Source organism: Brachyhypopomus gauderio, chromosome 7 (genome assembly GCF_052324685.1).
Source record: "Brachyhypopomus gauderio isolate BG-103 chromosome 7, BGAUD_0.2, whole genome shotgun sequence".
NCBI lineage: Eukaryota > Metazoa > Chordata > Actinopteri > Gymnotiformes > Hypopomidae > Brachyhypopomus > Brachyhypopomus gauderio.
Window position 1 is genome coordinate 13948609 of NC_135217.1, and position 71711 is coordinate 14020319.

The window sequence follows — 71711 nt, forward strand, 5'->3', positions numbered from 1 at the left end:
TCCACCTGCAGCCCATTAACGCAGATGTCTCTGTGCACACACTCCCTCAAACACACCCACTGCCACATAAACACTCCCACAGCACCATACACACGCACACACACACACATAAACACACTACCCATAGTGCCACACACATACACACATTCTCTCTACTGCTGTCTCACCCATGAGAAAAGCTCTAACATCCGCACACTCCAAAAATAACACAGTTTCCCTTGTTCCTTCTTCACGAAATAATGTCACTGTCTCATTGCACCCGCAAACAGGTTCACCTATTTCCCTTCTGCTACTCCTCTGCTTTTCCTTTTTCTTTACTTTGCTACAACTCTATCTCACTCTTTTTCACTCCATTTCTCTCTCTATCTTTTTCTCTCTTTTTCTGTCTCCCTCTTCCTCTTTTCAAAACATTCCCTCAGGTGATGTCATGGTCCCTCTCTGATTCTCAGCCCTTCTGAGCTATAATCATTACGCTCTCCCAGCCTTGGGAGCAGAAATATAGCTCTCGCAGTCAGTCAGTGGGTGCGGTTTGTTCGTAATGACATCATACTGGTGAAGGCGTTTATGTCAATGGCCTGACACACCACGCATCACACTGCTACATAGAGGCCTGGTTCGGTTTACATCGGTCCAGAGCCACATTACACCCACTAAAACCCACACGGCTATATTGCAACCACCTCTGATTCACCACCATGGCATCCCGGCTGTATTACACAGCGGTGATGCTTAAGGGTGCTCACATGGTGAAGGCTTCATTCTATCAAGCTGCTAAAACTGCTGTTCAGTCAGAACGGCTGCAGTGAAATAGAATCCTTTTGCAGTCTGTCCTGTCCTACCTTAGAGCATATGGGAAGAGAAGCTGCAAAGGCAGAATCATTACACACAGACGTAACAAGAGCGTAATCGTTAAAGACCATGAAACAAAATCCATTACTCAACGAAAGGAAGTATTGGCATGTTTTCTTCCAAATAAATAAATCACAGTTTACTTCTGCTGTAGCCCATGTCATGGCTGACAGAGTGGCAGGTCTGTGATGTACAGTGAGTGCTTCTGTGAGAAAGAGTCCTTATGCACGTAGGGAGTCCAAGGTCTTCACCCAGGAGGTGGATCAGTCAAAGTTCAACAAATCGCTCCTCTGCTGTCCCTGTGTCCTACATGGCTTGTCCTGGGATGGGGTTAGGGGGCGGGTGGGGGTACAGTAGACTGCCGTCTCATCAATATTCCCTAGCAGAATGGCTAGGTAGGGCAAAATGTATGCTGCTATCAGTCCTACAGAATCACAGTTCCTTGAAACAAGCTTGATTTTTTTGTTTGTTTTTGGCCCATGTTTTTTAAGGTAACAATGCAGCAAAGACACAGATTGTTAAGTGCAGTATGTTTCTCTTTGTTGTTTGATTACCTTTGCTGAAGAGAGAGGGACTGGGAGAATGGCGGATAAGTCCCTTGCACCCGTTTTCTCACTGGTTGCTGCTTTTGAACACAGGGCTCTCTCTTCCTCTGTTGGACTGGGTGATTATGACTCAAAGTGAAGAAAAAAAAGCCTATTTTGTATAAAGTATGTTTCTTTTCTATGTGATTAAAAAGAGATGTACTAAAATTGGCTCTGGTTTGATGTGTTTGAAAAATTGAGGTTGGTAGGGCTGTCTGTCTGTGTGTGTGTGTGTGTGTGTGTGTGTGTGTGTGTGTGTGTGTGTGTGTGTGTGTGTGTGTGTGTGTGTGTGTGTGAGAGAGAGAGAGAGAGAGAGAGAGAGAGAGAGAGAGACAACACACGTTGTCTATCCTAAAAACCAAGAGATACAACACACACAAGCCTGAAACTAAAAACTAACATAAAAAATAAATGCTAAATGCTTCTTATAACCATATAGTGTTACTGAAACACAATCACATTACATTTAAAGACTGTACATATATTTTAATTTAATTTTAAATAATAATTGAAGAAAATATGAACTGAGAATATGTAATTAGATTTATTCAGCACTGCAGGTTCAGACATGTTTAGAATTTTTATTTTCTCTCTCTCTCTGACACACAGTCTCACACACCGTCTCATTTCACATGTGCACCACATTGCTTCACTGATCTTACTACTTTCCCAACTGCTCTGTGTGCATACAAAAAAGAGGTGAGAGGAGGGAGAAAGGTGAGAGAGAGAGAGAGAGAGAGAGAGAGAAATAGAGGTGAGAGCGACAAAGAAGTAAATGCTAAAAGCAGCAGCAAACACAACACAGAATATAAAACAGGTTTGGAATTACACTGAGCATCAGTTTAGGCTGGAGAGAGCGATGGGCTCTGTCTATCTGTGCACCTGGGTTTTCTTGCAACAGAAGGGGAGAGAGGGAGGGAGAGAGAGAGAGAGAGAGAGAGAGAGAGAGAGAGAGACCAGAATTATTATTCTGAGTCAACAGCCTCCAGTCCGCAGGGAAATAATCTGCTGAAAAATAATTCTTTTAGTCGACACATTTGGCTGTTCAGAAATGCGTTTCTCACCTCGGCGTAGGCCGGGCCCGCACGTTTGTTTCCAGGCAATCTCTCATGTTTTAATGGGAGACTGCCTCATTCTTCTGCCTCCACTTTAGGACCCACACACTTTTCATTCGGAATGCACGCAGTCTTGCGTGTAAATTCAAACCAGATTGATTTGATTGAACCTTTAGAATGCAAATACATATGTAATCGCTATAATTTTGTTTTAAGCCATAATTCATCTTCCTTCTTCAAAAGGAGAATAGGCTACATATAACCTAGAGCAGAGGAGAGTGGCTGTGCCAAGGTATATGGGGTAATGTAGGAATCAGAGCAAACAGACCCCACCTGCAGCCCCACTTTATCAATTGGGTTTAGGTTTATACTTGACGCGTCGCGACTGGCGAGAGGGTCCGCGCGTCAAAAATGACACAATCGCGGTGGCTCCGCCCATGCGATTTGATTTTTGATTTTTGTAACTTCGCTCGTGCTGCAATGAACAAAATCAGGTTTGAAGGGTTCGTACGTAATTCAAGCCCTTGTACGACACTTTCAAGGTCCATTTTCAATATTTTCCAGCACCTTCAGCTTAATTAAGTTACATATTTATACAAATACACATATACTCGAAATTATTCGAAATAATTCGCTTTTTTAATCACATTAAAAGAAATGGTACCATGTTTGGTAATAGCAGAATAAGTGTATTACATAAGCTTGTTGGCGTATTAATGTATACTTAAGATATATGCTGGTTAGGAATTGTTCAGGTAGCTAACTTAGTTACAAGCTAGTTTATTATTTATTTAATGGTTGTTTATTTTCAAAACGCCCAATCTTAAAGTCTTCACGTACTCTCATGATTTGACCTGGAAATACAAGAGGCTTGTATTTGTAAACATAATACAATCGATCGATTCAGTCAGATAGCTATTTGTAAAGCGAAATGCAGTTAAAATTTCAAGCATTTTCAAGTAGGCTACTTTACAATTCCAGCACTTTTCAAACCTGGAACACAAGATTAAAATTAGTCAGGTAAATGTTCCTTCCCCTGTTTTTGAGGGGTATTCATTTATACTTAGTGGTGTCAATTCCAGGTTCATAGATTAAAAGTCCTCACCAGGATTTTGCTCAAGCTTGCTAGATTTTCTAATTAGCAATCCAGGTAAAATTAGTGGAATCAACACAATCCAGGAAGCCTGAGCAAAAGTCCTGGTGAGGACTTTTAATCTATGAACCTGGAATTGACACCTCTATTTATACTACCACATATAGTTTCAGAGAACACTGCAGAGAATGCGACACGTCCAGTAACAGCTTCCGCCGCTCTCACAGGTTCGCGCGCAGTGTGCGGAGTAGATCGCTACGGTCAGACGCGAAAGTATAATTCTGAGCAACATGGAGGTCACCAGCCATGCATCAGACTTTCCCATTCCCCTCTCCCTTCTTCCATTTGTCTCTGTCTCCATTCTTCCATTCCATCTCTGCCCCTTGTCTCTCCTACTCTCCCTCCCTCCATTCCACCACCTCTTTCCCCCTCTCTCCAACTCCATGGAGAAAGCTACTCACGCTATCTGACCACATGTCCTTCAACTGACACTCATAAATCAATCAATCAGTCTAGTGTTTTTTTGTGATATTTGAGCCAGGAGCCTACTTTATTTAAAATAACACCCCCACCCCTCCAAAAAGAAGGAGGGGTGAGAGAAAAAGTGAGAGGAGGAAATACCGCACCTAATCTCCAGACAAATCTTAATAAGATAAGAGGTTGAATAATGAGGCATTATTTCATTTGATTACTGCATAAGGCATCTTGAAGCCTCTGATTAGGTGTGCTAAAAGCAGGTGCAAAGTTCCCCCACCATAACGAATAGTGCTTGATCTCTGTGCATGTGTGTCCATGCATTTCTGTCCATGTTAGTGTGTGTGTGTGTGTGTGTGTGTGTGTGTGTGTGTGTGTGTGTGTGTGTGTGTGTGTATGTATGTATGTGTGTGTGTGTGTGTGTGTGTATGCATGCGTGTGTGCGTGCGTGAGTGAGTATGCGGGCATGTGCATGTGTGTGTGTGCGTGGGGGATGGTGTACTGTATGATAGGGTCAGCAGAATTTTGCTGTGCTGTTTAGAGAGAGAATTAGAAAATCGAAGTGACCAATGTTGTGTCCTGCTGTGGACCAAGACAGGACAGAACAGCGATTAACAAGAAAAGGAGCTGCACAGGAAGCCCTGGGAAATCTAAACTAATCCCTCATCACACACTCTCCCTTTCTCTCACACACATTCACACATAAACACACACATACACACAGACATTCATACATACATACACAAAACAAATAAACAATATGCCCTCTAGCTGTCCCTCACTAACACACATGCAGAATGCACAAAATACATGGACAACACAGAACCTCTCATCTGTTTTCATCTGTTTGTCTTCCTCTCTCACTCGCACACAAACATGCACACACCTCAGTGCTTTCTAAAACCTATCATAGTTTCCCACATGGCTATGATATAGCACTGACCCTTCACTCCCTAGTGTGCAAGTTGCACACTCTCACACCAAGCACTCATACACCCCCTGCCACACACACACACACACACACACAAACACACACTCATACCCACGTGCACACACACACTCAGCTCTGATTTACTGTTGACTCTTTCCCTGGTGCACGCGAGCTATTCATTACACGAGCCACTGGCTTAATCCTCACACACTCCCCACACGGCCAGTGCTGTCCACTGATCAATGCAGCCGGAATAAATCAATCGATGCCCCTGCCAGACCAGTACGCCCACCACCAACCCCAGCCACCCCCATCTAATCCGTCTGTCCTTCCATTCCCTCTCTCCCCATCTGTCTTTCTCTACTTCCCTGTCTGTCTCTCTCACTTTCAATCTTATGATCCTTCCTTTTTCTTTTTCAGTGTCTCTGTGTCTACCCTTGTAGCCTTATTGACCTCTCATCTGCTTCCCTCCTTCTCTCGTCCTTCATTCTCTCTTCCTTCCTTCTCTCATTCCTCCTTCTCTCGTCCCTCCATACAGATGCTTCCCTTTGGCCCTCCAGTGTGACCTCTTCTTCTCCCTCTCTCCTGCTGCGGGATCATTCCATCCTCCATCCTTTCTCAGTTGTCTCTTTCACTATCCCCCTGTTAGCCTCGCACCTCCCCTTTTCCCCCTGTCTCTACTCGTTTATCGCAGGCGTACTCCACCCCTCTCTCCACTGCCCAGTCTGTGTACTACTCTCTCTCTCTCTCTCTGTCTTGGCACAGCCTCTCTCATTTTTCTCTTCATGCTGTCGCTTCTTCTGCAGGCAATCTAGCTGTGCACTGGGCTGTGAAAGACTCTCTCTCTCTCTCTTCCACACACACACTGCCCAACATACACACATCGGTGTGAATACACACTCAGATGCAAATGCACAACCATTTTGACGAGCCCAGAAGTCATACACTAACAGATTGTCTGTTTCCGTCACTCTCTTCTTTTCTATCTCCCTCCCTCTCTCTCTCTCGGAACAGCAGCACCAGCTATTTTGCCGATGAAAGAAAGCACTGTCTGGTCTGATGAAGAAATATTGCTTGCGGGTGTCTCCTTCTTCCCTGATAGCCGTGTAGATTTATCCTCTCTACACCAGGCGTGACATGAACCACAGTGGAGCGGCTTGCGCTCACGCGAACGCTAACGAACGCGCGCCAAAATCGCCTGCATCCAGCTCGTGAGGAACAGCGGCTGCTCTTTGAGCTCAGCGTGTATTAGCCATCTCAATCGAGACGGAGTCTGCGAGACTGCCCAATCCTGTCACTCAGCATTACGACCGTTCGTAAACACGCGCCGGCAACCTGTGCGCGCGCTGAAATGCCTTTTTATGTAACTGCCAGTCTGTCGCTCAGAACAGCTGTTAGGCTCATTAAGGCACGCCGGTATACCAGCGTTGATTTGAATGGCCCGTGATGGCCAAAGGGAAGTGATCTCCCTGCTCGCCCTCTGCCCCTCTCTCCTCCCCGCCTGTCAGGCTGAGGAGAAGCATAGCACGTCAGGCTTTCCCCAGAGAATCGTAAAACAAAGATCTTCTTCTGGTAGAGCGAGCATTACATTCAGCGCTCTCTCTCTCGTTTAAGATGATCTAAACACTACGGCGATTTTGGGCCCAGCACAGTGGGATCATGTAGGCTCCCAGAGGAAGGCAGCAGCATAGAAGTAGCGAGGGAGACAGGCCATCAGCTCAGTTTCTACTTGTTTCTTGATTTTTTTAATTAACTAAAGCGCTATAGACATACTGGGCCAAATGCAGCTTGCAGGTGTGGTGAATCGTTTAACAAGTAATTAAAGCCTCATCATGACAATGGATTATTGATAATAATGAATAGCCTAAGTGTTATAATGATGTACGTTATATTGAATCAGAAATCAATGCCTATTTGTTTTTTAGGCTTATTTTTTCCTCATGAAATAGCTGGCCATGATAAGCCATGAATATACCCAGACATACATGCTGGTACTGCAGAGGTATAGATCATAATGAAAGACTGTGAGTCAGCTGACTCTTTCGATCTGCTTCTCTCTCTCTCTCTCTCTCTCTCTCTCTCTCTCACACAACACACACACACACACACACAGACACTACATAAACGCTATTATACCTTTTAAGATAAAATAGGCTAACATTGCCATCTCCTGTTCAATAAGAGCAACGTCAAATCGAACAGTAGGGTCTCTTAAATACATAGGACATTGCTGATTATTTGAGAGATAATGTAGCACATCTTTATCAAAATACAAATATGTCATAATTGCAGTTCGTTACCGCTAATTATAATACATTTATTTTGTTTGTATTAGCTCTTGTAGGTGTGAAATAATTTGTACTCTGCTTGAAAAATCAAGCTTTGTAATCACATTTCTAATATGTGTTTGTACAATCAGACACAGAGAGACAGAGAGAGAGAGATATTTAAACAGGCCACTTCAGGAAATTGTATCAGTACCTGTGTATCCAGAGTTCATTCATAGCCGTAAACACAACAGCAGGAAATGTGTATTCATTTCTAGAACCATGTCCAGCTGTCCAGAATTAACTAGAACTTTCTGCTGCTCACACTTCAAACTTCAAAACGTAACGTGAAATAACCAATCAGAGTTGAAGCGCATCTCAGGAGGACAAAACGTAATCTCCTTAAGCACTGCACTTCACTTCCCTGTTTAAAGTGGGTTGCCAAGATAAGTAAATGAAAATGGCAAATGTTCCGGACGTCAGAAATTTCTCGAAAACATTTTCTTTTATGTTTAGTGGGTACAAATCTCAGTGTATATAGCCAGTTAAGCATGAGACATTGTAAACGTACTTTAAAATATTATTATATTGAAAATGATATACTGAGAGATATGGTAAAAATATTTTTTTCTATTTAGACAGTTTCGAGACGTAAACATGCGAAGAAGGAATCTTTGCGCACTATCTGGCAGCCCAGTTTTCGGGCATATTGATATTGCGGTGGGCGGGGCGTCGCTACTGTCGTCTCACAGTAGTTTCTGGAACCTCATGGTTGCACCATGGAGAAAGTAAGTACTAAGTTGCCTTGCAAATTAATGCTGTACCCTAAGGGAATTCTTCGTATTAAAGTAGCGCTGGTAACACGTATTTTCTATATTATTATATGGTGGGTAGTTAGACCATTCAGACATGTTGTCAGTTGTCCAGTAAAGCCACCTAACTTCGTTAGCCGTGGCTGCTATAAGGCGCTGCGGGAGTCTCATTGTTAGCCACCGCTAGCGTAACTAGCTGGTGGAGTGCTAGCATGGGTCCGGCTAGTGTGTGGGTGTTGTGGTCACACTACACTAGCTGTGTGGGTCTGTGCACAACGTTAGAAAGGTGAGACATTATTGTACCCGTGGCGGGTGTTGGGTCGGCAGGCCAGTGTGAGTGTCTCCAGCCGTGGTGTGTGCAATGTCGATGCTAAGCTAGCTGGGCTAGGTCGCTGTCCTGCACGGCTGAGGCAGCTATCCAGTGTCCTTGTGCTCTTAGTGCAGCTGCACTTCACTCCGCAAACCCACCGCAAAGATTTACTGTCAACACAACGCTTGATTTAGTAATGTAGGGGAACTGAAAAATAGTAAAAACATTGATTTTAGAAACCTTGGATATCGTAGCTAGTTAACTAGCTTGCTAATGTGTCCAACACCCTCTCTGTTTTACCTAGCTAGCTAATGTTATGGAAATGGCGAATATTAGAGTTAATACTCTGGAATTGGCTTTCTAAAGTCAGCTAGGGCTAGCTAGCAGATCGAGGCTATATTGGACAGGTACAAATAGCAGAGTTAGCTAGGTTAAATTGTTTTTCACACATTAAATCATTTAGTTATCTAGGGTAGGTAGAGAGCAAACATAACATTCATTATATAATTGAATGATCGTAGTCAATGATTGAATGATTGACTGGCTTTTGCCGAAAAAAGGAAGCGATCCCATTAGCCATTGGATCTGACAAGCCAGGCTAGAGTTGGCTGGCTGCGGCGGAGTGTGATTGCTGCCGGTGGCATTTGAGATAAATCACTTGAAACAGGTGTAAGCAACCACTGCAGTTCGTGAGATTTTTGGTGATATATTATTAGATGTGCGCCAATTAAAATTTTCTTTTACATTTTCTGGATCTGCCAATCCAGATTTGTTTTAACGCATGACTTTCGATTTTATTTCTGAGAATTATACAACATGCAGACACATTTGTTATAAACTTTTTATGGAAACGTCCTATATCTCAGCATAACAATGTGCATGTTATAGGACAAACATTTTATTTTTACAAAACTCAAAATCGTTTTTTAATTATTATTTATTTTTACTTTTTACAAATTTAAAGACGTGCACCAGGTACTAATAAAAATCAAGGCACCTTTATATTGCTGTCGACGTAGATCTAATGCATTCAGAGTGCTGTTCACGTGTGGCTGTGTTTGTGCTGCTATCGCCCTCGTGTGGTTACATAAGTAAATGCCCCCGCACAGAATCGTTTGAGACTAATCCACCGGTCATTTGTTATGGACGATCATACTGAAAACCGTCCCATTTTTGTTGGTCAGTTTGTGCAGATAGCATTTTAATCATGCACTGTAAGGTCCTCTGGTAGATGTCACAGTGTCTGGCCTGTTTAAATTGCAGTGCAATATAATTTCAGTATCCGTTGTCTTATGCTTCGTGTAGTTTCGTGTCAAGTCATGGTAGAAGTGCTGGGATGTGTACATTAATGAAAACTCCTGAAATCACATGTTCTCCAGGCTGTGTTCTTGCCTTTTAGATAGAGTTGTTGATAAAATATGTAATAAATAGCTTAGTATTTTAATTGCTTTAATGAAGTTCCTAAAGGTTCTTCTCTTGGGGTTGAAAGTGCTTTAGGGAGCAAATCTACATTGTTAATTTTGTTATTTAAAAACAATGGTCTCATTTGCTCTATTTATATAGTACCTTGTACACGTGTGTGTTCAGTATTTTGCTTTCCTCTAAATAACTATAAAAGAATCTGGTAATCTGTCCCTGTCCTATCTAGTCTGTGTGTTACTGCTGGGTGTTAACTGTGACCACCTGCCCTTAGGTCTCTCAACTCAAAGACCAGGGAAACAGAGCGCTGAGCGCAGGGAAGATTGACGATGCTGTGCGCTGCTACACCGAGGCGCTGGCACTGGACCCAGCCAACCACGTCCTCTTCAGCAACCGCTCTGCCGCCTACGCCAAGAAGGGCGACTACGACAACGCGCTCAAGGACGCCTGCCAGACCATCAAGATCAAGCCGGACTGGGGCAAGGTGAGCGCCACAACGCTGATCTAATACCCTGAGCTCACGGGCTGAGGTCTACTGTGTGCAGCCCAGACTACCGGGCCAAGCAGGTGTTGGGAACGGCCACAGCTAAGAATAAACGCTAAACGCACAGGCCCTTGGATAACTTGCTTGCATGTATTTCATCACCGGTCGTCGCTCACACATGTAAAATACACTAATGGTACTTGAGTAAACAGGATGATTACAACGAAGTCCTAGCTGTCTTCGCTGCTTTTAGCAGGACAACGAGCTGTAACAAACACAATCTCCCTCCATTCAGGGTTACTCACGAAAGGCTGCAGCCTTGGAATTCCTTGGGAGATTTGAAGATGCCAAAGTGACCTATCAGGAAGGCCTCAGACAAGAGCCATCCAATCAGCAACTAAAGGAGGGTCTTCAGAACATAGAGGCACGGCTAGCAGGTACAAACTCTTTATAGCCATGGCAACAAATGTAATAGAAAATTCAGGAAAATAAAGTACTTCAGCTTGAATGTTTTGCTTATTTTAAGGTTAAATCCACATGCACACTTGCCAACCTTTCTTTGTGGTACACACAGGCAAAGTCAGTAACAGATGTCTGCTTGGGATTTCTTAATATATTAATAATAAGTGCCTGCAGGGGTTTTAAGGGTATTTTTTGTTTTCATATAAATACAACTACAACTACTTTTGGTACCTTCCCCCTCTAGAGAAGAAGATAATGAACCCGTTCGCCATACCCAACCTCTATGAGAAACTGGAGGCAGACGCTCGCACGCGAGCGCTGCTGGCCGACCCCAGCTACCGCGAGCTGCTGGAGAAACTCCGCAATAAGCCGTCCGAGCTCGGCACGTGAGTGCGCCGCCTCCCTCTCCATCTTGCTCTATACAGGTCTGCTGTGTTCTAGCCACCCACCTTCACCGTCCGTCTTCATTGACGCCGCCTGTCTGTCTGTGTGCTCTGCCTGGAGTCCCTGCTGTGGTTCCTGCTTCCTCGCCTGCCAGGTCTTCCGTCTTCCACATCTCATTCATTCACTCCTTAACTGAGCCCCCTCCCCATTCTGTGCAGGAGGTTGCAAGACCCGCGTGTGATGACGACCCTCTCGGTGTTGCTGGGGTTGGACCTGGCTGGCATGGAGGAAGATGATGAGCCGACTCCACCCCCTCCACCTAAACCCAAAGAGACAGCCCCGCCCCCTCCCAAAGAGGAAGACCTGCCGGAGAATAAGAGACTGGTACTCTGCTTATGAGATACTTGTATTAAAGTATAAAAAGCAAAAAATATATCATTCTAAATACTTTATCAATAGAGCTTGTGTAGTAGAGCTTGTGCTTAATGTTGAGGTACATGATCAAGGAAGTGTAATTTTATTTGTGCATGTGCTCATATTAAAGCATCAACACTTAAGCAGACAAGTCTTGTTACAATTGCATTCATATACCCACTGAAAGTGTTATATAAGTTATTCTAGCATGTCTGCGCCAGAATGCATCACCTCCAGCAATACAAGTGAAATTCAGGTCATTACTTTCAGTTCGTTACGGGAACAGGCAGGTTTGTAAAGGGTGTGAACGCCCATGCTAAAGGCTAACATGCAGATCTTCACCTGCTCACGTAGGCGCTGAAGGAGAAGGAACTGGGCAATGAGGCCTACAAGAAACGGGACTTCGACATGGCCCTCAAACACTACGAGGAGGCCTGCAAGCACGACCCCACCAACATGACCTACCTGTCTAACCAGGCCGGTAAGCGCACACTGTATGGAGCTCCTCCCCTCAGATCCGTTAGCCCCGCCCCCTCTGGGCTGTTCTTGTGCGGCCCCGCTCTCAAACTGCTTCGTACTATAATGCCACACTTGGCATGTTTTTTGCCATCGCTGCCAGGAAACAAATATTTCCTTAGATTTCACTTTCCCAACTGAAGTGTTTAATGTTTAGTTTAAAGTACTCATACTCTTAGGAAGCACCTTGGTTCTGTTTGATCTGTTCTGCTAATTGGCTGTGCGGCTCCGTCGAATTCTCTGGACTCTTCAGCCCCGGGAGCAGAACAGCGGCTTTCACTTGCAAATATTGGTGCTTTTGAGCTCTTTCTCTCCTCCCGTACACTAAAGGAGGGGTGAGATGATGAGCTGATTAAACGCTGATTCAAAGACCCTCCCCCGCAGTTATCCATATAGCCACCGCCATGTTGTCTTACCTGCACGACATCTTGCGCAACGAGAAAAAGCATCTTGTACATGAAAAAGCATTTGATTTTGATCATGGTCTTTTGAGGAAGCTGTGGAGTCTGACTAGCATGTATTAATTAGATGAGCAGGAGTTTTTCATACTTTGGTGTAAAGGCCAGTACTGTTAAAGTAATAACACGAGCGAAATAGTCACTTTGAAGAGCAGTTGATACTAAAACTTGGAATACAAGTTTTCTCAGTTTCTTTAGCTTTTTGTTTGGAGGGCTTTGTAAAAGTTGTGATACAAACAGATATTTTTATCTTTTTAGCGGTGTTCTTTGAGAAAGGGGAGTTTGACCAGTGTAGAGGGCTCTGTGAGAAAGCCATCGACGTGGGGCGAGAGAACCGTGAGGACTACAGACAGATCGCCAAGTGAGTTTTTCTCCGAAGACAACCCATGGAAAACCAGCATATGTTGATTGCATGTTCTGGAGAGCATTTCTGTGTGTAACTTCAAGATTGTTTTGCATTGCGTAATGCACACATTTAGTCTCTGCCTTAGCACAGAAGTCCTGCTTGTGGGAGTTACTGTCGGAAAATGGAAAAAAATCCTAATGTCCTTCCCCAGGAAGCAATGTTCTCCACTGTTACCTTTCACTCCTGTGTGCTGTGTTGTAGGGCCTACGCCAGGATTGGCAACTCCTACTTCAAGGAGGAGAAGTATAAGGAAGCTGTTCAGTTCTTTAACAAAAGCCTGACTGAGCACCGCACACCCGAGGTGCTGAAGAAGTGCCAGCAGGTAGGGTTGGGTGTGTGTGTGTGCGTAAGAGCATGGCTTCCATACCAGAAGAGCCTTTTGATATGGAGATGTGCATTTTTGACTCTCTGATGGAGCGGGTCTGTGCACTGTCTAGGTGTAAAAGTGTGTGTGTGTGTGTGTGTGTGTGTGTGTCCTGCAGGCAGAGAAGATAGTGAAGGAGCAGGAAAAGCTGGCCTACATTAATCCAGATTTGGCCCTGGAAGAGAAGAACAAGGGTAATGAGGCCTTCCAGAAAGGTGTGTAGCAGAGCAGCAGTGCACCTTCCCACAGTTGTATCTTAACCGCTTACGAGCTTTACATCACCCTACAACCTGCCATCACATACCTAGAAAAACAGGATGTGCAGTTTGAACTTTGAACTCTGTGCGTGTGCTGTTTAGGTGACTATCCCGTGGCCATGAAACATTACACCGAGGCCATAAAGAGGAACCCCAACGATGCCAAGCTCTTCAGTAACAGGGCGGCCTGCTACACCAAGCTGCTGGAGTTCCAACTGGCGCTGAAGGTACCAATGTGCACACTTCTGCCATGTTTGGATCCTTTGAGCGAGCACAGACCTCCCTGAGTCACATTTTGCATGTCTTGGCAGGACTGCGAGGAGTGCATCAGACTGGACCCCACCTTCAGTAAGTGCTCACCCTCCACACGAGCTTGTCGGCCTGGGTTTAGGACGCCTGTCTTTATTTTGTGCTCGTCTCTCCTCGTGTGCAGTTAAAGGGTACACGCGCAGGGCGGCAGCGCTGGAGGCCATGAAGGACTTCTCCAAAGCCATGGACGCCTACCAGAAGGCCCTGGAGCTCGACCCCAACTCTAAGGTACAACACGACGAGGATCCTCACTGGTGGCAGCACGAACGTGCTTGTCTGGTGAGGGCACGGACTCTGAGGTTTCGTGTGTGTGTGTGTAGGAGGCCACAGAGGGTCTTCAGCGCTGCATGGTGAGCCAGGCAGTGCGCAATGACAGCCCGGAGGATGTGAAGCGGAGGGCCATGGCCGACCCGGAGGTGCAGCAGATCATGACCGATCCCGCCATGCGCATGATCCTGGAGCAGATGCAGAAGGACCCGCAGGCCCTCAGCGAGTAAGAGGAGCACGCAGCCCTCTGGCCTCACCTCACCTGGCCTCTCTCCCCACAGTCATGACCCAACACTGTCCCTCTGCTCATTCTTCAGTCTGCATTTTCCAAATCATATTTTCTCCTGTCCCATCTCTTGCAGTCATTTGAAGAACCCAGTTATTGCTCAGAAGATACAAAAACTGATTGATGTCGGCCTCATAGCCATCCGATGATCATGCAGTAGAGGAGACCCAGGGCTACCACCATCAGAACCAACACCACTCATCAGAGGGAAGAAGACGCCATTCCAGCAGACTCCAGCTCACCTGTACCTCAAATATACACTCACCTGTATTCTAATGCCATGGAGTTTTTATTTCCCCTTCATTTTGATGTAAGGCCTTAAACTGGTAATCATTAAACATGTTATGGGAAATGTGTAACACGCCATACTGCATTTGATTCTTTATAGAGCACTCCAGTATTAGTGCTGCTCTTGACCCATGAGCTGTTTGTATTCCATGTTACTGTTGCCTTTAAAAGATTTAAAAGTTTACATTTGGCAGCATGTCCCCCCAGAAGCTCTGGTGGGAGGCTGACCAGTATTGTAACTTTGTCATCCAATCACAGTCAGGTTTTTTTTTCCCCTCTCTGTTTTTTGTTTGCACACAACATTGTCATTGTCATTGGCCCTCACTATTCTGTATTCCTGCTTTACTCTCAGATCGGTGTAATCTAATGACTTCTGTAGAGTATGACTTGTACACCCATTTTGAGATTATTGTCATCCTGTGTAACTCCTGTATTGTTGCTTAAAGGAGAGGTAGGAGCTGCTTTGACCATATTGGAATTTATATTGAAATTCAGGGTTTCTGTCTGTCTGGCATCTCGGCATAGGAGTGCAAATCTACTCACTCCTTTCATGGGAGGTGAAGACCTTTTAAGATCCACTGATCATGAGTTCCTCGCTCATGTCTGGATGTGCAACAAACTGCAGCTGCCCACACCATACCCACAAGAAGACTTTCACCACCGACATGTCTGCTGATTTGATATAACAAGAAAATTGCTTGTTTTTGAAAGGCTAGGAAATAAAAAGGATAAACTGACCCTAGACCAGCATTCTTTATTTGAGAAGTCTGATTTGTGTGACTCCAAGATTTCATGTTAGAGGTGTGATAGAATATTGTTGCCTTTGTGTACAAACCCTGTCTAATAAGGTATCCTTGAGTAACGTGCAGGAGGCCTTGTAATTCAAAAGCCCAGCATGAGTTTACAGGGAAGGTACTTTGTCAGTAACTTGAATCTCTTGGCTCATTTTTTAGAAAGATAAGTTGTGTTTGACGAACAGATCAGCACATTTCAGTCTTGGAGCACTTCCTGTTTTCCTTCTTCGGTACAGCTGAGCACAAACAGCCTTGTGAATGTTCATCTGTCATGCTCAGTGTGTTCACTTCACTAAACTGGCTTCCACACCAGGGCATCCAGAATGGACACTTCTCACGGTTGGTAAGATATGGCAGGACAGTGTCTTCTGCTGAGTTTGGCTCATCTGGTCACTTAAGATAGTCCTCACGTTTTAAATAGAACATGAAGCTTCCTGTAATACAGCTGTAAGTATTGGATATGTAAATAAGGCATAATATTCTGTTCAAAATATATGTGGAATTTGAGTTAAAAATGAAACGTGGCAAATTTGATTCATGAAATGACTGCTCTTAAAAGTTGAAACTTATGAAATCTATCAAAATGTTGCCCATCCTTGAGCTGAATCGCAAGATCTAATCCTGTCTTCATTCCCTGTCTCCCAGTGTCTGGGTACCACTGCAAGATAACCCCAGTCCAGTCTCATAGCCACAATGTTACTTAACTAAATCCATAATTTCTCAATGACATGTTCAAAAGGCCCTAAATCCCTATTGCAAATTCACATATTTTGTGATGCAAAGATCTAGCCAGCATATCTGGTTCTCTGAATGTAATTATGGCTGAATTTTGTAATAAACGACCTTAAACCACCTTTCTTACACAGTGTAAGAAACCAAAATATCCAAGCAACTTCATGCCATTTTCAATTGATTTAAAATGTCTCATTACCCCACTGTGAGAAGCGTCCATGTCTGTAGGCTCAGCACCATCCACTTCATCCACACACATACCTTAGATCTATCCTCACAAACGACTGCGATGTAAATGTGCCATATTTTGTCAATTGAGATTTTTCACCACAATCGAAATTTGTCCTCCGCTTTATACCCATCTGTGCAGTTAGAACACACACACACTAGTGATTACTAGGGGGCTGTGGTGCACACATGCCCAGAGCGGTGAGCAGCCCTAGCCCAGCACCCAGGGAGCAGTTGGGGTTAGGTGCCTTGCTCAGGTCTGGGAATCAAACCCACGACCCTCCGGTCACAAGGCCAGTTCCCTACAATCAGACCATGACTCCAGACCATGGAGAGATGGAGTGTCCATACGGTTTCCCAGCCACCCTCAGTCCCATTCATCAATGGGCATGTTATTGCCACAGAACTATCTACTATCTGATTATAGGTGGGGGGGACACAAATGGCTTGAGAACTGGGGTGCGGGGGGTGCGGGGGGGGGGGGGGGGGGGGTTAGTGTGTGTGTGAGTGTGTGTGTGTGTGTGTATGTGTGTGTGTGTGTCAAACGGGGGGGGGGGGTTGAGAACTCGGAGCGGTCAGTTTCTGCGTGGTCCTAGAGCTTGATTCGTCGCTATTTATTAAATATTTGTTTTTAACCGTAAAAACTGCAGGGCACCAAAGCCGGCTTTTGAAAAAGTGGGGGGGGGGGGGGGGGGGACCAATTACGTCCGTGCTAACAACATGCTGGCATGGGTATCAAGCACAACCATGTTGTATGTGTCAGTGTCCCATTGGCATGAGAATTTTTTGCCACACCAAAATATCCAGCCATTCAGTGGCTGGATATTTTGGCTAATGCTGGCTAATTTGGCTAATGCTGAAGAATTGGATACTAGCATGGCAGTAATTTAACTATAGTATCTATCTATCTACAAGATATTTCTTTAAAATTCATTTTGATAATCTATATTTGAGTTTATAGTGAAGACTTCATTCTTTGTTTTAGGTGGTAATACCATTATTTGGACAATAGAGGGCGACTCCCTATCAGTGAGCCTATACTTTTCTGCATCCGTTTTTCTGATAATTGTGGAGAGATTATTTGCAGTAATAGTCTATACATTGATATGGGATTTCTCTGATAGAATATATTTCTCAGAAAATTTTTCACAGTGAACTGTTTTGACTCCACCTCATTTGTGTTTTTCATTAAAAGCTTATAAATTGTTATTTAATGTTTTTTAACCTACTCCAGCCTTTTTCAGAGCTGATTATAAAACAAAACAGGATGCACCTTAGTAAGAGGAAAAGAAAGCCTGTTCTCTGACTTGCCTAAACACTTAAGAAACAAGCCGAAAAGAGGAACAGCACTTCACAGTCGGGTGAAACCTCAATGAGTGAGAGAGAGAGAGAGAGAGAGAGAGAGAGAGAGAGAGAGAGAGAGAGAGAGAGAGAGAGAGAGAGAGAGAGAGAGGGAGAGAGAGACAGACAGACAGACAAAGTGAGACTGGAGGAAGTGACTACAGAAATCAAGCTCTGGGAGAGAGAGGTAGAGACCAAGGGCGTAGTCTGTTAAACACAATTCTTCAGTACCACAAACAAGGTAAGAAAGAAAAGGAGAGAGTGTCAGAAGGGAGGGAGAAGGGGTTTTGTGTGTGTGTGTGTGTGTATGTGTGTGTGGAACAGTGTCTGTCTGCTGGTTACAGTCATGTGGAGTGGACAGCTGCGTGTTAGGCCCTGTTCTCCACCTCATGGATACGACATGTTCTCTCGGTCACTGGGGGGTTTATGTGACTGAACTGATAGATGAGAGAAACATTGAGTAGGGGCTGTGATGATTCCTTGTGTTAACAGGGCTTCAAATTTGACTTTGGTGATGGATACAATTATAACTGAAAGTTATTATACAGTTCACATGTGGGCAGACAAGCTAGTCAAGCATGCTATCTTAATGTCTGACATGAACAGAAGCATGGTCCAGAGTATGAACTAATCCTACTCCTAATCTACTCTAAGACATAGTAACAGTATTTAAACATTACAGAACAGAAAAGCCCACACCTAAAAACTGCAAGTTTATTTTCTCACATATCTCATTTTTTCACATCTCTCGCATGTAGTAAGTACATTGTGTAAAGGAAGAGGACAGATCATGCAGTGAAAAAACTTTTGAAAGTGAATTTTGCCTTCTCTCTCTCTCCCTTGCTCCCCCTCTCTCTACCTCTTACTCTCTGTGTTTCTGTATTGAAGCATGGCGGTGTGGGACCTGTCCATAAGTGTTGAGGAACTGGGCTGTGAGGCTCCTCCTCTCAAAATCAGCGTCACATCTGACCTTCATATTGGAGGTGTCATCCTCAAAGTCGTGGAAAAGACGCGTATGTTTTTTATTTTAATTTAGAGTTACCTGACAGGCTAGTTTCAAAAGTAGATTGAATTAAATGCAATGAAACCATTTAAAAAGTGAAATGAGTTTTTTCCACAATAAAATCATGGGGTGGCCACAATGAGTTTATTTTTCTGAAACAGATTAAGCATTGTGCTTGGAAGTATAAAGGTTTTTAGCATTGTTGGGTAAATTATATTTCCTTGGGTTACAATGTTTCACTTAATTTCTGCCCTGAAAACACTGCCACAGTTATTGAAGTTATTGGTACAGAGCTACATGTTCCAGCGAGATTAATGTCCCTGATTTGGATATTCTTGTCCTGTATGATCCTTACCGGACCTTTTGATGGCAACACAGATTAAGACTTCCTGCAAAATAATCAAATTCCTTTAATCCCTCTGTGTACTGTGCATAATTCTAGTTTTAGTCTGAATTTGAGGGAGCCTGTATTTCCACTAAATACAATTATCCTGCTAAGATTGTAAATAATCCCAGTCTGAGCACGGGGAATATGTGCTGTGCCACAGAGATTAAGAAAGACTGGTCAGACCACGCGCTGTGGTGGGAGCAGAAGCAGCAGTGGCTGCTGAAGCCGTCGTGGACGCTGGACAAGTGCGGCATCCACGCGGACGCTCGCCTCTGCTTCACAGCCCAGCACAAGCCCCTGCGCCTGCTCATGCCCAACCAAACCACCCTCAGGATGAGGGTGTGCTTCTCAAGCCCCATGTTCCACTCCGTGATTGGCATATGCAAGCTGCTCGGTGAGTGAGTGTGTGTGTGTGTGTGTATGTGTGTGTGTGTGTGAAATAGAGAGATTAGTGTCATATGCAGAAATCAGTCAATCAAAATGTATTTATATAGCGCTTTTTACAACAGTTGTTGTTACAAAGCAGCTTTACAAGTGTCAGAGTCCAAGCCCCCAGTGAGCAACCCAAGGGCGACAGTGGTAAGGAAAAACTTCATAAGAGCATGAGGAAGAAACCTTGAGAGGAAGCAAGTCTCAGGGGGGAACCCATCCTCCTCTGTCTCATGCCGGTCACCATGGCAACAATAATATGAGAGATACATAAACAAAGAAGTGATGGGAATTACAAATAGTTCTCATTGTTGTGTGTATTTATATACGTGTTCTATATGTGACTCTTATTCTTAAGAGCAGTGTTGGGAACGTTACTTTTAAAAAGTAATTAGTTATAGTTACTCACTACTTGTTCAAAAAAGTAACTGAGTTAGTAACTGAATTACTTTATAATAAAAGTAACTCGTTACCAGGGAAAGTAACTATTTGCATTACAGTTTAAAAAAAAAAAGGTTATATGCCAATTAATTAAGTTTTTTTTAAGTCAGTTGAAATGAATAGATCAGATTTTTTTTTTACTTTTGATATTTATTGCACATCCACAGACCAGTGCAGGATAAAATCCTTTAAAATCCCAAATCTTTGAAAAAAAAAAAGCAAAAGTAAACAGTTACACTATATAAAGTGCATTTACATCTATGAAATTAAATTGTCTCAACCTGAGACAACTGGTTTGTTCACAACAGAAGTAAACTTAACAATAAAACCTCTATTCTTAATTAAATAAATCAACTACACAGTCTGGTAGACATTCAGGAACTTCAAGTATTTTCTTAAATAATGTTTATATCGCCTAGAAAATGCTAATTTTCTTCGGCTTCTCCGTTTGTATCGTGTCACTCGTGCTTCGGCGCGCGTGTAAAAACACTGGCTCTGATTGGCTATCATAACGCTGCCTTAGCCAATCGCTTACTGACTTGTTAAGTTAAACAGGTGTTACACCGAGAACTGTGACCTATCGGGATATGTTACTCCTCACTAGCCTGGGCAGCGGTCCGCTCGCATTAGTACATCAATATATAGTAACGCACCGCTTTTAATGACCAGTAACGTAAACGGCGTTGTAACGACAGGAAAAGTAACTAATTATATTATCCCGTTACTGACAAAATGACGCCGTTACCTAACGCCGTTATTTTTAACGGCGTTATTCGCAACACTGCTTAAGAGTACTTGATTGTCAGTAGTAGTAGTCCAGGGCCGTGGAGAATTCGGTGTGGTGAAAAGGGCCAGGACAGTGGGTTGAAACTTCATCCATAGCTGTTTAGGCAGGACAGTGGGTTGAATCTTCATCCATAGCTGTTTAGGCAGGACAGTGGGTTGAAGCTTCATCCATAGCTGGTTAGGCAGGGCAGTGGGTTGAAGCTTCATCCATAGCTGTTTAGGCAGGACAGTGGGTTGAAGCTTCATCCATAGCTGGTTAGGCAGGAGGTGGCTGGCCCAGGGTTTATCTCAGGAAAGGCTCGTCTCTCCTCGTCTCAGTATTTCTCAGGTAGGAGGACTGCCATTTGGAAAAGAAAGGGACAATTAGCTCTGTATGGGATTATTTGTGGGGCAGCAACTCCAGCATTAAACTATTTCAGTCAAAATCCAAGAAATCCAACTAGGAGAAGGTAAACCATGGTAATTCATGGTTTTATCACTGCAATAATCACTTTAGAATAAAGCCATCCGTGTTGCAAGAAGCACTGGATTATGCACTCCCTCGTAGAATAAAGCCATCCAATTCTCAGTTGCTGCCAATGTACATGAATGTCCAAGCATGTTGCAGAAGCTTCTCCTTTTTCACCTCCTTTTCCCTTGTCACTGATCTTTCACAGATATACGTCACCCAGAAGAGCTGTCACTTCTCTGGCCAGTAGAAGAGAAGAAAAAGAAGAAGAATAAAGATGAGGATGACAGTGACGTGTTTGACATTACCAGCGCACCACTGCCCACAAGTAAGTGTTAGTTTAAGATGGATTTTAAGTGCGATTAAACACCTGTCCAAGAACTGGCCCAATGATATGTTCCATGGCTAGTTTAAAACCAACACTGAGCCCAATGGAAATACTTAACGAAATGTGTTCTTTCTACAGTGGCGTTTAAAACCCAACCTTTGCAGAGCCTAAGGACCTCTTGTTTTGACTCCTGGCCAGGAATCTACATCATGTGATAACTGTAGCTATTATGTACGAGGGACTTGAATGATTCTTCTGCACTATCTGAAATGGCAGGTTGCATTACCAAGCTGGCCAATGGCATGCCTGCGTTCTTCGCTGACTCACCTGAGACAGAAGCTGTGTACAAAATGTTGTCGGTAAGCCGGCCGGCGCCGGCACCGGAGACTATCGCTAAGATGTACCGGCCGACAACGAAGGTGGACAAAGCGCAAATTAATAGCAGGTTGGCAATATAATGTGAAAAATATATAAACATGTATGAATTTAAGGACACAGTAATCTAAAAAGTAGGCTATCATATTTCCTAGATTAACTACTGAAAATATTTATGATTCATTTATTTGGACACAGACCAATTGCATTTCACTCAATGTGCATCTGCATTAAACATTTATGTGGTATAAAAATAAATGACATAACATCTGGTCAGATGGAAAACCTGAAGGAATTGCAATCTTCAGCCACTGAGGCATTCTGCAGAGCTTGCAGTTGGTAGTTACTTTTATCAATGTCTTCGACAACTTGGTGACCCTTCATTCCCAAACCCTGCAAACTACAAATGGAAATGCACACTTTGCATTACCATCAAACATAAGGGTGATTTGTAATTTAATATCACCGCTTTTGCACAAAGACCTGTGCCCCTTAAAAGTGCCGTTTTCACCAAGCAAACACATTCACATTCTTGTTAGCAATTTTTTTGTGTTACAGAATGGTATATATCATGAGATGTGAGCATGCTGAGGTGTGATGAGGGGTCATCTCGCTGTTCGCAGGTGGCTGGACTCGTCACGTTCTCTACTGCAGCAGGGAGTCAAAGAAAACGACAAGTTGGTCTTCCGCTTCAAGTACTACAGTTTCCATGACCTGACACCAGAGGTGGGATCCCTCATTGCTGTAGTGCCATGACAATGGACTCCCACATGCTACACTGAGCCGCATGCAGACCTATTAATGGTTACTTCAGCAATGGCAGATCTGCCATCAGATAACCGCTTGCCCTCGGCCGCCTTGGTGTCCATCACGATGGCGGCACGGGCGTCTTCCCTGCAGGTGGATGCTGTGCGTTTGATTCAGCTGTATGAGCAGGCCAAATGGGCCATTCTGCTGGAGGAGATCGACTGCACGGAGGAGGAGATGATGCTTTTCGCTGCCCTGCAAGTGAGTAAATCTGGTTCTCATCTGTTGCAGCCTGCGGGTGGTGGATGTATTCTTGTCAAGGTTGATGTTGATGTTAAGAAAATAGGGAGAATATGGATGGGTGTGTGTGTGTGTGTGTGTGTGTGTGTGTGTGCGTGTGCGTGTGTGTGCGTGTGCTCCTCTAGTACCACATAGGGAAGGTTTCCCTGACTGAACAGCTGGTGGCAACATGTCCGGCCATGGATGATCTAGACTCAGCATTACAGTGCCTGGAGGTGAAGATGGAAGGGGAGAGCAGTGCGGAAGAGATGCTGGTGTGTATGAGGCTCTGCTCCGCACTGTACTGAACTGCCCCGCATCTCCAGGGGCAAACCAGTGAAGCTCACTGGTAAACATTCTCAGTGGTGACACTGTCAGTGTGCCGGTGTTACGCAGAGTGAACAGCTTGAGACCTTTAGCTTTGTGTGACATCATATTTGCGTTTCCTCTCAGGACACGATGACAGCACCAGAGCTGCACGACTATCTGAAGATTTTCAGGTGAGATGCATGTATGTGCATTCATGTTCACATGGACAGAAACACATGCCAGTATGTAAAAACATCTGTTCACATTTCTTCAGGCCAAAAAAACAAACACTGAAGAAATATAAGCAGTTCTGGTTCACATTCAAGGACACATCTGTTTCTTACTATAAAAGCAAAGAGGAGAGTTGTAAAGAGCCCATACAGCAGATGAACCTCAAAGGTAATATGCACATGTGGATACACACACACACGTCGCAGTACACACTCAAAAACACCACAAGCATACACACATTATAACAGGCACACTGAACACAGCTTTCATGAACCTGGACACACACACAAACACTAATAAGTCTTCTCCCTCAGGCTGTGAGGTGGCACCTGATGTGAGTGTAGCTGCTCAGAAGTTCTGTATCAGACTGTTGATACCTGAACCAGAGGGCATGAACGAAGTTTATCTGCGCTGTGATAATGTGAGTGGCATTTGTTTCATTTATCTTGGGTTCCATATATATAATTAATTAATATAATTAAGTTGTAAGTGTAACGATGATGATACATCTTATTTTGTAGATTTATATATGACACCACACACCATTTCTTTGGATGGGACAAGCAGGCATGAAAGTATAATTAACTCCCATGTCAATAAGCTAGGTTATAGTTAGTATAAATGTAACGCTCACCGCGTCACACAGCGCCAATTATAATAGTTTGGACTACGCCACCCTCAACTAGAGGGAAACTAATCAGTAACGTTTCACCCGCGCGAGATTACTGCCAGCGAAAATAAAATTGTTGGACTGCAGAGACTGAGATGCAGATCATTTATTATACAAAATATAAAACACCGGACATTCTTAAAAAGAAGCACCGTGCGGTACAGCCACAGACTTTCCGGAGCAGCTACCTAACACAGGTTACCTCACTTCCACCAGCGGGGGTTGGCGCGCACCTAAAAGAATAAAGCAAACAAACCACTCAATACACAAATAACCCACACCACACGTTCGCGTGAACGCGCTCCAAATAAACTCAAATTCACTGCAAATAAACCCCAAATAGGTAGGTGCCGCCAACACCTCACTCGTTCTGCTCCCACCTTTCTCCAACCGTACCGCCGGGCTAAAAATAAAAAACACAACAGTAAATCACGTTCCACAAAACACGTCTGCCACTAACAAACTCCAATTCCTATAAAGAAAATTAAAGGGGAGAAAACAGTGGTCTAGCTCTCACGCGCACTCTGATGGCTCCTGTAGGAAGGAACACACTTTAACTAAGACGAACATCATTTAAAAACATTGCCTGCGCTCAAGCTCGGCCCTACCGTGCAATAGCTGGAATGACTCAGATCGCCCGTGACTTGGCCACCTCTGCGACCTACAGCACGCGCACAAATGCATCAAATTAATTGATTCCAACAACATGGAATATATTTCATTATCATCAGCCTACTTACCACTCGTATGCAGCTCACAACACACCCAGTCAGCTTCTAAAAAGCCCCGAACAATCTCAAACTCCGAGAATGGGTAAAAGCTCTGGCCACTCAACAACTCTGAGAATGGGTAATAACTCTTGCCACCCGGAAACTCCGTGAGAATGGGTAATAACTCTAGCCACCCAGAAACTCCGTGAGGATGGGTAATAACTCTTGCCACCCAGAAACTCCGTGAGAATGGGTAATAACTCTTGCCACCCGGACCCGAGCGCGTCTCTCGTCCCGTCAATCAGCTTCCGAGCTAACGAGAACACACGAGAGTTTAAATACCCTTCGTGATGTGCACTAATTCACTATGGGCGGTGCCCTTAATTAAACCGGGCTGTATTTTCAGGCACACTCTGTAACGGAGTCTTCCTGTTACATTTAGTTAGCTAGCAATGCTAAGCTATTACTTCGAACTTGATACATAATCAGGGTTGCCAACTCTCACGCATTGAGCGTGAGACACACGCATTTGACACGCAATATCTAGTTTATTTACCTCTGATCAACATATATGATTTAATGAGTTACTAGTTCGCTCTGGCGCCAACCACTGGCGATCGATGTATCGCGATATAATACTTCATTTGTGTCCATTTTACGTTCGACACCACCCCTCCCCCCCGCAACGACTTACGTTCGCCACCCCCTCCAGGTTCAAATCTCACTCCAAGTGATCTTCAAAAGTTGGCAAGCCTGCTGCTACTCTTATACTAACATTTAACAACACAGCAAAAAAACTATTTATGTAATTTACGTAAAAATGATTTATACAAAGCATTAGTCATGTAGTTCTTTTGAGAAGTGACTGCCTATTTCAAAGGCAACAGATGTTGTTCATTTATAGTTCTAACATATTTAGAGTGTTTTTTACCCACGTTTTTCTCTCCCAACCTTATTCCTTTACAGCTTCAAAAACACGTATTATGCAAATTAGGTGATGACGTCATTTAGCGACTTCTAGCGATTTTTAGGACAGCTACTTTCCTTACTGAGGAGTTGGCAACACTGCCTCCAGCTTCAAATCTCACTCCAAGTGATCTTGAAAAGTTGGCAACCCTGCCTAATACCTAACTTGGTAGTCATCCTAGACCTTTGGAGCTGGCTGGGTCACTATTAGTCACCAATGAGCTTTATCAAAGCTGGCCCTTTACAGATAAATGTGCTGTCTGAAGTAGAGGTCTGCACTCCCGCGGTAATCCCGCGGGACCCGACAGAATATCTTGCGGCGCGGGACAGAATTTAATTGTTATTGGCGGGAGCGGGAGTTTAATTAGTCCAGGCGATGCGGGAGCGGGACCACATATACATGTAGAAAAATCCCGCAAATTAATAGTCTAGAAAATTATAATAATAACAACGCAATGATTTCCATGCATAAGGAACAGGACGAAAACAACTAATCATTCAGTAAGTAAGCAATAAACTAATTCAAAATATTGGCTAAGCAACTGATCACGTGAACATGAAGTGTGCGTCATTTTGTCATTTTGATACAGAAATGGCAGAGACTGTAGACCAGGGGTCGGCAACCTTTGAGACATGGAGTGCCAACTTTGTCCAGTCAATGAGTGTGCCACTATGGCGGCGAGTTTAAATTGTTGACCGAGGAGCGGGGGAGGTGTAAATCGACACAAAAAGTATTATATCGCGATCGATCGCCAAGTTTAAACGCCTCCGCCGTTCGCGCGAGGTGTGCGTGCGGAGTCGCGCGCTACGGTCACTCGCGAAAGTATAATCCATTAACATAATAATTTATATTAAAATATATATTTTTGCTGATGCTGGTCCAGCGTGTCGCGTGCCAGTGACTATGCCTCGATGTGCCAATGGTGGCACGCGTGCCATAGGTTGCCGACCCCTGCTGTAGACGGTCAACCAGTTTCAGCTGTGGAAAATTCTATTAAAACAGGCGAATACACCACAATTAAGCCAACTACAGGAAAGTCTGATGTATGGAAGTCATATTCCATTGTAATTAATGGAGATGGAAATCGGCTTGTTGTGATACATGTCAGAAAGTGTTGGTGTACGTCACCTAACGGGATGTGTTTGGACTGTGATAAGAAATGGGACAGCGCGATTCAAGTACTAAATCTAATTAATTCAATTCATATTAGGATTGCGGGCGGGGGCGACAGAAATGTGTATGTGGTGGGCGGGTGCGGGATTAAAACAAGCGATTTTTTGGCCGGTGTGGGCGGTAGCGGGATTAAAACAAGCGATTTTTTGGCGGGAGCGGGTCTAAAACAAGCGGGAGCGGGATTAAAAAAGCAGTCCCGCGCAGACCTCTAGTCTGAAGTCCTCTTTTCTCTTATTGTATATCAGCAACCGCAGTATAGCAAGTGGATGGCTGCGTGTCGTCTGGCATCCAAGGGAAAGACCATGGCGGACGCATCTTTCTCCAGTGAAGTGCAGAGCATTCAGTCCTTCTTGGCTATGCAGAGGACGACACCAGGCAACAAGGCGGTGCAGAGCGACGACAGCATCAACACCCACAGCCTCGTCTCCCCCCGCTACCAGAAAAAGTACAAGCCTAAACAGGTGGCGGCAGAATTCCAATACAGGAATATAGCAATAAAATCACAATATGACACATTACACAGCCGTGATTGGTGTCTCTGTATAAACAATATAACATCTGCCTCTGTATCCCTGTGGGTATCGTAGCTGACCCCACGTATTCTGGAGGCACATCAAAATGTAGCGCAGCTCTCGCTGACGGATGCCATCCTGAAGTTCCTGCAGATCTGGCAAGCTCTGCCTGACTTTGGCCTCTCCTACTTCATAGTCAGGTAATCATCCAATCATCCTGCTGTTGGTGCTGGTACTTTTCCAAACGACCAAGCCAAAGAGCGGGAGCTTTGAGATTCAGAATGAAACCAGGAGGAGAAAGCTGACTTTGGTGATTTCTGCGACTTTTGGATGGGGTCGGAGTGGAAAGGGACTCAGAGTGTGTCATCTCCTCTCCAACCACTGCTGTTCCTTGTGCCCGCAGGTTTAAAGGATGTCGCAAAGACGAGGTGTTGGGCATTGCCAATAACCGCCTGATCCGCATCGACCTAGGTGTAGAAGAGGTGGTGAAGACATGGCGCTACAACACGATGAGACAGTGGAATGTCAACTGGGACATTAAACAGGTGTGGTTCTCTGTGGCCAGTGCTTAAATGTGTCTGGCTGTACATATATCTGCATGCATGTACAGGTGTTTCATCAAGAATCTAGAAACTGAAGGCTCTGATTGGTCTGTTTCTCCTTTTGCCCTGGTCTTTTTGATATGGCTATGGGCACCAGGTCGCCATAGAGTTCAATGGTAACGTGAACATAGCGTTTGGCTGTGTGACGGCTGACTGCAAGATTGTGCACGAGTACATTGGCGGCTACATCTTCATGTCTACCCGGAACCGTGAGAAAAACGACACTCTGAATGAGGAGCTCTTCCACCAACTGACAGGAGGACATGAAGCCCTCTGAGATTGTGTGTGTGTGTGTGTGTGTGTGTGTGTGTGTGTGTGTGTGTGTGTGTGTGTGTGTGTGTGTGTGTGTGTGTGTCTGTGTGTGTGTGTGTGTGTGACAGAGAGAGAGTAATACACCCAATCAAATGAAGTGGTGTGCAGTCAGCCATTATAAGGGGAAAAAAGTGGTTGGAAAAACAATATAAACATATTTCAGAACATCAACAAATTCATATAGGCTACTTTACATATTCATAGTTAGATGATGTATTTCTATCTGAAACTAAACAGTTCTAAAACTGTTGTAAAGCAGTAAGAGAATTAATATGTCCTGGTTCCAAAGGACAGTTTCTTTGTGAGGCTCACAATCCAACACTATTGATCCTCATTTGGACAGAGGCTTTTCTTTGATAAATGCACAGAATATCTGTCTTGTTTGTAGGCATCAGTTATGAGGTTATGTATTGGCCGTGATCATGCAAGTGTTGATGGTAATGTGAATTAAACCATAAAGAACTCAGTTTGATGTTGCAGTGACTGGTTGGGGAGGTGGGTTGCAGCAGTGTACAACTGCATTTTGTTTTGGAGGTCGTTTTGGTTTTTTTGGGGGGGTGGGTGGTTGTTAGGTTATGGGAAACAATAGCAACGTTTCATCTTATCATCTTATGTGCTGTCGCTGTTGGTTATCTCAGGATCTATTTGTCTTACAATAGACAAAACAGTCTATTTGACTCATCTTAGTATGTTTAGCAACCCAGGATACATTTGACCATATTAACAAATCTAAATAAGTCTACATTCTAAGTCTAAATAAGAAATGTACTAATGTCTGTTCTGGTAAATATTTAGTGGATAAGGGTTCCTAATTTTATCAGTGTGTAGTGTGCTCCGAGTGAGTAGGCTGAAGTGAACATTTAGGGTATACATCGGCCACATTAGTTTTCACACAGGAAACCACAATGTTCAGCAAAATAACCAGGTGCAAAAAAAGAAAAAAAAAATGCGCCTCCTTGTGTCTTAACTGTACAAGGCACGGTTATATTAAGCAACATTCATATTCGATTTAAGGCAGTGGTGAAACTGGTAAAAATACAAAATGGAAAATATTAGTGGTGTAAAAATTTATTTAATAGTATATACATTTTAGGCCAAAACACTGGGTAGCCTATACCTCGAGAAAAATGCACAATGATGCTTTGATGCAGCAAATTTAATTGGAAAATATATTTAGTATTCCATTAATTCATCTGGACCCTGTGTGCTGTATGGCATAGCTTTCCTTTTACTTCTTTTCCCCGATTCATTCCTAATAAAATTCCTAACAAAAGTCACGTTTGCTAAACAGTAGTCTTGGTGTTACGAAAGAGAAGCTTATGCCTAAATTAAATGAAATATAATATAATATAATAAATATTGGTGGTTTGGTGGTTAGTACTGTCCCCTCACATCAAGGTGTTGTGGGATCAATTCTCTGTCTGGTCTGATATGGTTTCTCCCACAGTCCAAAGACATGTGTGTTAGGGTGAGTGATCCTGACTAGTGGGATAAAGCGATAAAGAGAATGGATGGATAACATAGATGCGTGTCAATAATTTAGAATATCATCAAAAAGTTAATTCAATGCAAAAAGTGAAACGCATATATTAGCTATAAATTCATGACAAACAGAATGATCTATTTCAAGTATATATTTCTGTTAATGCTGTTCATTTCTGTTAATTCGGTTAAAACCCAAGATCACTGTCTCAGAAAATTAGAATATTATATAAGATCAACTGAAAAAAATAAGTTTTAATTCAGAAATGTACAATCAGCAAACACGAGCAGATGATATGGCTGCCCAAACCATCAATGATGACCTCAAGCAGCTTGGATTGTTTGCCTCTACACTCTTCCTTCACTCTGTGACCTTGATTTCCAAACGAAATACTGGTGTGGGTTCACTGTGTTATATCAAGACCAAAGTCAGCACAGCCGTCTACCAGGACATTTTAGAGCACTTCATGCTTCCCTCTGCCAACAAGCTTTTTGGAGATGGAAATTTCATTTTCCAGCAGGAATTGACACCTGTCCAGACTGCCAAAAGTATCAATACCTGGTTTAATAACTACAGTATCGCTGTGCTTGATTGGCCAGCAAATAGGCCAGAGTGTGGAGGGAGACTGTAGAGGTACACAATCCAAGCTGCTTGAGGTCTAGTGTGATTTTGGGTTTTCATTTCATAATCATCAATATTAATAGAAACACTTGAAATAGATCACTCTGTCATGAATCTATATTTTTTATATAATATATAAAAAATATAATATTATATCCTCTCATATATATATATATATATATATATATATATATATATATATATATATATATATAATTTCCAACACACACATATATGTGTGTATATGTTGTATGTATTATTATTTTAACTTGCCTATGACTTCCCTTCACTTGTGGATTTCACGTCTCCTATCCCACAATCCATTGCACAAGGAGGTTCACTGATTACCAAAATGGCGGACACGACGGTGAGTGTTCGATGTGATCCGTGTTTTTAATTTGTTTAATATGTTGTTTAGATTAAACATACCCAATCACATTAAGTGGAGGTAGCACTACAGAATGTTATTTCTTGATAGGTGGAACTCGTGGAGGGCTGTCGTCTCCCTGTACTCAGAAAAAATCAAGAAAACGAAGACGAATGGCGTAAGGGCTATCCGCTAGCGAACATGCTAGCAAACGTACTAGCTGCATAATAAAACAACTGTCATGGCGGCGCACACTGAAGCAAACGCCGTCGCTTATGACTATAAGCCAGAATGGCAATTAAAATATAAATGTTCAAACAGTTATCTCGTATGCAATAGTGGTCTTTTATAGCAAAATATAACGTTAAACTTGACGCTTGTCTTTTAAATTTCTGTCATGCAGTTGTGTGGCGAACATTTTGCTGAAGCTGATATCAAACTTTTAATAAATTACATTGATAGCTTAAATATAGCAACTGCTCGTAGTAACAGTTTAGCAATTGCAGTTTCGAATTTTAAACCGTTCAATCTTTTACTCGGTTTTAGGAAAGCATATTAGTCCAGTTTAAGTTGTGAACTATATTGTATATTGATTCCTTCATAGCTTTGGCTGAAATTCTTAGCGTCAAGGAGGTCCCTGGGAAAAAGCTGTACTATGTACACTATATCGACTGTAAGTGACATTCTTATTTCTATATAGTCATGTAATGTATTGTTGACCTCACATAACTAAAGAGAAAATAATTGGATTGTATCATATCATATGTTAACAGTCAACAAGCGTTTAGACGAATGGGTCACTCCAGATCGGCTTGATATGAAAAAGCTCCAGTTTCCTAAGAAGGAGGCAAAGACACCCACAAAGAACGGCCTGCCTGGATCACGCCCTAGCTCTCCAGAGAGAGAAGTGGTAAGAGAGAGCATATTAGATCAGTTACCTGTTGTGTTCAGCGCTTACCTCTTCACAGCGCTTACCTCTTCACTGCCCAGTGCCCATGGTGTACTAACTTGCTGCCCACTTTGACCTTAAAAATTTAAAGATGCCAAATGGTAGTCCCATAACACAGTTCAGTGTTAAGTGAAATTTAAAAAACCAAGGGGCTTTTATTGGTTTTTTTGCTAGCTTCTGTTGAGGCAAATCCCCACATGTTTCAAAAAGGAAGTTAAGGTCAAGGCAAAAGGATAAATGGAGGAAAATAAACACATATGGGTGTTAACATGATTTGTACCCTTTAACTGTGCTCTCTTCCTTTCTGTTCAAATTCAGAGGAAGAGTCTAGATCTCAACCTTCAAACTGCTTCAGCTCCTTCCAGAGGCAAAACTCTTCCCACACCGGTACAGCTAAACCTTGCCCATTCTACACTAAAACACCCTGTTGCTGCGAGAAATTGGTTTGAATGGGCTTAATATAGCACATTCCAGAGAATGAGATCCTCTGTTTACATTGGCCACTCGGTGGGAGAGATGTGACTAAAGTGATGTTTGCCTCGACTATTTTCTCTCTTTAATAAGACTGTCATACAAGACATCTTATAAGGTGAAAAACAAAAAATAAGGTGGCTGGGCAGGTAAACTCAAATATATGATCAACTTTCAAACTAGACGATGAGAAATCTAGGAAAATGTGAATTGACATCCTTGTTGAGTTATCATTCTGCACTCTTAATGTGTAAATGTTTTCTTCTATTTGCATGTGGAAAGTAGTCATGTGTTGTGTACATACGTTTGTTTGTTGTAGAAAATGTCAAAAGTAAAATTTGGTCATGGTAATGAAAGTTATGTTTTACTTTTTTGTACAAAATAACAACCCCTTTCATATATTTCCTTTTCATATGTTTCCAGAAACGGAAAGCAGAGTCAGTCTCACTGGCATCTCAGGGTCCCACGGCACCATCAGTGCCTTCCCTCCCGAGCTCTACGGAGGCCTCACAGGCGTCTGTATTCCCAGCAGTGGTTCGGGAGTCTTTCACTACAAAGGCCAGAGAAGAGCACGAGCAGCTCACGGTAGCAGCCTTCTTAAACACAGCCCCCCATCCCACTGTCCAACAGCATCCGCAGGTGTGGTTGTCATGGTGTCTTTTACTTTTTTTATAATAATTTAATAATAATTCATAAATATCAGTGACGTGTGAGAAAGTCATGTGTGTTTGTGTTTGCTTGACCCTGGCAGAATGGCACGACCCGTCGTCTCATCCCGTCCCAGCCTGGGAGAAAGCGCAAGAACTGCGGCACGGATGAGGTAAGCACTGCAGAAAGGGACAGGTCCTCTGTCCTCGCCACTACACATGCCATGACAAATCATAACCCAGCCATACCATTTAAAACCATGTTTCCATGATCCATGTTCATTTTATCGTTTTAAAATATTTTTTTGCCCATTTTGTATGGAAGTTAAACTATATGAAAATTACAATTAAAATGTAATATGCAAAATGGCAATGTAATCCTAAATTTGCATCTACATGTTCCACTCATACAAGCAACGCTGAGTTAAAAATTCAAATGCAATAATTCCGTTTACATTTGTAATCAAATCAAATATATTTGTAATGTGGTACATGTCTCTTCATATTTAATTTACACATACATTTAGCCTTTATTTAAATGAAAATGTATTTCATGAATTGAATGATCAAGTTTTGTGCAAAGGTCTCAAAATTATAATTAAAATGTTTTTTTACTTAATATGCATTTGCGTTCTGTGATAATGCGTTTGCAATGTAATTTTCAACCTCACCACCACTAAAAAGATGTCAAAATTCAAATGTTAAAGGGGAAATAGCGCCTCTCCTGTTTGCAATAACATTACGATACAAACAGTGCTCAGTCTGTGTCAAATGCATTTTGAAAATGCATTCCGAGCAGAATGCATTTTCATGGTCTTCCATTAGTCAGCCAATCAGATTCCACAGCCCCCCCACTTTATTCAGCCAATTGGGTTCCACAATTTTCCACTTCAGGCCGCAGAAGCACTCATTAGTTTAATTCAAAGGGTATCAGATGAGTCCTTATGGTGAATTTACACTCAATGAGTGTGAAAGGTTAATGGATCGACTGGCAGACTTCTCTGCCACTGATGTGACTATTATTGCAAAATTGAGAGCTGTGGCAGAGCAGCTAAGTTTGCCTCGAACTACGGTGGTAGGACAGCCTTCCTCCGTGAAGCTTGCACTTAACTATAGTTCTGGAGGAGGCAGATGCCAATTGTATGTCACTCGCTCACATTGGTTTAAATTATGCTGATGGCATGGATAACAAAAGCATACACTGATAAACAACAATTTTTTTTACTTCGTCTGCCACTGTAGATAAAGCCTGCTGTAATGTAAATGCAACATGTTACCATCAAACAGCATTCTGTTAAATGCAAAACTCCCTGCTGTGGTTCACCCAGCAGATCAAACAATTAACAAACAAAAGTTATAAACTATATTTACACACATCCTGCAAATGGCACTTTGGGCATAACCGAGTGGCCGATACAGTCTCTACAGAAAGAAGTCTTCGGATGCCAGTCATCAGAGGCAGGTGCCACTTCTGGAGAGCACATGCCGCCCCTGTGGCATTAACTACAAACGGCGGAGGTGTTTATACTTGCCGCATTTTAGTTAAGCCTTAGACCACAGAGAGTGGTCTACAGTTCACAGCAATCCATCATGCCAGTGAATTGGTCAATTTGTCTGACGTGGACTTTGACTTTTTTTTTTTTTTTTTTTTTTGAACCCTGACATCATTACTGACCTGCGTGTTAGCCCCAACGTGTTTTGTGTTGAGGTGGTAACGAAGGGTGGAAGTGCTCCTGTGATAAGCGAACTCCTTCCTACATAAAGTGCAAATAACACTATTGCTGTTTGTACTTCCATCTGGAAGTTTCTTATATTTAAATTTCCCATACACCAGCGTAGCCTCTTCAGTCATCTCCATCATGCTCATCTTATTGTGCGTCCATATAATCTGTATGCCTGGAACTCGTGCACTGAGAAACATTCCACGGTGCAAAAGTGTCTCATGCATTAAAATGTGTAAATCTTTTTAGTTTGTTACTTTCCCTGTAATTAATTAATCGAAATTAACGTGTTAAAAGTCCCACCACTAGTTTTAATATTGACACAGATTAACTTCCATAGTTTTGGCTGCATTGTCATTGAGTCATGTTTTTTTTAATGAGTTGAATGTTGGCCATTTTTGCCATTACATTGGTCATCTGTCATGCTGTAAAATCTGTTTGGGTTTGGTCGCAAGATTCACACAGAGGACTCTCTTTGAATACTCTGGCATGGCCATTGGAAGTGCCTCATACATGAAACAAACACATGCTAAAGCTACATACTACCATGTACTCATGTGCATTACACCTGAGAGTTGATGCTTCTGCCCAGCCCTGACAACACACGCTATTAACCACATGCCCCACACATTAACACTACGTGATGAGCAGCGAACAGAAGACCAGAACTTGCGTCCCATGTGATCTTGCTAAGCAAATCCCCAGCTCGATTTTTAAAGAACTCAACGTGTTGTGCCACAACCTTTCCCAAAGCCTTTGCCACCCATTGTGTTTCTCTGACAGATTATAAAGGTATTCCAGTATAACAGCCCCCGCAACGCCAGTGCCTTTCTACCATCAGGAGAGGTTCGTCTCATTTATTTATCGTTACCCTTTTGGTGTGTGTATGTAGATGGATAGGGAGCAGGGCCACACACACACACACACACACACACACACACACACACACACGAATGTTTACAGAAAGTAAATGTGTTTAGATCAGTGTAGCTCATATTTTTAGATTTAGAGCTGAGAGGGACATTGTCTGCTCTGGGAGGGTTTGTACTTACAGATTTCAGATTTGAAACCTATTCACATTAATGACATGATGGATGTTCTTCCATCAGTTGCTCGGGGTCGGTCTCATTTTGGGGTCTTCATCTGTAAGCATTCAACAAGAAGGTTGTTTACAGAATGTAAGTGTAATGATTAAAAGTGTAAGACAATTATGAGCAAGGGAAAATATACAATATCTTTGTAATTACAGCAAGGCCTTATGAATTGTTTTCCATAGTCGGGTAATACATTTTTATTATTTGAAACGCCACATTGCGATTGGTCACACCATACCATACCACACCCCCCCCCCCCCCCCCCCCCCCCCCCCCCCCCCCCCCCCCCCCCCGGCAGGACTCGCAGGACAGCCTGGATGGAATCCCCTCAGCACCCCGCATGACTGGCAGTTTGGTGTCAGACCGCAGCCATGACGACATTGTCACGCGCATGAAGAACATCGACTGTATCGAGCTGGGCCGCCACCGTCTGAAGCCCTGGTACTTCTCGCCCTACCCCCAGGAGCTCACCACTCTGCCCATCCTCTACCTGTGCGAGTTCTGCCTCAAGTACCTCAAAAGCCTGAAGTGTCTGCAGAGGCACCTGGTGAGGGAATCATCTAACCCTAACCCTAGCTTTAAATACTTAGAATAGAGAAGTACTATTTGTGGACATACTGTTGTATACAAGTTGCTGTGGTGTAGTCTAGAGTTATATAATTTGTATCATTATGAAAAATCTGTTGAATTTTAGTCTTTGTTTTGTTTTGTACAGACAAAATGCAATCTTCGGCATCCCCCAGGAAATGAAATCTACCGTAAAGGAACCATCTCCTTCTTTGAAATTGATGGCAGGAAAAACAAGGTGATTTCTACTTGTAATGTAATGCTTCAGAGAGGGTCTGGTAGTTTACCTCATGCAACCCATTCAGCTGATCTCAAGAACAGTCAGTAACCAAGCTAAGTGTTAAAAGGAATATCTTCCATAGGTTCATGACTTCTGGACATTATATCCACTTTTTTTGGTAATTTGTTTTACAGACGTACTCCCAGAATTTGTGTTTATTGGCAAAGTGCTTCCTGGACCATAAAACCCTGTACTATGACACAGACCCCTTCCTCTTCTACGTAATGACAGAGTACGACAGCAAGGGGTTTCACATAGTTGGCTACTTCTCTAAGGTAACGAACGCCTTTAATCACAAATACTGCACAAACACAAAGGTTCTTCATAGATTTTTTTGTTTGCTTAGCGTATTGGCACAAAATAGGGCTGCCACAAACGATTATTTTTATAGTCAACTAATCACCGATAAATTTTTATGATTAGTCGACTAATCGGATCATATGTGAATTGAATATAAAGCATACAGCTTATCGCACTAGAATGTAACTGCTATTATATAACCACCATTAGATTTCAGCTATATGCTAACTAAAAATAAAAACAATTAAGATGGTTCATTAAACCTTTAATGAAATATGCAGATTGTTGCAGCAATTATTAATATAAGGATAAGGCACTGGCAAATTATATCAAATTATGTAGGTACCTGAAACTAAGGAATTATTCACAGAAATAAAGTTTTGGTCTCACTGACGTTACAGAAAACACATGAATGTGTGCTAAGGCTAATGAAACAAATCACCATTGCTAATATTAACTAATGTTAATTGTTAATGCTAATGTTACACAAATTTTAGCAGCTAACTAGCAATTTAGCTTACTGAGATAACAATCCCTCTTCATCATTGTCACAATCAGCCACAACATCCTTTTAACGGGCTTGTGCATCGAGGTTGTGCTGCCGTGGAAGGCAAGTTCTGCATTGCACGCGTTTCGGAACCCGGCTACGGAACTCAAAAGTGTGGGATGACTAAGAAAATGATCGCACACTTTTGAGTTCCGTAGCCGGGTAGCCATGATACCAGAGCCTGTCTGTATAACATCCTGGGATGTCGTCCACTGCCTACCCTAGTTTCCACTACTGCGCATGTGCGTCAAGAACAGAAAGGTAGACGCAGCAGTGGAAACTGCCGCAGCTGTTTGGAGAGAAAAAAGTAAAAATAAATTAAAAAGCGAAAAAACCACGACGCATTGACTATTAAATTAGTCGTCGACTATTTTAATAGTCGACATAATCGTGACTAGTCGACTAATCATGGCAGCCCTAGTTCTGAACAGGTCCAAAAGTTATTTCATGTTGTCTGTATATGCCAATTGTCCAACCTTGTGTGGCTTGGAACTCTTTTAAAGGAGAAAGAGTCAACAGAGGACTATAATGTGGCCTGTATTCTGACATTACCACCATATCAGAGGAGGGGCTATGGCAAACTGCTGATCGAGTTCAGTAAGTTTCTTGGAAAAGCAATACTCGTATTAATATTTGATGCCGTTTACCCACATTTGTTAAGTCTTTTTCTTTTTGGCTGTGTTGTGCCCCTAGCCGTACCACCCAGCTCAGGTGTCCTCTGTTTCCATCTCAGGTTATGAGCTGTCGAAGGTGGAGGGGAAGACGGGCACCCCAGAGAAGCCCCTCTCTGACCTGGGCTTGCTCTCTTACCGTTCCTACTGGTCACAGACGATTCTGGAGATCCTCATGGACCTCAAATCGGACAATGGAGAGCGACCACAGATCACCATTAAGTACGCCTCTGGCCAATACACACTACACATCATGTCCATTATATTATCTTCTAATGGGTTTCAAAAACATAGGGTCTTTTTTCTGAACCAGGATGCCCTATGTGTAATAATGCACTTCTTGTTTTGTTCATAGTGAAATTAGCGAGATAACCAGCGTAAAAAAAGAAGACGTAATATCAACATTACAGTACCTTAACCTCATCAATTACTACAAGGTAATGTCACATCACAGATCATGTTTTTGTTCTGATAAATGAAACAAAACTAAAATATTGTATTTTTTGCTTTTTCTTCAATTAAGGTTTTCTATTTTATTTATATTGTGCATTTTACAACATGCCACAAAGCAACTTTACAAATGCATGGGTCCAGATCCCTACTGAGCAAGCCAGGGATGACAGGAGCAAGGAAAAACTTCCTTTGTGAGAATTGGGAAGAAACGATGGGAGAACCAAGAAGCCCATTTTTATGGTCCTGTATCTAGGCGCAGTCCCTCCAGTGTGGATGTTGGACTTGGGTAGATGACAGCATTGGCATGTTTGTTGGCGGTATCGTTTTGTCCACTGGCAAGCCAGAGCATTGTTTAGGCGTTTTATGGAATTGTCTTTGTAGAAACATGTAGCCAAGATGCATATTTAGAATGCAGGTTAATAGAGGTCAAAAAGGCGATCGTAGAGAAGTACGAAAAACTCATTCGTGTGACTGACTTGACATTGGAATTAATTGGATATGCTAGATTATTTTGTCCAAACATTACCCTTATACAGTATTACTTACCTAACAGTATAATCGTTGATCATTTTTGTAGGTAAATAGGGGAATACATGGTTCTACACCATCAATTTTTTTACCAATTAATTGGAGGTGGAGGTGACCACTGGAGGTGACCACAGTTATGAGGGCTCACTGAGCTATTGTCGTCCGCCCCCCCCCCCCCCCCCCCCCCCAATCATCATTGCAAACTAGAGTGAACCCATGACATGGCTGGATGACAGCATCAACATCTCAGATTACCAGAAGACTCAATGACTCTGAGCTCTACACCTTCATATGCAGTGCATTAACTGAAGGCTTGATTAAATATGTGAGTCTTAAGCCTAGATTTAAGGATTGGAACTGTGTCTGAGTCTCTGATTAGAGCTGGAAAACTTCCATAACTGTGGGGCTTTAAAAGAGAAGGCTCTGCCTCCGGCTGTAGTCAAATAAATTTTATATTTAACCAGGAGCTACTGCCATGCCAAGAGAGTAGAGACAAAATCATGAACCAGTTTCTCTGCATCTCATAGTGAAAGTAAATGTCTCAGCTTGGCAATATTACGTAAATGGCAAAATGCACCATTTAACATTGCATATGTGTGTGTCAAATGAAAGATCAGAATTGTGACCCCTAAGCGTTTCACAATATATTTAGGTGTTACTGAAAAACCATTTAGAGTAAGTGGAATATTAGACAAATTGCTTCTTGCAGCTTTGGGTCCAAGGAGGAATTACTCCGTCTTATTGGAATTTAGAAGAAGAAAACTAGACACCATCCAGTTTTTTATTTCCTGGATGCAGTTCTCAATTTTGGGAGTAGTATTGGAATCATCTGGACTAGAAGATCTACCATCATCTGCATAGCAATAGAAGCTAACACCATGCCTATGAATGAATGTCCCTAATGGTAGCATATATAATGAGAATAATGTGGGACATTATACCTTTTTGCGTCCTCAGCATTCATTATGTACAAGGACAAATTAGTATTGATCTGTCAGGTAGAATTTGAACCAAGAGAGTGTTTGACCTCTTATTGCCAATAAGTGACTCCAGCCAATCCAGTAGGATCTTGTCGTTGATGGTGCCGAAAGCAGCACTAAGGTCTAAGTAAAATAAATGTGTCCTAGATCAGAGGATATTGAGAGGTCCTTTACTACTTATTCGACGCAGTTTTGGTGCTGTGGTGGGGTCTAACTTCAGACTGAAATGTTTCAAGGTCATGATTTCTCTGCAAAAAAGTAGAGAGCTGCAGAGAAAATGTCCTTCTATGGTTTCGGTCTTTTGCCTCTATGTGCAGTTATTCACTGTCCGTCAGTGCCAAGAGGAATCTGTGGAAAGTAAAAAAAAAAAAAGTGAAAGCTTGAGAAATTCAAGCTTTGAAGGAGAATTTGAAGGATTCATAAATTAGCACAGCATTTTGCCAAGGACTTAGAGTTGTTGTCTAGCAGGATGAAACTAGAAGTGCCGTTTGAGCCATGTGAATATGCTCACTCTTCTCTGCTGTCATTCTCAGGGTCAATATATTCTCACACTCTCAGAAGACATCGTTGATGGCCACGAACGTGCCATGCAGAAACGGCATCTCCGCATTGACCCTAAATGCCTACATTTTACCCCAAAAGACTGGAGCAAGCGAGGCAAGTGGTAGACCTGGAGAAGACACTGTGAAGCCCCAATACCCAGATACCCAGACTCGGACAAATCCAGAACGCTGGGGGGATGGCCTCTTGATAACACGCCTCACACTTTAAAAATGAATTGGAATTGGGTGGGGGAGGGTGACTCAAAAATATTAGGGAAAGAACTTTGCTGGAGCAGGAACTGTTGCCCGTTGTTCTAGTGGTTGTGCTTATATGCTGAACAAGCATCATCAGACTTTGTGTGTTGTCACTTTGTGCACTTTATGTTTACACGAGCACAACAGTTAAAACCGAGACAGTGGAGTTGTGTGTCGTCTTGGAGAAGAATCACTTCTTCAGAGCTGCTTTGTAGTTCTGTGCCGTCGTTCACAGCTCTCCTCTCTGCTTTAGCGGGGCTTTGTCTGGACTTTTGATTCGCCCATTCATCAAGTCATACTGAATGCATTAATTGATCATTTATAAAAAAAAAAAAACCTTTTCTTATTACTCCTGTATCACAGTGTTAAAATGTATCAGCTCAAATGGCTATCTGTAATTGCTTTTGGACGTAAGAGGCGTTTTCTACCAGCACAACCACCTGTGGAACCACCTTCACAGACTCTGCCACTCTATCTAACATTGTACATAATCTCTCTCTCTGTATCTCTTTTGTAATGGAGGTTTTTAAAAGTGATATGTCTGTTTGTGAATTAAAATCTGCATGGGGATGTCCATAAAACAAGCCATGTTGAACTGTTAAAAGATGTACATTTGGATACCTGTACAGAAGTCAATCTTTTTTTTCTCTTTAATGAATGTAAACCAGCCAACACTCATATTAACTGTGTCTTTTAATTTAAACTGAAAACTGTATGTTGTAAAATCTTGTGCATTCTTAGAGATATGTAACAAGAAATACAGACTTCTATTAGTATGTTTTTTCAATAACAATAAGTTGTTCCCAAAAAGACTTTCTAGTGTCACTAGTGAACAAGTGTATTGTGTTGTTTTTTTCCCCTCCCTCATGTGCAGTTAGCTCAGGCCCACCATGTCACTGATCAACCTTATGTCATTTCTCCTAACCTGCCCAAGTAAGGAAATGCCACAAAGCAGAGTCCCTGTTGACTGCAGCAATAACAGCCATTTCCTGTTTTACTGTTTTTATAAATATACAGTATGGCTGAAATCTCCTGAAAAGTGCCTGTAAAAGTTTATTCTGTTCAAGCATTATCATATGAGTGGTGTTTCCCCACCCACCATATGGCCTGCTGCAGTTTTGCATACGTATGCAGTTATTGGATGTCAGCAACTCTTTTATAACCTATGTGTACAAATTCACTTTTCACATGCGTGCAGGATTTGTTCTGCTGGTTTAATACAGTGGCTTAGTTGCATTGGCAAAAAGTGTGTTGCTTAATAGTTGCATGTGTTAGCTGTCAGTTTGAGCTTAAATTATCATGTAAAGCGTGTGTATTTGAGTCCTGTTATGCTGCGCACACTATAAAAACGATGTTTAAATTCAGTAATGAGTGCTATAACTATGAGGTAACGTAGTTGCAATAGCAGTAGTCTTTATGGTCAAGTGTGTTAATAGAGGTTTCGACCAGATGACTCCACATTGACTGCGCTGGCATTAATTTTTGCTTATTGTTCAGTAACTGACAGTATTGCAGGACAGCTGGTTATCAGTTCTGTTTTCCTGAAAATCTTAGTGTCTGATTGTTTGATATTTAGAGGATCTAGTCCAAGTTTTAAACCGTCTGGAACCTCCAGATAGACGATATGTACAATCATTCAGGCACCCTTGCCCAAATGACACTCTTTTTATACAGTGTATATATATGCAAAAGAATTCTGCATTTCATAGCAATCAAACAGTTAAAAGTAGACAGGGTCTGAAGTGTGAGCTCGAACAGTGTGAATATTACAGTATTAAATCCAGGGTCAAGTTATGTTTTTCTGTAATATCAGCATGGAAGCTCATAGGGTATCAGTAATGCATGCAGTAAAAGTGCATGAAAGCCTCCTTTATTAAATACATGATACAGAGGAAACGGCAGAAGATTTAAACAAACATTCTGTTTTCATATTGATCCATAGATTCAGTGTGGTGTTCCTCAAATAAGATATCTCCACCATTCTTAACTAGCCAATCGTTCTTGAGCTTTGTTATTTACATAATGACAAATAGGACAATATAAGCCATGGAAATGTAAAAAGAAGTTGAAAAAACTGCTACACAGGCCATATTAACCATATTAAGGGTTAATAACGATCCCAGCAGTGGCAGTAAAGAAGAAACGTTGGTTAAAATTCCCACACAATGCACAATCAATTATTTGGGAGAAAAGATCAAATGCAGTTCATTAAAATTCTCAATTTGAAACCATTCCGTAAAGGGAGCATGCAGTCATTCCTGCATAGGAACCGATCTGAGCTCACAAGACCAGCAGGGCCAGTCAAGTTTGAATCAGATTCAAAAACACTCAAAAACAAATACTTTAAAAACTATTTTGTAGATTCCTTGATATTCTATACGTAAACATGTATCATAGGCAGCCTCACAATTTGGCCTAGGACCACTAGGTCATGGCCTAGGGGTGAAATAAACAGAATGCATAATTATGCGTTATGCTGTTCTGCATGCTGCCCAACTCTAATGAAAGGTAAACATTGAATTTTGACGTTTACATATTCTTTGTGTTACTTGTGTGCAGTTTCAAATTTCCGAATACAACTGAACTCAACAGTTGTTGGCTTGTTGTTTTTTAACTTTAGACTGAAAAGTGCAGGTGCAAAAGGTCAGGAGGACAAGGGGGCGCTGAATAGTTTTTGGCCTTGGGCATGTTGCAGCCTAAAGATGGCCTGTTATTTAAATGGTTTGCTGTGGTGGTTGCCTGCAGTGACGAAGACATCATGTGTTGTGATTGGTGTGTGTGATTACTTATTTCTGGATGTTTGGCTACTACGGACGAGGATTAGGGCCACTATAAAAAAAATGGGGCATTGGGAAAAAAAAGGGCAGCCAGAATTCTGAGATTAAAGTCAGAATTCTGTCACAAATTATAACAATATCAGTAGATTGGTTATTGGTTACCGCTAGGGGGTAACTGAAGTGGCTTTTAAACGTGATCAGACTCTTAAAGCGAACCTAATAACGTAATGATTTCTCAGTAGTGTATCAATTGCAAAATGTTTTGGCAAATGTTTTTTTTTTTCAATAATATAATATTTTGTAAATAAATAAACCATGTAATAAAGGTATGTTAAAATTATTAAAGGCTGATTTTAAAACTTTGCTAAACACACAAAAAATTGAACATGTAGATTAACATATTAACAGGTAGTTTGTATTTCTTTTGGTTCATTTATTTACATTTGGATTTACTACAGTCTGGGCATTTTAATGCTGCCATTCACTAGTGGCCACTAGATGGAGCCACAGTGTCGCCAAATTGATACAATTCAATACAACCTTCTAAATATCTGCATTTAAGATTTCATGAGTTTAAAATTTTTTATCACCGCATCAAAATCCTTAGATTACTTAATGGATTTGTGTAACTACAGCAAACTGTTATATGTCTAAAGCAATAAATGTATTACAATGAATGTTAGATTTGTATAGCGCCTTTCAGAATACCCAAGGCGCTTTACAATTTAACACAGGTACAAGTTACAGATAACAAATCACACACACACTGGCGAAAAGCGGCAGCCAATTGTGCACAGCGTACTCTCTACTGGAGGCCACAGCCCCCTGGGGGACTGAATGGGGTGCAGGAAGGGGAGAGAGTACAGACCCTAGTGGCAGAGCACCATCCACCACTGGGCATACAAGCACACACACACACACAGGGAGAATTTATCAGGGACTGCCAATTTACCTAACCTCCATGTTTTTGGACTGTGGGAGGAAACCCACGCAGACACAGGGAGAACATGGAAACTCCACTCAGATAGGGACTTGAACCCAAGACCCCAGTGCTGAGAGGCAAACGTGCTAACCACCAAGCCACTGTGTTACCCTACAATGCTATACACCACTTCCCGTTTCCTGTCGTGTGTCTGTTTCTTTTGAATATACCTGTGCAAAAGAGAGGTGATAGAGGTGAACACCCTGAAACAGCATCAGTAAAGTCAGTGAGGTGGTGAGGTGGAGAGTCTTTGTTTGTACTGGTATAACAGAACAGCTTAATTTAAGAGTAGTACTTTGTGTAGAGACAGTTAAATTAGTATGAGTTGGCTGGAACATGACTTTGATACTCAAACATGTCTTGAACATGGTCAGGTCTACTTGCTTTATTGGGATTTCAGCTCTCTTTCAGTCTGCCATGGAGTTAGGGTGATTCTCCATTGTGTCCTCAGAATGTCACAACTGAAAATACAGAACTGAAATGGTTTTTATATCATCCATTCCACTTATGATTCTTTTGTACTGCTGGAATGATGGTTATGGCTTTGAAGCATGTTGAGATGTTGGATGCAATAGCCTCGTGTGAACTGATCATGGATTCTCTGATTTTCCTGCATACTCTAAAAATATAGGTAAACTGAGTGAAACCGAATATCTTAACAGAGGACACAAACTCCACAGGCAGGTTGAATTGAACCTCACAAGCTGATTAGTATTTCAACAAATAACTAACTTTTGTGATCCTGCAATGTAGTCTATTGTGGAGTGTAGAAGTAAGCTAGGTGTCATTTTTAGAGTCGGTTTTTGTTTTTTTCTATGACCTCAGCCAAGTCAAAGAAATGGATCAAATAAAGAATTAATATAAATTCAAAAGGAACACAGCTTATTCCGTTTTCTCCTTTATTTTGAAGTTTTTTTTACTTTTGATTTCCCTTTAATCATCAGATTAAATTAAAGTTAGGCCTAAATCAGTTTCAAGCATAACAGTATATGATATGTGATAGCCCTATATGTGATATGTTCCTGCCCGTGATCTAATTTTTAGAAATCCTGAAAATCGTTACATGGAGGTCTGCGAACGGCAGTTTGATCGATAATCCTTAAATATTGTTGCAGGTTATCAGAGCACGTTTACTTCACTTCAGTAATAAATGTGTGCTGTGGGCAAGCATCGGAAGCACTTACATCCCCATTCGGTACGCCACGAACAAACGATGAAGATGAATAAACAACCAAATTAGCTGTTTTTGTTTATTTATTTTGATTTGGTCCATTTGAAGAGTTTTAGCTGAGCCCGTAAGTCAATTTCGCATAGAAAGTTCTTGGCATGTAAACACAAATAAAGACTAAGAGAGAACAGGAGGGTTTGTTGTGCAGTAGGTGCCTTTGCCTGAACTGCATCCCACTTGTCAATAGTTCAGTAAAAAATACAGTGTTCGTTAGATTCATATAGTTTATTGTGTAAAAAAGTATAATTGGAGTTCGTTTTTTAAAGAAGTCTCATAAAATGATTTCAAAGGAAATGTGCATTATTAAGATAAACAAAACAAACCCACACAAGAACAAATTGCAAAATTAAATAAATACATTTCTTAATAAATACACCAATAAATAAATCGATATATCAATAAATAAATATTACTTTATCGAACAAAAACATAAATGTCTACTACAGTTTTTGGAACGTTTTCAGGCTGAATTGATTAAATCTATCTAAATCATATTCAAGTATTCTTCCGTAACAACAACAATGAACGAGAACGGAGATATGGATTAAAAGTCTATTGTTAAATGCTTGATTTAGATAGTCTGAGACAGTAAAATCATCTGCCTGGTTTCTGTCGGGTGATATTTGTTAATGTGTCTTGTTAACCCAGGGGATGAGAAGAAGTTGTCTCCACAGAAGCGACACGGAAACACATCACCTGACATCTGTGAAGACTGCTCTGCCGTCGGAAATTTCGGGCTTAAATCTGGAGACTCTTTTTTTGTTAGGACGCTGGACTCTCTTGCACCACCAATGCTATTTTTATTTGCCTCTGCAGATAACAGACCCTGTGTCGAACTTGCGGCTTTTCGGTTGTGAAGCGCAAGATGTTTCCTCAAATATGCTTGTCGTCGGAACTTCTTGGAGCACTGAGGGCAGCTGAACGGCATTTCTTCATCCGAACCCGAGTCAGACAGCGATGGCGGTGGGCTGGGATCCGGCCGGGCCATACCGCTTCGTCCAGCAGTCGGGCTTAGGTGACCGTCCTCTCCCTGCGCGACATCGTCGCTGTGCACGCCCTTGGGTTTGTGCCATCGCCGGTGAGAAGCCAGGTTAGCGGGGCAGCTGAACGTTTTTTCACATTCGGTACATCGGTACTCGACGCGCACAATGCGAGAACACTTATGATGGGCGAGGGTGAGAGGGTCGGAGTACCTCTCCTTACATAACTGACAAATGAACTCTCCCAGTGGGCTGCTGGTGCTCGAGCGCTGCTTGGAATCTTCTTCTGGGTCTTCTTTAATCCGGAGACCCAGTACGGGTGAGGTAGTGAATTCATCCCGGCTGTTCGTTCTTTTTTCCGGAGGATGGGAACCCGAACACCTGCGCTTCTTAGAGCCCGACTGTTTATTTTTACTGTTTGAGGATGTTGGCCGTTTAATAACACTCGACGACGGGTCTCTGAAGGCAGAGTCTAGTTTCGTTGTCATCTCAGGCAGCGATGGCGATACCGGCGAGCCGCTGACGGCAAAACTGCCGAGCACTGGCTCAAGGAAGAGCTCGATTTGCGTCGGAGATCCAGTGTTGCCCTTCTGATCCGTGGTATCTGATGAGATATACTGGTCTGTGTATTCCTCGCTGTCGGGGCGAGTAGGACTGAGTGAAGGAGCAAAGGCGGCTTCAGGCTGTCCACCAAAGCACACCCGACTCGGCGTCCTCTGATCAACGCTGTTGCGCTCAGAGGGAAGTGTTGGAGTGCTTAAAGCTGGAAATCCGGAATTTAACAGAAGGTTTTGCGCCTGTGATGGGTCATCCTCTTCTCGTACTCTGTACGAAACTGGCCCAGCCTTTTTGGAGCGTTTGATGAGGAAACCCTTTGGCATGGTGACAGCCGAAGTTCTATTAAAGTTAGTCACCCTGTGTCGAGGGTTTTGGAAAGCCCTAGTCCGCGTTTGGATAAGAATGAGCAAGCTGCGTCCCGTATAGTTAGCGCTTTGAGGCTCTTGGCCACACTGAACTCCTTGCCCCTTGTTTGGCCCCCTTTTAAAGGCACTAGGCGCGCGCTGTGCGTCAGTTAGGACGCAGATGGCTGCGATCCAGGCGTCAATAGCGGGGCCCGGCAACATGATCCACTCCAGGTCTCAGAGGAAAAGAGCGGCAGATGTCAGTTCTCCCTCCCCTCCCCCGGTGCCATACACCCTGTCTCCTCCGACCCCCTCCCGACCACTTGCCCCGTCCTTGACGGTCCCTCACCATTATGTAAATCAGGCTTTGCCACACTCCAAGCTTATCCAACCTTTATTCACCAATCCCCCTCTGGGACTCTATTCAACGTACACGTGCCGAATCTCTCCGTCCATTCATCAAAACGAAGGAAGGAAAATGAGGAGGGGAGGGTGTGTTGTTTTGAGCTACGTAGTGGGTAACGTTACATTTGTGCGCTGTTGTAAAATAATAAAGATTATAAAGCACAAAAAAACTTTCAGGGAGAAAATGGTAATGCTATGTACGGCCTACTTTCGCACATTACTTTCACATCTAATAATCATTTCACATTAAATAATCGAATATTATTTAATATTATTTAAAGTTGAGTATATGTTCATTTGCTTATTTATAAATACAGACCTGGAGATAAATAGTATTAGTTAGGGGAGGAACTAATGTAAAGAATTTTACGAAACAAATGTATGTAAGTTACAAAAATACACCACAAAGTTATTGTGAAAAAACGAAAACGTTGAAGAATTCTTTCGGCAACCAATGCACTCCTGTCTAGATGCTCCAAACTCACTCCCCTGCCGCCAAACGTCTGAACCAAACAATGGCAGCGGTCTGTCATCTTATTGTTATCGAAATTAACAATTTTCATCACACGTCCGCAATCTGGCGAAAGACGACATCACATAGGCCTACACAGCCCCTCCTCCGCAAGACTGGGACGTTTGTGAATATTCGATCGGCTTGCCGGGCACCTCCTGTAGCATTAATGTTTTCAAGTGCGCCAACGATAACGGTTGGAATAATAAAGCACAACGGTTTTAATTTGACGAAGAGCTTTGTTTGTGCATGCGCATAAATCTTCACCATTATTGACTGCTTTACATAATTTCCTTCGCTTATCCGCATTTCTACCCAAAGTATGCATTTCGCTCCGTCACAACACCATCACTCATAGAAGTGAGCCTACCTTTTTAAATTCAACTTTATGCAAGGCTCTTTGTCTGATTTAAACTATATGCGTAAAGCACTTACATACAAATATCCAATAGCGGTAATAATATGGAAAAGCATCGGTATCTTACGCTGGATGGACGTTGGCATATGTCATTCACATTGGCATCGTACGTAAAGGTGACAGTGGCACATGCCAATTGCGTCGACATTTTGTTTTGAGGCACTGACATGTGCATATGCTGAAGTCACCGACATTCCTTATGTGACATTAAATATATATTTCACTTCGTGGTGGAACACTTGGTTGGAAGCAGTCTGTGTTTACTGAGCACACTGTTGTTAAGGCGCCTACTTTTATCTAGCACACACATGTTTACGCTGCTAGTGAACGGTTACTTTGTTACTTTGCTAGTTACTTTGTAAACGGGCCTTAAGGCATTAATATACACATTAGCATACCATATTAGTTAGTTCATAATCCAATATCAGTGTTCATGGACAATTGAACAACAAGCTGTTATCATGCTAACATCACGATAAATGTCCGCGTCATGCAGATGAAGCCGAGAACTGAGTCATTTATAGTTGCCAGGACCTAAAGGAAAGGTGGGAGGTATGCTACATCCTATGACACAATTTACTCGTCTTTAGTGCCAGATGTTAGGAGTAACTCTCCTCGAGACCATCACTTCCAAGACGTCGACATACCACACTGCTGCAGTGCAGCATCAAACGTCATTACTGCATGTGATGTTCAAATGACTCTGAGCAACACTGCATATAAAGCACTTGAATACTTGACGTTTAAATCAAAACAATATGTGACTGTCACATATTCATTATCATAAAATATGTGTCTATACATTGGCACCTGTACATGTTGGTGGGTATATATTTACAGTCGTATGCAAAGTTGGAACATCCCTGATTAAGTTCAATATTTTATTGATTTTCCAACAATAAATTAACAGCCTCTGCACTGAACAAACGTATGCACATTTTAATTAAATATTGTTTTTGTCTTACCAAAAAAGTTACATTTATTATATAAATTGAAATTACGCACTAAAACCTGTCACAAATACTATATTTAAGTTTGTAGAGGATGTTTTTAAATTAGAAGATCATCAAAACATGGAATTTGTCTGGGGCCATTGAAACATTTGCATAACAGTGAACCACTACAAACTGGTCCACATGTCTCAGGAGTAGCATAAAACGCCATATGGAAATTACTCGTTCAAATGTTCTGATTGGTCCTACTTGTGGGCGGGGTTATTCTTTTTTAGTTTTTTAATACACTGACAGTATCACCCAACTGTAAGATGTTGAAGCAACTGCATATGACAGTATCCCCAAAACCTAGCGACTCTAAATGGATGCCATCGATGCTTTTGACATGTCCCACTGCCACCCGTACATAGGATACCGATGCCACTGGCGTATGCCTACGTCCCCCGAGCGTAAGATACCGATGCTTTCCATGTTATTATTGCCTCTTCAAATGTCAGTGGGGCTTGTTTTTATCCACTTGTGCTGTTTCTACGCCCAGTAATGTAACAGATGCTGCCTTCAAGCGACAGTAGAACATAACCCACACCATACAACGCTACATACTTTTGCATTACACTCATCCCTTCCCTCCGTCTCGTTTTCTATCGCTGAGACGACCTCTCCCCCCATCCCACCGCCCCTCCATCGCACACGCCACCCACCCCAATCCCGTGCGTTATCCTCCCGCAGCCGTTGTGCGGTGTCCCCCAACCGGTCTGTTGTCTCGAGGGAATGTTGATTGTTATTGGATTTTTTTCGGCCTCTGGGGGGAAAGAAACAAAAAAGAGGGTAAGAGCGCGAGGCGGATTGCGGCACGGAGTGGAGGGGGTGCACGGACTCACTCCCCATTCTTTTACTTTCCGCCTTTGTTGGAATTGGAAGTTTGAGCGTGTGCCTTTGGAGCCACAAGCCACGCGCCCGCGCTGACCTCTTTGACACCGTATTTGCATAAAGCTGGAAAATTGAATTCAGCCTATTCTTAAATGCGGTCTGCGTGTCGTAGCCCATTACCACCGGTTCAGACGGATTCTAAGGCAGTAAAATTAAACGCAGACACAGAATGCACCTCTTTTACATTAACTTAATGAGTAGATGGAGATGACTCGTATAACGAGCAAAACGGACCGTCTTTAAGCCTATATAGATAGTCGTAAAACGTAGTCTTAATTACTATAGGCATAGCCACAAAAACACAATAGGCTATTTACGATTATTAGTAGATTCTGGTAAATATTTCTGCTTAGTTGCTTGTTAGTTGACACAAATGGGAAAATACTCTCTTTCATAATAATAACCAACACCAGACTTACATGTGGACTTAGTTCGCAGTGTAAATATACATTTTAATTTAGTAAAATATAACATTTAATCCTAGTAAATTCCCTTAGATCAAGATAATTCGGGAAGGTTTCATTGAAGGCTTTAAAATAAGCCGTCTTTACCCTTGATTGCCTTGGGGTGACGAGGATGTGAACTGCAGATTAAGATCATATTACCACAGAAACCCTTGTGGTGTCTCCATTTATTTGATGTGTGTTTGTTGTTTCCCTTAACAATAGTCAAAGTGGGACAATGAATTTTCAGTCTTCGTGTAGGATTGCAAATTTCGCTCATCATGAACGTTTCATATTTTTGTTGTTACAGGTCGCCTCTCCACGCCAGCAGTGAAGTTTACGAAATAGGCTAAAGTGCTAAAGTAAAAAAGCCTCATTTGCCAAAATCATTGCTGTGTTAAGGTCGATGAGCGAGAGAGAGAGAGAGAGAGAGAGAGAGAGAGAGAGAGAGAGAGAGAGAGAGAGAGAGAGAGAGAGAGCCACAACAAAGACCATTTAAAATTGAAATTTGTTTTACGATACTTTTGGGAAACCCAGCCCAGCCTAGCCCATATCAAACTCATTCAAGCTATAACCTATTCGCTTTCTATTTCGCTCGCCTTGTGAACTAGGGTAGGTCTACATTAAGGAACGCCAGTATCCTGTTGCTATGGAGAGCGACGCCGGTACATCTCTGATTGGACAGCGGCACTCGCTAGACATGTGCGCCCTGTCCTGTCCTGATTTGCATACAGCTGTACTGTAGTTGCCGAAAGCGTGAATACAGCCTATGGCGAACAAAGAGAGAAACAAACTTGCAACGGGCACAATGATCCCTTCCACGGTCCTCTTTCAGCCATACAGGGGCATACTGAATAGTCTAAAGTACGGAAGGAGGGTGTGTATTTTAAAGCCGCAAATTGTGATCAATTAAGACGGAGTGACAGCGATAACACGCGAGTTGCCAGGCCTCGTGTTATGGAATTCTTTTAGAATTCCTGTTCTAACAGGGACTCGGAGGCTCCCGGGGTTCAGAAACAATCACTAGAAGTAAACAATCGTCACACACATCTAAATACCAACAGTGAAAAAAATGACACAAATCAGAAAAGTAAGCTCTATCTATCTATCTATCTATCTATCTATCTATCTATCTATCTATCTATCTATCTATCTATCTATCTATCTATCTATCGGTGACCTTTTACGAAACTTGAGGAACATGTTTACAATTACTCATGCAGCCTGAATATTGATTAGCTTTTCATAAAAATGAACCTAATTTTATGCTTTTGTGTAAGATTCATTAGACACACCTCTTTACACCTGTTGTAATTAACCTATATGAAGCAGTATGTTAAAAGCAGTCACATAAATGCAAGAACATTAATGCTGTTAGATTACAAAGAAGTGAGAATTACTAACCTAGTCTAAAATGGAACAGGAAGTGAACTATAACATTTACAGAGGAGAAAATAGCAGAACTGTGCCTAAAGGATCAAACGCAGCATGTCAGCCATAGAAAGATAACACTGTTTGTCTTACAGTTCTTGTGTATGTGAATTCATTTGTGAGGGTTAACACATCGGCCAAAATCAGACAGTAAGGCAAAGCAAGATTTTGGTTATGGAGAAGCCATTTACATCGACTTAACACAGTTTGCTTCCCTGATAATAATAATATTTATTATTATGTTGCCTAACAAAACAAGATATCATAGAGAAAAGAATGACAGAAAATGTTAATGAACAATATCAGACTTGAAAGTAGGTAAATAAGTGCAGTCATGGAGAGACTGAGGAAGAGAGGCCCAAGGTTTGGGTGCTGAAGGATCTCCTGCCACAGTGGACTGTCTGCTATGTGAGACAGCAAAAGGTTCATTACAAGATCTGAGAGAGTAAGAAGCTGAGCAAGAGATCAGGAGATGCAGGATTTAATGCAGGTAATATGAACTGAACACCTAGTACAAGCGAGGCTTAAGATGCCTTCTAACAATATTAATGGAGAAGTTGGTTTAGATAGTGGTTTAGATTTAGGACCAAGTAGTACAATGTCTGTTGATCAGTGTATAGCATAAGAATGTCATCATGCATACAAAGCTTTAAATCTGAAATACCATCCAGTAGTGTAATGGTAGGTTATTTTTTGATGTATAACTGGATAGCAATGAAACCTTAGTTCTTGTCGATCATCTAGGTGAGGGATGAGATACAGGTGAGGAAAACTAGGTTAGGTGACCCTGGGGATCACCACACTTAACAGGTAAGATGAAGGATTTGTATGGATCTGAGTGTGATAAACTGTTCAAATTGTATCAATATAAATAGTTAATTATTTACTTTTGTAAAGTATGTGTGTGGGTCCTCCCCCACTGGTACGTCCCAGGGGGATGCAGGTTTTGGGGGAATGGGGTTTGTATATTTCAGCCTAAGGGCTGCACTAGAGGAAAGTTCATGGGGTCACTATAATCAAGAGGAATTTTCCTTGATTCTTTTAGTATTACCCAGTTCTAAATCCAGTTATTACTGTGGTATCTTGTCTATAAAGCTGACTTTTTAATCATGAGAATCAAAACTTATATTTCAAAGTATTTAAACTTTGAAAGTATTTAGAGTTTTTTAAACTTCACTCAACACAAGCTTTGTAAGGTGAGTAGGTCTTATTTTTAGTATGCTCACTCACTCCTGAACAATCATGATTACTGTAATACACACTTACATTAAAAAATTAAGCAAACGCCAGCATAAAATATGGAGTAATGTAACCTGAGAATTGTGGCAGAGGTCAAATTATACAGTAACAAAATATGAAAACAAAATATGACAAAAAAAGCCATATATTCAGACATGATTACAATGTTCCCAGTGGGAATCATGAAGCAATCATATATGAACATTACCTTCTCTAGATAACTTTGTTCATTATGAGATTATAGGTTGATTGCTTGTAAGGATCATTCAGGAGTTCATGCAAGCCAGTGATGTAGGTGAAGATGTGCAGAAGTACAAAAATGCCATAAGATGTTGGAGGTATTGCTACTTGAATGTGTTTTTGAACAGTAAACTGTACACCTATCAATGCTGTTATTACTGCAATATTGAAAAAAATGTTTTATGTTTAATTGAAGATTACTTAAAACACCATCTACTGGTTTAATTTAGCCCTGAACATTGCTTATTGGTTGGTAGTTCCCTAAGTCATGAACTGTCTGTTAATGCCCCTAATCAGCGATTGGCAGCCCATCCCCTTAAATGTGAGTCTGTGAAACCGCGCTCTTTTTCAAATATATGCTGATGGAGACACCCCCACCTTTCCCCCACCCTCCCCTAAGTCTCTAGCTCACTTTTGAGCATTTTTCAAAATTATACAGTGGGTGGAGTTAAGAGCAGATCAAGGAGGGTAGGTACACTTTAATCTGCTACTGTACTGGACTCTATATTCTTCGATTTTAAAGCACAGTTTGAATATGTTATATTGTTATATGTTTAAGCATGCTGAAGCAGCTAAAATGAGCCTCTCCAAGCAAAATTGCAGACTATAGTTTCAAGATACAAGCATCTACTGTGATGCCTCTTTAAAAATGCCAGCATTCTGTCTATTAAGTAATTTGTACATATAGTTGTGCTTTTGTGTGTTTTCCATCCATCAGCATCAAATTACATACAGCCCTGATAACTGCACATTAGTATTAACTTCAAATTACACAAGAAGTAACCAACCTTTTGGCTTATTAGTCACATTAGCTGGGAGATGAAAATCACGCTGGTCAGGCATCATTTTGCCTCTGGTTCCACAACACTGGATTGTTTTAGTCCACACTTTGATTTTCCGTTTGTTACCAGAGCTGTGTCTAAAACTGTGGCCTATTCCCTATTCTATTCCCTACATGATACAGTAAAATGCATACCTATTGTACGGAAGAGAATTTGTCAATTAACAATTTCACTGTTTTGCATGTTAGCTTGTTACTGTGCAACAGCAGAATAAAAAACTTTATAAACACATAAACAACATTAGAAGATTAGAACACGTTAATTGCACAGGGGATGCATCCTTGATGAGACACATGCCTCTTTCCTGAAAAAAAAGATGTCAGCAATCAGTTTGCTCTGCAGCGTAGTGGATAGCAGGCTTGTCTACAAACCCTGCTACATGTGTGAAGCCCGTGAGGTTGCTGCCATCATCCTATGGTTCTCTTCACAGAAGCTGCTTGTGAATCTTTAAGCCAAACAGTGTAATGTATTATGGATATTCCTTTTCCACTAGGGTTCATTGCTTGGTCACTGCTTATTGTAGTGCATAGTGAGACTGTTAAAGTGCACTGGGTATTCTACAGTATGTTTTCAGACACCACTGCAAGATGTCAGTAACCCAATACTACCTTGTGAGTAGGGCAAAAGGTTCCCAGAACGATTCAACCTGCATTCCACCATGAGGCTGATGAGTATTGCAGTGCTATTTTGACATGCTGGATGGACAGAAAAACACGATTTCTCAGACATGAAGTTGGAACGTTTAGAAATAACAGCCAAGATATAGCCCCCTGGAGTTGTGTTTTTATGCAGGAAACTCCTGTGATTGTGTGTTCAGTATCGTGGTTTTTTTAAAAGTAAAATGGGGAAAAACAATGGGGAAAATAAGTTGTACCTCCACCCACTTTGTGATTCTACAGGAAGAGAGAAACTACGATACAAACATTGTGCGTTGTGTGGGTGAACTTAAGAAGACTGGCTGGGATGATAGAAATACATATTTTTAAGGAAATATGCACAGTGCCTCATGTTTTGACCAAATGTAGATTACTTCAAAGCTAGATGCAGTTGTACAAACTTGTTTTTTATTGTTAATATCACAGATTTGATTACAATACAGTTACATCTCCTCAGATTAAATTTTCATTCATATACAAACTAAGCTTAAAACGACAGTGTCAAAATAGCAATTTTGGTACAGGTAACTTCCTTAGATCAAACAATAATTTTTCATTTGAGTCCAAAGCTGCTTCCCAACTTTTTATGTTTAAATAAGATGTGGAGTATACAGTAAACACTATACTACCCTCAGTGCCAATAATGTCCAGCTGATTACGCTATTTTGCGAGACTTAATTTGTATATGTTGCTTTTACGCAGTGCGACCTGACGGGGGAGACAGTGCACCATCGGGCACCTGAAAATGGTTGAAAGAGGTTGAATATGTAATAGGCTACTCAGAAGACAGGAAATACCCAATTTTATTAATCTCTTTTATTAAGCTTATTTTCATATGTTTATTCAATTTTTATTCACAATCTTGATATTTTACCTGTTCCAATGTTGTCTACTGTAATACAATTCTTTGGTGTATTCAGGCTAAATATTACAATTGCTGTTTGATTACTGTACCTACTGTATAACACATTGTGAATGCATAAAGCATTATGGAATTAGATAGTTAAAGGAGGACTAGTTCACTTCAAAACTAAAATACAGTAGACTAGATTAAACGTTTTTTTTCAATACTCAGTATTTAGTGATAAACACTGCCTAGCCTACGTGACCTTTTTGACCACAGATGTTCTGGGAGATTAGAGAATGAGAGTATCCTGTCTCCTTTTACACAGTAATAAAAAAATAACAGTTGACAGTAGAAAGAACAAAAGAGAGAGAGAGAGAGAGAAACACAGAGAAAGAACTTTGTGGTTTTGTATCTAAACTCCACATCTACCTACACATTTACCCTTTGAAGGTGAAATCTCACACGTGCCCTACCTTCAGGCCTGAAGCATCGTCCCCGACCCCCTCCTCCCCACTCTGCCCCAGGGTTACCCAGAATGGCTGACCCCTGCCTCCACAGCCATATGGCCAAGCAGGAGGTGACGCGTAAATCTGTAATTAGTGAATGCGGAGGGGGACCCGCATGCCCCATTCTGCACCAGCTTGTAGGCGTGGCAAGGTGTAAGGCGGGGAGCGGGATGCATGTGCATGTGCGTGTGAATGCATAAGTCTGCTTGGGACACCTAAAGAATATTTATTAAAGTTATAGTTATAGTTATATAATCTGACTTCAAAAGTGCAATCATGAGTCCTTCTTTGAAGACCTTGAAGAGGTGCAGAGGTTGTCCGGACACAAAATTAGCCCCCATTAAGCTATAGTTTGTTAAAATGAATGAGAAATGGGTCTGTTAATCATGTGAAATGTAAATGTGGGCTGAGACATGAAGGGAATTGGGAGAGTGTGTGGATAGATTAGAAGCTTTTGGTTTGGTCTCTGTGTGTGTGTGTGTGTGTGTGTGTGTGTGTGTGTGTGTGTGTGTGTGTGTGTGTGTGTGTGTGTGTGTGTGCGTGTGTGTGCGTGTGTGCATTTGTGTGCCCCCTGATGGGATAATCTATGCCAAAGGGGGAAAAAGAGATAGAGAGACAGAGAAAGAGGGAGAGAGGGATGGAGAGAGAGAGAGAGAAGGGAGATAGAGAGAAACTCAATTACCCCCAAAAATCTGAGAGAAATTTTTCAGCACTGGAGTCTAGAAAAGGCAAATTAAAAGTAGCATAATCCTTTATGGTGAGCGAGTGCTAATTTGCCTGTAAGGAAGGGAGGGGTTCACAAAAGCACAACTCAGCCGCCAGACCATCGTCCAATCTGCCGCCTGACTGACACCAGCGCCCTGGCACGGTGACTGACACCAGCGCCCTGGCACGGTGACTGACACCAGCGCCCTGGCACGGTGACACAATGAGAGCACCGGGCGCAGGCTGGGAAAACAGGTGCCAGCGTCGCCACAGCCGCTGTCGCCCTCGACAGCACAGGCGACGGTTTCAAGAGGCGGGTCTTCACAAGGAAACTGACAAGCTGCCATCGCTGTGGGGTAATATGTGTTGAGCGATGGTTTAAGAAGTGGAGTAGTGTGGAGGTGGAAGTGTATATAAAACACACAAAAACACACACACACACACACACACACACACACACACACACACACACACACACACACACACACACACACACACACACACACACACATTCCCATTGTGTGGTGTTCCAGCAGCTGCCACACCTTCACACATATGTTTGCATTATAAACTGCTTTGAGAAGGACATAGCTGGAATCCAACAGTACTGCATACACTCAGTATTTGGTGGTTCTTAATCCAGTCACACAAATCGTAACATTAGTCTAAAAAATACATTAGAGACAAACACATATAGAGAGACAGACAGACAGAGATACAAAGAGTATATAGGCAGACACTGTAAACACCTATTTAATTGCTCTATTGTAATGTCTCTCCTTAACAGAGACAGAAGGATGAGACAGAAGAGAGAAGGAGAGAAAGTGAGAGAGGAAGAGAAAAAGAGGCAGGGAGATAGAGAAACAGATATAGCAAGAGAGAAGGAGGGGGTGGGGGAAGAGACCAGTAGGGGATGTAGTCACGGTGCTGGGAGGAGGTGGGGGCTGGACTTAGTGTGATGTGAATGGAATACAGGCAGGAGTGCTGGGAGAGAGAGAGAGAGACAGACAGATAGAGACAGAGAGAGAGAGAGAGACAGAGAAAGAGAGAGAGAGAGTACAAATCAACCTGCCTCAGCCAGAACAGCGGGATAGGGACACAATAAGGCTGGGACAGGGATCAGAAGGATTTTCTCTTGTCTCATGAAGAAACATGCAGAGACAGTGTGACAGAGAGACACAGAGAGAAACAGGGAGACAGTGACAGAGAAAGAGGACAGAAAAATGGTGTCATGGAGGAAGCAGGCAGGATGCAGCAAAGCGGATTCTCATACAGACAGGAGAGGCGGAGGTAAGAGCTTTTTAAAAAAATATGTGCTCAACATTCTCACACATTCATGCATGCTCACACTAATTTGCGTGTAGCTTAGGTGCCCACTTTAGAATATCCAACAACACCACTGCATCGGTGTGTGTGTACATGTGTGTGAGTGTGTGTGAGTGTGTGAGTGTATATGTATTCATGATCTTGTGTGATTCTGATGCAGATACTGAGAATAAGCCTAGAGAATAGAAAAGAGGATGTGTTCATACTGCAAAGGGAAATGCTTTGTGCGATAGAGGAAATGATGTCGGAGGCTCAGTCCACGCTCTGCTAGCTTCTCTCTTCTGCCTGCCGTTGTCTCCCCCTTGCACAGACTCTGTTACATACACACACACACACCACACACACCACACACACACATACAGCACACGCAGCACAGCAGTGTTATGACATTGACACGGAGGCACTGCAGACCTTGCTGTGGGGATTGCTAAGCTAAGCTGCATGAGGCGAGGCTATGAACCAGGTGGGGAGAGACAGAGAGACAGAGAGAGTGAGACAGAGAGAGAGAAGGAGGGAGAAAGGGAGGGGTGGGGAGCGTGAGAGTGCAAACCGGCAAGAGGGACATCGAGAGAAACAGAGTCGGTCACACAAAGGTAAGAGAGTGATCTCATTTCTTTTGTGGTAGGTGAAGGTGACATGGTGCAGCAGTCAGGGAGGGGGTAGAGTGTGAGGGGCACTGGTGAACATGGGGGGGGGGTAGAGTGTGAGGGGCACTGGTGAACGTGGGGGGGGTAGAGTGTGAGGGGCACTGGTGAACGTGGGGGGGGTAGAGTGTGAGTGGCACTGGTGAACGTGGGGGGGGGTAGAGTGTGAGGGGCACTGGTGAACGTGGGGGGGGTAGAGTGCGAGGGGCACTGGTGAACGTGGGGGGGGTTAGCGCACAGACGCTACCCGGACAACAAGAGAGCGAGAGATGCTGCTGTCGTTTTTGAGATGGCTGTGGAGCGAAGGGATGCAGGCGTATCTTTTGTTTTTCACCTCTCTTTCTCTCCCCCTCTCTCTTTTTCTCCCTCACTATCTCTCTCTCTCTCTCTGAAGGGGGAGGGCTGTGTGTTCTCAGGGCTCTGGGGATGTGCTGATGGCCGAGTGGGGGGTGAGGGGGAGAGAGAGAATAAAGAAAGGAAAAAAGGGATGAGTGTTGGCATGAGAGGCAGTTTATGTAAGCAAGAGCAATAAAGAGCAACGCATCTTTTCATAGTAGGTACTTGACCTGTGTGTGTGTGTGTGTGTGTGTGTGTGTGTGTGTGTGTGTGTGTGTGTGTGTGTGTGTGTGTGTGTGTGTGTGTGTGTGTGTGTGTGTGTGTGTGTGTGTGTGCGTGCGCGTGTGATGGATGATATAGTGTTGATGTGCCTCTACCACACAACGACATGCCATTTCATAATGGATGCCTGTGGTATGAGGATGCTGACAATATAAATGCCTTCTCTCTCTATCTCTCTCTCTCTCTCTCTCTCTCATCTGATCTAATCTCATTCTGTAATAGTGGAGCAGCCTGTATGCTTATCCAGTTCTTAGCACAAGACCGCTCCGCTCACTAAATTAGAGCACATACGACGATCTGTCCAGGTCTCCCCATGTCCAGTCCCAGACCAGACTCCAAGCATTCACCATGGCTTGTTATAGGAATCACAGTTATTATCTCACAGCAAACTGCCTGTGTGTGTGTGTGTGTGTGTCCCTACCGCATGGTGTTGACTTGCTCAGCTGGGAGCTCTGTGTAGTCTACATCCCTGCGATCCCCTGCTGCTCAGAGAGTTTTGCTTGTTACACTTATCTCAGATCTGTTTTGCGCTGGCTCACATAACAGATAAGAGCAGGGACGAAGCGGCAAAAGCTGATCTGGGATCAGTGTGGATGACGCAGAAGTGAAATTCCCTATGCCTGCTTCTCAGGGAAGCAGACATGAAGAGGTCCCGGTGAGCAATGTGTGTTGTTAACTCTGGAGTTAACATGTGCCAGGCTGCACTAATGAAGAGAGAAACACGGACATTATGCATGAATGTGTGCACACGTAGACATTCACACACACTCTTACTCAACAAAGGTGTACACACACACACACACACACACACACACACACACACACACACACACACACACACACACACACACACACACACACACTTACCCATACAGGAAACACACAAGCCTGACACTCTGAAGCATACAAAGGTGAAGGTTAAGTTCCTTCCTGCTCGATGGGTGAATGAGATTCTGTATTTTACAGTTTTCTGTGGTTTGACAGTAGAAATGAAGCTTTACGTATTACATATTCCTCATGAACATTCAGGCTTTTACTTTTTTTTAATGTAATAAGAGTTTCTGGAACATCTCAAATTTACAAGTGTGTGTGTAAGTCAAATGGTTACACTCTCACACTTTTCTCAGAGAAAATCTTTTTTTAAGATTACCTGCAAAGAAAAAAATGACCTAATTTGTCCAAAAAAAAATGGAGGAAGCCAAAATGATGTTGGAACAGCAACAGTGCGGTGTGAGACGAGCCTGTGCAGAGGAAGCTGTGATGTGCAGTCAGCTGAATGTCAGACACACCCACCCAAACACACACACACACACACACACACACACACACACACACACACACACACACACACACACACACACACACACACACACACACAAACACACACACACACACACACACACACACACACACACACACACCCACACACACACACACACACACACACACACACACACACACACACACACACACACACACACACACACACACACACACACACACACACACCAAAGCTTCAAACTGGAGCCTGAAGCTCTGGTCACACCGGACTTTCGCTTGGCTGTATTTTTCTCTGGGTGTGGTAGAGGAGGGAACCACCCTCACCAGCACCCACACCAGCACATGAGAAAATGTTTCTCTATGCTCTCTACTGTCCCACTCCTCCAAGAGCTGCACATTCATGAGAGTAGAGTTCACGTTCAACTCCAGTGGTGGAAGCGTTCAGAGTAACAGACCTTTTCACTGGTGAGATATTATTTACGTGGCAGAGTAACATGGAATTGAAGCTTGTAAAAGTAAACCATGATGAATGGCATAATAATACAAACCTGCCCCTCCCTTTATCACTTGCACCATTGTGGTTTCAGTTCCCCTTTGCTGGGTGCCATTGCTTGTGGGCAAGAACCGTCACTCTGGAGTGTCTTCTCCTCGCTCGCCTCCCCTCGTTTTGCGTGCGTTTAGTGACTTAGCCGGCGACCATTTCTGGGAAACGTAATCTCGATCTCAGATGCACTAATGGCCTGTAGAAAGCTTTAATATTAGATGCACTGACCCAAATGTTGGTGTCTCGCGCAGACGGAACCGTGCAGGCCCGATGGGGGAGGAGGGCGGACGAGTAAGACCAGCCTTGTTCTCACGCAGAGTGGAAACATTTTACAGCACCTGGGGCGGCTTTAGAGTGTATGTGTGTGCCAGCTGTGCTAGTACGTGCTGCACACCTGACAACGCACGTCTAGGAACGTGGCTCCTCTTGCTTTCTGCCCAGGTGTGCTGGAGTGTGTGTGTGCCTGTGTGCCTGTGTGTGTGCATATGTGTGTGTGCATGTGTGTGTGTGTGTGTGTGTAAGTGTAATGAAGCAGATCAAATCAGCGACATGTTCAACAGGAGGGGACGGGATGGCATCAGTGCATGGCAGGCTCCACCCCCTCCTCATACAGCCACGTGTCTTGCCATGCACCCCTCCATCCTGTTGGGCACATTGTGTATGTCTTAACTCTAATCACTACAGCACAGTCTTTGCCGCTCTCTGAACCACAGCAAAAGGCTCATACAACTTTGAACAAAGGGAAAAATGTGGAGAATTTGATTTTCCAACTACTCTACCTACTGGGTACTTGGATATATTCTGGTGGGTTTGCTGATCTTAGGTTTCATGTAGTATTTGACCTGAAAAGAAACATTATTATGCCCTACATGGATTTGCCTATTTAAAGAGCACCTTGGCTGATCTGACCAATCATAGTCTGGTGTTCGCATAAAAGGTGCCACCAAGAGTAGCGCCTCTTCATTCATGCTATTAGCACATCATGGTGGCTGTTCGTTGGTCACACTGTTGCTTGGCAATTTTACACAAGTTCTGCAGGATGTCATTTAATGCATACCCCTGACCACAGAATCACAGAATGTATACAAAATGAAGGAATCCTCCATCCTGAGGGTGACAACATGATGTATAAAGCACAATACAACTAAATTTGGAGTTGAATTCTACTGAGTGTAGAGTCTACAGAATAGTTTAATTTGAAGACTATATTTGTGATTGAGTGATGATCAGGTCATGTAGTAACAGCAACCCCTCTCAGCACACACACACACACACACACACACACACACACACACACACACACACACCTCCACCCTGTGTCATGTAGGATTTACCATGGAGAAAACGAAGCCTTCTGCGATAGCTCCTGGGGAACTGATCAATACACTCGATCAATGTCACTTCATCAAACCTGATGTTCTGGCCCTGAATAAAAAGGATGGTGGGCAGATCAACGCTCCAACCTCCTGGGGGGGTGTTTGGGGCTGGTGCCTTTTGTGCCTTTACAGTAAGACCAGCATGAGAAAAATGCAGTGTTAGCATAGGGTCTGCTGGGGCCGGGGCCACCTCGCCCCTGTATGGTGATGAATTTGTGTTGTCCAGCCCTGACTAAGTAAAGAATAGAGAGATGAAGAAATTAATTCCCTTGACGTGAGGGTGTGAAAGGAAAGGTGGAGTAAGATACCCGTACTCTGAAAATGAAAAGAGGAAAGAGCAGAGGAAAGAGAGAGTCAGAGAGAGAGTGAGAGAGATAGAGAGTAAAAGAATGAGAGAGGGAAAGAGCTGGAGGGAAAGGGAAAGAAGAGAGCAAGGGAGGGATAGGGAGGGAGAGAGAAAAGAGAAAGAGCGTGAAAGAGGGAGGGGGAAGGGGAAAGAGAGAGAGAGAGAGAAAACAAGGGGTGAGGTTGGAAACTCGGTCAGAGAGGTCTAAGCCTTTTCACTGAGACCCTAATCGGCTCACGCCGACACAAACGCTCGGCCCTGCGTTCATCACCTGTCCTCTGCTACCACATTACTGGTGAGACATTGTCTCTCTCTCACCCCTCCCTCTTTCTCTCGCAGACCCTCTGTCTCACTCTCGATCTGTCCCTCCCTCATCACTCTGTATGTCTGAAACAACTTCCTCTCCTGTCCCCCCTCCCCTTTTCTTTCGCTTTCCCTTTGCTGAAGTCGTCCTCAGACATGTGCTCGTACTCTTCCACCAGCTGAGCATAGAGACTGACTGCACAATGAATGGAGAGGAAGAGATGAGCAGGAAGAGAGATGGACAAGACAGACATGAATACACAGACAACAAAACAGACATGAATACACAGATAGACAGATCAAAATCAATACATTCAGTTTATACAAAGTTTAGGCAGTTTACACATATGTTATTTTAGACAGTTTACCCAGGATTAAAGTCTTCTGCAGAGGCCATAGAGTTATAAATCAATCACACTTGGTGGTAAATGTGTCAGAGCCAACGCACGTGGAAATTCTCTGATTGACTCTATGTCTACATTACAAAAACCATTGGCACGTCGCATGATAAGAGAACAGTGTCGCATTTCACTAGTTGCTACTCTGGGGAATTCAGCAAGGCAACATTCTGTTACCGTACTGCTGGTTTATGTTTTTAATCTGTAATACAGGGAGGTAGGCCTGTTCTATCATTAACATGCTCACTTAGGTGTTTCCTAAGCATGACTAGGAAATGTTGTTCATTAACCTGACCTTCTGGGTGGTACGCTGCATCAAGGGGTGAGCACAAATGCCTTTTGATTCTCCTCAAGTGGTAAAACATGAATGTACAATGTGGTTTAGAGGGAGTGCTACACGGTGTTGGAAATCTGTCCGACGGGGAAGAAAGCATTGTTATGGAGGAATCAGCAGAGAGTTCAGAGTGTTTGCCTGTGCTGGTAGAGAGGGAGAGAGAGAGAGAGAGAGAGAGAGAGAGAGAGAGAGAGAGAGAGAGAGAGAGAGAGAGAGAGAGAGAGAGAGAGAGAGAGAGAGAGAGTCTATTTGGAGTCTGTGTCTACATTGGTTCTGTTGCCATTTTGCCTTGTTCTGTCTGTATTAGATAGATAGATAGATAGATAGATAGATAGATAGATAGATAGATAGATAGACAGACAGATAGATAGATAGATAGATAGATAGATAGATAGATAGATAGATAGATAGATAGATAGATAGATAGATAGATAGATAGATAGATAGATAGAGTGCTCTGTTGGCAAAGGCTTTGAGCTCCTCTCTCTCCTCTCTGCGCAGGAAATGCAGAGAGGATGTGACCTCACCGAGCAGCGTGCTCATGCAGCATGGCCTTGGCGTTGGCATGGCGCCTGCTTAAACCTGCATGCTGCTCTAAAAGCCTTTTATAAGGCAGCCGCACTCAGCCCTGCCATCAACCAGCAGCCGGCAGACACCCATCCCCTTCTTTATTTATCTATTTATTTACACTTATTTATTTATATTAACAGGGAATCCAGGCCAAAGCTATAACACGTTCTACTTACTTGCAGTGCCATATTTACTCAACCCAGCTCACTGCCTCCAGAGGCTGGGTGTTTTCTTTTTATTTTTTGCACTGCCCTGAGAACAGTTTCATTTCCTCTTCTGACAGTGGCAGGCTGAGTTTGGAAATAGACTGCTGATCCTAGATCAGCTCAGGCAATGCTCTAACAGAATTCTGCATGCATATGAATAGAATATAAAAATGTCAATATCATTTTACAGTAAATTACTTGCACCATGGTTTGGCAGCGAATTATACAAGAAACCGTACAATAAAGCAACAATTTGATGGAAAACCCAGTTACTCATTTACTGTAATTTTTACAACAATAATGAAGTTATATGGGTGTGTGGATCTGGCATTCTCTGTGGAGTTAAATGAGAATTAGAGATAACTTTTTATTTTTGAGTGAAAATATTGAATATATATTTGAATTTGAATTTGGATATTTTAAATTAAATTAATTAATTGGTTGCAGTTAAAAGAGAGGACACCATGCAAGGGTTTGCTTAACCTTACACTTGAAATCATGAGTAAATGCTCATTGGCACAATGCTAATTCTTTAATATGTGTATGTTCTCCTTAACAACTCACATAATAATGTTAATTCAATAATGAGAGTAAACGTTCTCCTACTTAGAAATCATGGAGGGGTCTGAAATTTTCATCTAAGGTGCATGTTCACTGTGAAAGACATAATCTAAAAAAAACCCAATGTATGATTTAAGACATGTATTTGTGTGTTACTGCTGCAAGTAAGTATTTAAACACCTGCCAATCAGCAAAAATTCTGGCCCTCAAAGACCTGTTAGTCCGTCTCTAAAAAGCCCACCTCCACTCCACTTAGCCTATTATAAATTAGAAGCACCTGTTTGAGGTCATTAGCTGCATAAAGACACCTGTCCACACCACACAATCAGTAAGACTTTACTAACATAGCTAAAACAAATGAGCTGTCCAAAGACACCAGAGACAAAATTGTAGACCTCCGGAAGGCTGGAAAGGGCTACGTGGAAATTGCCAAGCAGCTTGGTGACAAAAGATCAACGGCTGGAGCAATTATTAAAAAATGGAAGAAGCTAAACATGATTGTCAATCTCTTGGACTGAGGCTCCATGCAAGATCTCACCTCGTGGTGTAGCAGTGATCCTAAGAAAGGTGAGGAATCAACCCAGAACTACATAGGAGGACCTGAAGAGAGCTGGCACCACTGTTTCCAAGGTTACTGTGGGTAATATACTAAGATGTCATAGTTTAAAGTCATGTATGGCATGGAAGGTTCCCCTGCTTAAATCAACACATGTCCAGGCCCATCTTAAGTTTGTCCATGACCATTTGGATGATCCAGTGGAGTGATGGGTGAAAGTTCTGTGGTCAGATGAGACCAAAATAGAAACTTTTTGCCTTTAATTCCACTCATGTGCTTGGAGGACAAAGAATGATGAGTACCATCCAAAAACACCATCCCTACTGTGAAGCATGGGGGTGGAAACATCATGCTTTGGGGGTGTTTTTCTGCACATGGGACAGGACAACTGCACTGTATTAAGGAGAGGATGACTGGGGCCATGTATTGCGAGATTTTGGGGAACAACCTCCTTCCCTCAGTTAGGACATTGAAGATGGGTCGTGGCTGGGTCTTTCAACATGACAATGACCCAGAGCACACAGCCAGGATAACCAAGGAGTTGCTCTATAAGAAGCATATCAATGTTCTGGAGTGGCATAGCCAGTCTTGAGACCTAAACCCTATAGAAATTCTTTGGAGGGAGCTCAAACTCCATGTTTCTCAGCAACAGCTCAGAAATCTGGCTGATCTGGAGAAGATCTGTGTGGAGGAATGGGCCTGTTACGAATCAAGGGGGCGGGTGCGACGCAAACGCAAGTATTAGAATAATTTATTAAATAAAACAGGCAACAGAACACACAAAGGAAAATAACAAGACAAAGAGGTAAGTAAACTACGGTGAACATGTGAAAGACCTATAAGCATGACTAAGCAGACAGAGTTCAAACATGCCACGACAGACCTCTATAAACATAGAAACACAAAGCGTGAACATGACTTAAACAGGACAGAAACACAGCACAAAAACACAGACAAACACCCAGAAGCATGAAACACAATCACTAGAAACAGTGACAAAACATAGACCAATACACAGAAGTATTAAACACAGACACTTTGAAACGGGGCGGAATAGACCAGCGAACACGGATACATACATGCAGGCATACACATGAATCTAGAAGGAGGAAACACGCTACAACAAACTAAACTTACAGGGGAAACAAACTGAGTGTAAGAAGGAAACCAGATAATTAAACAAAGAGAAACCAGACTAAAACAGGGAAGACAAACTGTAACTAATTTGACCAACACGACGGAGACGCGAAGACAATGCACAGGCTACAGGAAGTATAAGAACAGGTACAGGGCAAACACAATGACCGACACGGAGGACTGAAACAGAGGGGATGATATACACTGTGAAACGAGACCCAGGTGCGAGCACCGAAGACAGGGGCGTGACAGACAGAGGGAAACCAAGGAAATGGGGAAACTAGGCGGGACCAGGGAGGAGGGCGGAGCTGGACGTGACAGGGTCAAAATCCCTGCTGCAGTGTGTGCAAACCTGGTGAAAAACTACAGGAAACGTTTGACTCTGTAATTGCAAACAAAGACTACTGTACCAAATATAGATTTTTCACAGGTGTTCAAATACTTATTTGCATTAATAACACACAAATAAATCATTGTGATTTCCGGATTTTTAAATTTTTTATTTTAGATTATGTCTCTCACAGTGGACATGCATCTAATATGAAAATTTCAGACCGCTCCATGATTTCTGAGTGGGAGAACTTGTAGGGTATTCAAATACTTATTTTCCTCACTGTAGGTGACATGCTGACATTCAAAAGTCTGCTGATAGAATAACCATAAAATTACCATTAAATGACCATAGAACGCTAGAAGGAAGAATTCAGTCATCCAAACGAGACTTAAGTCGCAGGTACACCTATCGTGTCATCAAATACAAGTGAAAGTCTTTTTTCTAATAGCTATTTTTAAATGCTAAAGGCAATTAACTTGCCACCACAACCTATTTAGACTGATTGAAAACTAATTCATATAAAAGCACTTTGTAATGCCTTTATGTATTCACAGCTATCTGCCACCTCCATCAAAGTGTTTAAAAGAATCAACCTGTTGACGCAAGCTATTGAGGTCATGACCATATAGTAAGAACTAATTTTCATTTGAAAGCTCACTGCCGTTACTGGTAATCTTTATGTCTCAATGATTTTAGCTTTCTGCAATAGCAAACAGAACATACACTGATGTCCTAGTGTGACTGTCACGCTATCAGTTTTTATGTAGATCCACTAGAGCTGTTAAAAACACCACCAGTGAAATTTGCAATGAAATATTTGTTAAATTGCTTGCGATGAACTATATTAACTGTTATTAACATACAGAACAGTTCTATCCTTTCCAGTAGCTGGACATACCTGACACTTTATGTTGAACAGATCAGGAGCATTAGTCAGTCACTGTACTAGTGTGTGGTACTGGTAGGAAAATACCAGGTTTCATATGAATGTCATTTTAATTCAGTTTCAAAATGCCAACTGAAAGAATGATGTTAAACTGAGGTGACTTTACATAAATATCGCTGAGGCAGCTCAAGCTAGTGCTTCAAGGCATGAGTAAGGCAGAAAACAAGATCTCAGTGTGTATTATCTCAGTGTGTATTATCTCAGTGTGTAAAATGACAGTTACACACACCAAACAAATACCGAGCATGAGCGCAATGTCTGTTTAATGCCAATAATAGACATTTAATGTAATTATCAAAACATGGAAAAAAGTGAAATAAATGCTGTACAAAAAGCAATTACATTTAAATTACACTATTTCTTTAATAGTGCCTTACAGAGTCTGATAGGCAGTATTCTGCACCACAAGGTCCTGTCCACAGGTAATACTTTAACCCACAGTGTCCTGTCCACAGGTAATACTTTAACCCACAGTGTCCTGTCCACAGGTAATACTTTAACCCACAGTGTCCTGTCCACAGGTAATACTTTAACCCACAGGGTCTTGTCCACAGGTAATACTTTACCTCACAAGGTCCTGTCCACAGTTAATACTTTAACCCACAGGGTCTTGTCCACAGGTAATATTGTGTCTTACAGTATCCACTCCACAGGCAATACTCTAACCGACAGCGCTGTCCACTCCATTGCATCATGTGTAATATGGCAGCTCAGTGAGCACTGCAGTGTCTACCAGTTACATTATCATCTCTCTTAACATTGATTTAGGGTGGGATCAATGTACTCAGATTACATATTTACTCCGTGGTGGCTACACAATGACAGAGAAACATGAAAGAATGGATTTTCCTGTTTAGTATTGTGCCACATACAGGCACATGTGTGCGCATACACACAAACACAGATACAGATAGAGACACAGAAGGCATTTGTGAGACATTTCAACACACTTCAGACTGCTCTGCGACAATTGCTCAATTGTTTAAGTTGGTTAATGCTGTTGTACGAACCAGCTGTGAACTAATAAAGGTGCTTTTCAATAGTAACCACACAATTAGAGAGAGAGAGAGAGAGAGAGGAGAGGGGGATGGGTCTGTCTGTAGCATGCCTGTATCTTGCATGTTAAGTTCCCACCCACAAAGCACACAAATGCATGCATTCACACACTTACAAAAAAACTCTTGGAACTGATGGCACTGGTCTGTAAGGAGGCAGGGGTGCTGGACTCTGGGGAGGAGGCAGGGGTGCTGGGGAGGATATAGTGCTGATATATGTGCAAATAATGGATATTCTACAGTATAGTAGCCAGTCATCTTTCATCGTTCCCAATGCCCAATGACTTCCCATTGTGTTCACCATAGAATTAGAGTAATTTACTTCACTCACTGTTGTGTTCTGGTTCTTACAATGGCTACACTTCATACTTCAATGCGTCTATGGTTTCCAGTAGGCTGGCTGCGTGTGTCACTGGTGAAGTATGCTCATCGGCTGTCAGCACACGAAAAGATTCCATTCATCAGACTTTCGCGCTTCTGTGCCATTGCTTAAAACAGCCAGTAACAAAGTGACCCTTAAAAATCACCTCATATGGGCCAATGGGTCTTCATCCAGTGCCATTATGACTGATATAACCTGTGCCACTAGTGCCATTATGACTGATATAACCTGTACCACTAGTGCCATTATGACTGATATAACCTGTGCCACTAGTGCCATTATGACTGATATAACCTGTGCCACTAGTGCCGTTCAATTTTTATTTTTATTTTGGAAACGCACACAAAGCCAAATGTAAATGGCTTTTCACTCCTTCATTCTCCTCAGGTTCACCATCTGTTTGCATAACGATAAACTGGTCAATCAATAGCCCCTCTGGGAATAAAATGTGGCCTGTTCGCTCAGGGGTTTGGAGGTAGTGAGTCTTTCGTGAGAGGCCATCAGCGATGGTCAGTCCTGGCTATTTTCTGCCAGGCAGCCATTGGTGCAAACAGCTGACAGGGGTTGTGCCACGTTTTAGGAAGCAAAAAGATCCCAGACCTTACCCAGATCCGATCTCAGAATCAATCTCAGCCCCGATCCCAGACCTTATCCCAGACCCAATCCCAGCCCTGATCCCAGACCTGATCCCAGACCCGATCCCAGCCCTGATCCCAGACCCGATCTCAGACCCGATCCCAGGCCTGATCTCAGACCTGAACCCCGCCCTGATCTCAGAGTGTGGATCAGTATGAAGGGTCAGGAGTCAGGAGAACTGCAGGAGCTCTGC

General features: G+C 42.6%; 5 protein-coding genes across 8 annotated transcripts in view; 4 read left to right on the forward strand and 1 right to left on the reverse strand.

Moving 5' to 3' along the window:
- The first annotated feature begins 7941 nt into the window (after positions 1–7941).
- stip1 (stress-induced phosphoprotein 1) lies at positions 7942–15426 on the forward strand. The gene is made up of 14 exons (XM_077011945.1): positions 7942–8041; positions 10069–10278; positions 10574–10715; positions 10985–11126; positions 11343–11508; positions 11893–12019; positions 12771–12873; positions 13120–13240; positions 13401–13497; positions 13642–13766; positions 13851–13887; positions 13973–14076; positions 14169–14341; positions 14478–15426. Exons 1-14 carry the CDS (start codon positions 8033–8035, stop codon positions 14548–14550), a joined length of 1629 nt encoding a protein of 542 aa, XP_076868060.1. The 5' UTR covers positions 7942–8032; the 3' UTR covers positions 14551–15426.
- Positions 15427–17865: 2439 nt separating this feature from the next.
- fermt3a (FERM domain containing kindlin 3a) lies at positions 17866–28960 on the forward strand. The gene is made up of 15 exons (XM_077011946.1): positions 17866–18025; positions 18673–18797; positions 19336–19569; positions 21488–21607; positions 21884–22052; positions 22606–22708; positions 22883–22990; positions 23155–23283; positions 23462–23508; positions 23592–23716; positions 23863–23969; positions 27314–27529; positions 27656–27780; positions 27984–28125; positions 28280–28960. Exons 2-15 carry the CDS (start codon positions 18674–18676, stop codon positions 28457–28459), a joined length of 1929 nt encoding a protein of 642 aa, XP_076868061.1. The 5' UTR covers positions 17866–18025; position 18673; the 3' UTR covers positions 28460–28960.
- A 1923-nt stretch (positions 28961–30883) lies between these two features.
- kat5b (K(lysine) acetyltransferase 5b) lies at positions 30884–41376 on the forward strand. 3 transcript variants are annotated; one of them, XM_077011947.1, is made up of 16 exons: positions 30885–30965; positions 31077–31143; positions 31570–31638; positions 31739–31875; positions 32233–32301; positions 32809–33024; positions 33137–33205; positions 35537–35599; positions 35863–35931; positions 36146–36394; positions 36563–36652; positions 36829–36969; positions 38045–38138; positions 38275–38434; positions 38568–38649; positions 40707–41376. In XM_077011947.1, exons 1-16 carry the CDS (start codon positions 30951–30953, stop codon positions 40839–40841), a joined length of 1725 nt encoding a protein of 574 aa, XP_076868062.1. In that variant the 5' UTR covers positions 30885–30950; the 3' UTR covers positions 40842–41376. The 3 variants fall into 3 exon arrangements, with proteins under 3 accessions (XP_076868064.1, XP_076868062.1, XP_076868063.1); XM_077011949.1 differs by lacking the exon at positions 32233–32301 and having other exon boundaries at positions 30884–30965; XM_077011948.1 differs by lacking the exon at positions 35863–35931 and having other exon boundaries at positions 30886–30965.
- Positions 41377–46375: 4999 nt separating this feature from the next.
- On the reverse strand, positions 46376–48097 carry LOC143518207 (insulinoma-associated protein 1a-like). Its single transcript, XM_077010677.1, has one exon. It carries the CDS (start codon positions 48059–48061, stop codon positions 46529–46531), a length of 1533 nt encoding a protein of 510 aa, XP_076866792.1. The 5' UTR covers positions 48062–48097; the 3' UTR covers positions 46376–46528.
- A 10815-nt stretch (positions 48098–58912) lies between these two features.
- Positions 58913–71711, forward strand: part of sipa1 (signal-induced proliferation-associated 1) — a 55632-nt gene continuing 42833 nt past the window's right edge. The window contains exon 1 of one of the 2 annotated variants that reach the window (XM_077011952.1): positions 58913–59255. The gene's annotated coding sequence lies outside the window, so the exon portion shown is untranslated. Of the gene's footprint in view, positions 59256–59522; positions 59885–71711 lie in introns of those variants that run through there. The other variant, XM_077011953.1, reaches the window with a different exon arrangement.

Excerpts from the sequence above, each read along its gene's own strand:
- fermt3a (XM_077011946.1), top strand. The coding sequence starts at position 18,674 with ATGGCGGTGTGGGACCTGTCCATAAGTGTTGAGGAACTGGGCTGTGAG. Across the intron at positions 22,709-22,882 it reads TCCATGACCTGACACCAGAG|GTGGATGCTGTGCGTTTGAT; the intron begins GTGGGATCCCTC and ends TCTTCCCTGCAG. Across the intron at positions 27,530-27,655 it reads AAAAGTACAAGCCTAAACAG|CTGACCCCACGTATTCTGGA; the intron begins GTGGCGGCAGAA and ends TGGGTATCGTAG.
- kat5b (XM_077011947.1), top strand. Across the intron at positions 33,025-33,136 it reads CTGTCCAACAGCATCCGCAG|AATGGCACGACCCGTCGTCT; the intron begins GTGTGGTTGTCA and ends TGACCCTGGCAG. Across the intron at positions 36,653-36,828 it reads TTGATGGCAGGAAAAACAAG|ACGTACTCCCAGAATTTGTG; the intron begins GTGATTTCTACT and ends TTTGTTTTACAG.
- stip1 (XM_077011945.1), top strand. Across the intron at positions 10,279-10,573 it reads TCAAGCCGGACTGGGGCAAG|GGTTACTCACGAAAGGCTGC; the intron begins GTGAGCGCCACA and ends CCCTCCATTCAG. Across the intron at positions 11,127-11,342 it reads AAGCCGTCCGAGCTCGGCAC|GAGGTTGCAAGACCCGCGTG; the intron begins GTGAGTGCGCCG and ends CATTCTGTGCAG.
- LOC143518207 (XM_077010677.1), bottom strand. The coding sequence starts at position 48,061 with ATGTTGCCGGGCCCCGCTATTGACGCCTGGATCGCAGCCATCTGCGTC.